Here is a 60,588-nt window from a genome sequence, read left to right on the forward strand (position 1 = left end):
GATATAATAGTGAGCAAAGTTAAAGAGGAATGCCAGACTTTGCTTCCATATACAATGTATAACAATTCTATAGTTTCAATTTTTCTTTTGAATTGCCAGTTGCTACATTACTGTAAATAAATGACTTTTGCACATAAAATAGTGACAGAAACTTAAAGTGTACATGCAAAATCTAGTTGGGAACACCGCTTGATAGTCATTCACCACATAGTAATGCAAGCCGTATGTGAGAGGAACAAAAGCGCGAGAAACGCTTTGATTGTACCGCGGGATACGCGATTTATCGATCGGTTTTGGCGGCTTTGTTTGTTGAGCAGAATATGCGAAGTTGGCATGCCGTCGACTGAGTTGGATGTGCGAACGTGGCACATAAAGAGTTAAAGGGATGGTATAGTCTTGGTAGAGATGAAGCTTCAGGTTGTAATCTTTTGCGACATGATTAGAAATCACTTATGAAATATTAAAGAACAAAATTCTACGAAGAATTCAAGTTTACATTATGAAAATTGGTTTTGAAGTGGCTGAGATATCCAAAAAACAGAGGTTCTATTAAACAAAAGTGGGACCCACTTTTTGATAGGACCACTTTGTTTTACTTTATTGGTGAATATCTCAACCATTTTAACACTTTCATCAAGTAAAGTTTGGATTCCTCATAGAGTTATAAGCTCTTCACATTTCAAAAGTGGTTTTTAATAATCTCATAAATAGTTAAAACCCGAGGCCCCATCTCAACCAAAACTATACCATCCCTTTCAGAGAATGGCTCTTTGTGCTGTACTGTCTCTACTTTGAAATCTACTTTAAACATTTGCGATAATTGTTTGTGCTAATTGTAAAATTCCAAAATCAGACACTTTAGAGGTGACTTGGATTTACAGGTTTGCTTCTCTGTTCTGTTCAAATACAAATACTAATCAAAACGTAAACATGGTCACAGTATAGAGCTTGTTTTATACTCCATCCATTCCAGTTCCATCATTCAAATCTCTGGAAGATGAGTTCATTTACAAATACGATGTTCCATTGACATGATTTTTCAGTAACACACATAATATAGGCTTATCATAGAGAGTTTCAAAGCTCATATTGATAATCCAACACCACTACAAATAATCAATAAAATTCCATAATATTCCATTACATATACATAACCTGAAAATGCTTACTAATGGTATTCTTGTTGTAATGCAGCTTTTCTTTCAATCACACACAATTCATAATCATGTCTCAAACGACATAATTATCAGCATCAAGACTGCATACGTACTGTATACTTCTACAAGTTTGCACTCTGCAGTTATCTTCCAAGCAATGAGATCAAATCCGCAATGCAAAAACCAAATTCCTGTCATCATACAGCTAAATCTTCACAAGCGCTGCAATACAATGTCATGTTATCATATGATATCATATGTTCTATAGTATAAATGCCAACACATACATTCCCCCTTTTGCATGGAACATAAAACAACCAGCATCATCTACATGTATACTATAGAAGAAAAAAAAAACTTCTTCTCTTAAACTAAACCTTTCCAAGAGCAACCTATCCTGCACCAGAAGACAAGATGGTAAGAAAAGACCGAAGGCACATTATTACAGATATGAACCATACACTGTAACTAAGAGAAGATATGCTACTTACAAATTTAAAAACTTAATATTTACAAGTTGCATAGAGATGTAGTCAGTGAGTTAATACTTGAGTATATTTCGCCTTTTCACCTTTAGATAGTACATTGTCACTTCTGAGATTTGCACACCGTGCTACTTTGCAAACTATTATTGCACACAACAGACAAACAATACCCCCTCAACCAGCACTTACCAAAACCAGCAAACCAGAATCTATATATTTCACTGAATATTGTTAATCTATGTAGTGCATTGCATTCTTTTTTACTGGAATATAACTGCCAATGGCCACTCTGCAACAAAGTAATGAAAGCACTACAGAAGGGTCTGACAGCATTAATAAACACACATTTTAGTTATTGATTTACTATGATATCAAGTTTGGAAATAGCCCACTTAGTAGTATGCTCGCACCATAAGAAGCTAAAAACAAATTGATTTTCTTAAACTCTAACAAAACACACACACACACACACACACACACACACACAATAAAATGTTCAAAAACTTTAAGAGTGGTTTGTGACTAAAAAATGAGACTCACTATTTAAACTATTTATTTCTTTTTGTTCACCTTTCATCTGTTAAAATAATGCTGGTAATTGCAAGAAACTATATCTGTGATTTTTTGTTAGCATGATGCCAACTAAAGACAAAATGTCAGAAAGACACGCTCTGATTTGTGAAGTGATCCATGTGAGTAAACAACTACATTGTACACAGAAGGCCTGCGCCATTAATCATTGGTATTCAATCAGTCCCATGCAGTCCAACAGCAGTCACAATGACTCACTTGGACTCATTGGGATTGATTTATGAGCTCTTGTTCTTGTTGACTAACATGATAACAAAATATCAAGTATTTCCCACAAACTGTTGAATTAAAAGTGAAACATACACCATCAAACATAATGTGAGGAGTCTTTAGCAAAACCTGTCAGTAATGTCATTGGAACATGACTATCATGGAAAGATGATTTTAGATGATCAAAAGATACTGTGTTGGATTACCAAACATCCAAATACTTGGACTGCTTTTATAAAAATCAAATGAAATATCACATAAAAATTGCTTTTATCTCATTTGATTTTGTTTAACAACTTTCAATAAAACGAAATCTACAGGAAAGTCCTGTGTTAAAATACTCACATTGCTATTAATAACAGGGGAAAAGAAAAAACCCGACATATACAATGTACATCTTTGCATTATACTAGATCCAGTACAATATTATTTCACTCCAAGTTGAGACTGTGATTGTGACATTGGGGATACATACACCTATTTAATGACTAGCATACCATCAAATCTTTTACTCCCTTGCATGCAATAACAAACAAACAAACACACAAACAAAACAAAACAAATGAAGAGATGTTGGTCTTTTGAGTACTGTCCCGACGCCTTTTACAGTCTCATGCCTTCAGCTTGCCGTATGTCAAGACTGTCCTATGGAGTGAAGAAGTAGGCCTGCTCGAATGGTGTGGAACTGATGCGGTTCAGATTCACTGCCTTGTAGTTATAAATCAGAGCTCCCGTCTCAGCTTTTGCGGAGCTGAACCTGTGGTCACTCTTGCGTGCTACAAGTAAAAAGTTTGAATAAGAAATTAGCACACAATTCATTTCATTTTGTTCTTTTAATTTCTGACAAAAAAGTTATCATAGTAAAACATTTGAATACACATACTGACTTAAAATCAGCATTACCATGTGATCAAGGAAAATACTGTGAACCAAAATACAATACAGATGTAAGTATTGTAACTTTTACAAAACAAATATTGATAAGTGAAACAACAAAACAACAAATTACTCATTTATAGTGATACCAATTAACTGGTCCCATAAGTCATAAAAATACCAGCCCGAGGTTAATGTGGCTGAAAACACTAATTGCTAATGTCAAATCTAAATTTCACCAGTTTGATCATGAGGGAAAATCATTAAAAAAAACAAATGGTGGCGAATGATTTCTGGTAATATCAAAACTACTGGTCATAAAACAAAAAAGAGAGCAAACATTTATTTTATAAATTTTCACCAAAATCTTGTGTAACCTGCAAACAAAAACAGTTGGCCTATGCATGCTACAAAAGATCTATTTATTGAACTAAGATATATGCTACAAATCATATCTGCCTTACTTTCAGAATAGCTGCCACCAAACTCTATCACAAACAGCAGAGTTGCTATTAAGCAGCATAAATATGAGTCATGGTAGTGAGTGCATTCAGGGCCATATAATGCAAGATAAACAAAAGAACAGTCACTGGATATGCTACATAGAGGTCCGCATGACTAAGCATGGCTTAACCAGGTGGCAAGTCAATCACAGAGTGCATTATGTCTATGAATGCTAAGCATAATGTGCCTGGTTTGTGTCAACAGACAAGTCCCCCTCCTGTTGAACTGTCCCTTCATAAACCAAAACAGTCTAACATCACACAGTACAGAGCGGCAGAACAGCTCAGCCCATTCATTACCACTGATGTTACTGACATCATTGTACATTGCAAGTGCAGGTACAGTGCATTTGGTACATTACATTTTCTGCACTCCAATGTAAATGGATGCTATAAAGTGAAATCCACTGAATGTCATGGCTCGATCAGAACCACTCAGGTTACAGAACATTTCTGGGAATTACATAATAGCAGTGATGGAATAAACTGAGATCAATTGGTTGATTCTACTCAATAGCCTGAGTTATGAAATTTCAAACCAATTTCATTTCTTAAGTCTTTATCCAATGGGGAGTTGCAAAAAAAAAATTGAGTTGCAATCGATTGCAAGACTTGTGATTGATTTGGGGGATTTGCAATTGATTGCAACTTTCTTGCAATGCCTCAAAGACAATCATACATGTACATGCACAAGTAATGCCAGCATTGCACTGAATTCCCAAGATTGGGTTTACATAATCAGGTTTGGCAACTATTGCCAGGAGTTTTTTTGTACACATGTATTACGCTCATCCCAAACTTTTCATTTTTTCTGTGATATCAAAAAGATGCAACATACACAATGTACAGTATACATTGTATACCACACTCATTTTTGTGCTTTAAATCAGAAAAAAATTATAGATGCAATATCCAAGTGTTTAGGGAGAAACAAAGTAAAACTTTTATGATTGTTTCCATGTACATCCTTCCTACAACTTGTACATTCAGTTTGATCTGAAATATGATCTCTAAATTGTATCTACAATGTGCTATCTCAATCATGTGTACAATGCAAAATACTGAACATACTCTGCACAAAAGCAAGACAAGTCTACATCAGCAACCAGTATACTGTATCATGATATCAACAGTCCTGCAATGCACAAATAAAATTGTAAAGGAAAATTTCAGGGAGCTTGCAAGATAAGGAACTCCCTTCAACATTGAAAAAAAAATTTCTTTTTCCTTATGCTGACTGGTCATGAGATTTTTCCATGCGTAATATTCTCAATTTTTCAGTAATAACTCATGTTCATGCTTCTCTTGCCCCATCTTCACGATGTGTATCTCATTTCAGGAGATGGCACATAATAATAGAAAAAAAAAACTTTTAAAAATGCAAATTTGAGTGGATTTTTAGCATGCTTTGTGCAGCAATGCACAAGTTTCAACGTTTGTGATAATGAACTTGATCATTGACCAATGACCAACAAGACTCCCCACCCTAATAGTCCTAGTTTTCTTTGCCTGGTCTAAGTAGTCAAATATTTGCTTCCTATCAAGTGAGATAGAGATATGTATGCCAACAGATATATAGATAACAACATATAAAGCTGAAGAAAATGGAGCTGATCAAGTAAGCAGGTATAGTCTGATATCATCAAATGACTATAGTATACAGGCTAACAGGCATTCGGCAAAACCTGTAAAGCCAGAGTCAATATCTTTTTTTTAATGAAAACAAGAAAGATACTCCAAACCACATGCAAACACACACACACACACACACACACACACACACACACACACACACACACACACACACACTCATATAGCTCTAAAGTGTGGCTACTTGTATGGAAGCTTGTTGGAATTAAGCTGAACATCATCAACAGGATCATTTTGACTCACTTGTAAATATTTTAGGACTGCTAATAGCTACTACAGTCATGAACCTGTGGAATTAAAATCAAACAATGCACCACCAAATGCAAAGTTTATGTATGACATTGAGCTGAGCAGTGCAGTTATCATCAATGTAAAATACCCTCATACACATGCACTACACTACCCCTAATAAATGAACCTGTTGGAGACTAGTCCCGAGTCTACTCAGGCAGGTGTCCATGGGAAATGCATGTTGTAGTAAATCAGCTTGTCCTCAACAGGTTAATGGCAATGCATGATTTGTATAACTTAACAGTATACATTCTACTCACTCTCTTCCACAAAGAAGTTGGCCATATACTGCAGCAGCCTGACGCAGCCAATCGTGTGACAGGCATTGACCTTGAACTCAAAGGAATTCTTCTCGGGGTGCCACTGGGAGCCGTAGAATGGGAAGTTGTAAGCTGATTGGAAGAGAGAATGAACGTACAGGTATAGAAGCTGACACAACCAAGGGCTTTGCGCAACCCTCAATAGTGTTGCTCATGAAATGCAACTATAATGTGAGTTTATCACTTTAAAAATGATATTAGGTTTTTATACATTTTTATACACAAACACCCAGAGCAGTCCAGGTGACTGGGGATCGATACCTCCACCTTCTATTGTTTCAGGTACGTTGTATGATCCTACAGGTAAATCTAATTGAAGTTCACTGATGTTGACCTTTGACCTTTGCATTATCAAGGCTACTAGCAGTCACCGATCAAAATCAGATTCCAGGGAGCAACAAGGAAGATGCATGTGCAATAAATGCATCTCAACGGGTAAAATTACAACTTTCCAAATCATTTCAAAAGCCGTGTTAGAATCACAGAAAATTTGGAACCAGTAATATTTGATATTTTGTAACTGTCAGTAACTTCATTGGAGTCAAAAGGGACCCGAGCTTTTGATCCATGCAGAATCTTTGTCAGATGTTAGCCTGCTGAAGACGAATCCCGAGTGTACTCGGCCAAGTGTCCATGAGAAATGTGTGTTGTAGCAAAATCAGCCCATCCTCAATGGGTTAAATGATAAGCAGGGAAAGCAATCACTGATTAAACACAACAAGCATAGTCTGTGGAGGGCTAGGGAAACAGAACAATGAAAACAAAAGGGGTGGGTTAGAAGTCAAAGGCAAGGAGCCAAAAAGGTCAGGGAGGGGGATTAGTGAAGCAAGGAGGTTAGTGAAGCAAGGAGGCTAAGGTGGCCAGTGATAATCCAAAGGATCATAAGAAGCAACTTGTGAGGAATTACTTATACTTGTTTAGTTGACATGTAGCTTTTGCAAGACAGGAATTCATACGCATAATCGATAACTGTGTTTCAGGAAATTAAGAATAGCCTATAACCCCATACTACAAATATAGACATGATAACAGCTTTTCTACCTTTCCATCTTCCACTGCAGTTGAAGAAATAAAACAGGTGTTCATCTGTATACTAAAGCCATGTGGTTCTTAGTCAACCTTTTTGTTGTTGTTGTTGTTGTTGTTGTTGTTGTTGTTGTTGTTGTTGTTGTTGTTGTTGTTGTTGTTGTTGTTGTTGTTGTTGTTTTTTTTTTTTTTTTTATAGATTAAATACCTGTCCTGTTTTGTATGCAGCAATGCATCAAAGTTAAGTTGCAGAATTACCACAAACATGGTTCTGTAGTTCTTGTTTTATCAACTTTTCCTCTTTTTTTTTTTCTTCTCACCTTCAACCATAGAGACAAACTCTACTCCATTGAGATCCGTGTTGGTTGACAGCACTTGGTAGAAGGATGGAAGGATTGCCGATTTGGTGAAATTCTGCAAATACGTAATGAGAAACGGTAACCCATACTGAAACTGCACATATAGCTGAAACAGACATACATGCCTTGGCCTCTTTTCAGCAGGGATAACATTAAACCTTGAACCCCCTCCCCCCTCCAACACATGCATACACTACTCTACAAAATGTGCCACAGCCCTTGTCTATGAATTTCAAATGTACGCCTTATGGCTCATTGAAGGCTTGAAAAACAAACTCTATTATGCTCTTCTTCCATTATCGGTTGTTTTGATTTCCCTTCAAAATATAGGTTATCAAAATACCATCCAATCTACTTCAAGCTGAACACCTCCTAGAAAAGTATCCCAAAACAACGCACCACAGAGTTTTCAGACCAATCTCAATCCCTCCATGCACTCTTAACAATATCATTCAACAATTCAACAAAATGGGAAGAATACGATTGTAGAAATGGACATGCCAAGTACTCATAGTGATGGTATACTCATACACATATTACAATGCAGAAAACCATTGATTCTTAACTACTGCTGGCTTTACATCAAAGTGAATCTGGACGGGTCTTCCAGCAGAACTTTACAAATATTGCAGCTCTATGCACAGTAAGGAAAAAAAAAACCCACACCCTCTATATACTGGTTTCTCTTTATACATTTTTTTTCTTTGTTTTTCTTTTTTCTTTTTTGTTGCTATCCTCCTCCCACCTGCTTACAGTCATGCATGCAACACAGTTTGCAATGAATTTCTGCACTAGTGCCTCTCTACACAAATGCAAAAATGGCTGTTTGCATAAAGCGAATTATTTCAGGTCAGTTTGCACTTTCATCACAGAGACCCACAGTTGATTCAAACCTTGGCATTTCACCTCACTATAAAATGTTTGTGCCAACTTCCCTAATCTAATGTTCTGTGCATGAGTGCCTAATTTTAGAATTTCTTCCTCATTCAACATTTGTTTTGATGCCAGTTGAAGTAAGCTGAATACATTTCTGTGCACTGGATGATAGGAATCCATTGTAAACTGCATGCCACTCTTCTTTCTCACTGGACCCCATTAAACTCGACAGGACTTGCTTAGAATGGTGGTGATTTACAGTCATCTTACCACACTCACGACCCACTAATGTTTACCATACATAATGCAGTTACGAAGGGGCACAATGCACCAGAGCAAGACTTTGTGTTGGGTGAAAGATGAGATTTTGATGCTTTGTTGCAACATGGCTTCCATGCTGTACATGTAGACTTGTATGTCTCAACTCTCACACAATACCAAAATCTTGTTTCATTGCACCACAAATGAACATTCACTTTTTGTTTTATACAGTGCACTCCCATTAAAATGAACACTGTTATACTGAAATTCTTGTTACAACAAAGCAAAAATTCAGGTCCCAAAATTATCATCTACATTGTATACATCTTTATGTATACTGTTCAGTTATAACAAAATTTCAATATGGCATATCATAATTTTTAGGCAATCTTAAATTGAGTTCTACTTCGCGAAACACCCCCGTCTGCATTTCAGTTAATGATAGGCCTATGCAATGGATGATTTTTTCCATTGTAAAGTCACAACAACAGTAACTTACTGTGGTGGTAAGGGCATATTTATGACTGTTGTAAGTTGAGTTCTGTGTCGTCAGCGTGTCTATGATATCAGCTGGTGTGTTTTCTGTGGAAAGGATCCGACTGGTGCCGTAATCTGCAGAATCATTGAAAGAAGGAAATGGGAGAGAACAAAAACAAAATCAGAGTGTTTATTTGATGCATTACATGTTAGTATCACCAAACAGAACTGACACAGAACTTAATCTGCTTGATTAATAGATGAGTCATATAGCTCTACAGGTGTCAACACTTCTTACAATGCTAAACCTTTTTTCAGCTATAACCTGCTTGAAATAGCCTACAAAACTTTTTATCATCACCCCAAAATCACAATACCCCAAAACTCAGAAATGCCATGTTTAACCCCCTTCTACTTTCTGATTTTAAAAGGGGCAAAGGGATTATTTGTCCTCATTTATTTGGTTGCATCACATCTGCATCGTAAACCCCTTCACTGCTTCTGTGATGGAGTTCTGTTGATGTTGTCATAATTTGAAGTTGCCGTTCCACTTTTCATTAGACCCACGGTATATTTGCTGGAGGCAGGGGGCAGGAATTGGTGTATATGTGTGTATGTGATATGTGAGGTCTGATCACGTCATAAAACACTTTTTCTCTTCTTTTTGTCTGCATTGGCTACATATTGATTGCAAATGCACTAAATGAATAAAATAGGTCAATACACACAGTTGTACTGGTTTACAATAATACTTCAAGCACATTTCTGTAGTGGTCACATTGTATTCTATTTCACTTTATATAAACACTTTTCCTGGAGAAGTGGCTTTGACCAGCATGGCTTTTCCATGGTCAAACCATCATGATTTATAGACAATATTGCAATGTGTATTTCTCCTACAGTTTGTGGTGGTGGGGGTTTGCTGGCTCATGGAAAACTAGACTTGTATTATCCAGAGTTTGAAAAAGGAAATAAAAGTATTGTTTGTTTGTTGTTTGTTGTTGTTGTTGTTGTTGTTGTTGTTGTTGTTGTTGTTGTTGTTGTTGTTGTTGTTGTTGTTGTTGTTGTTGTTGTTGTTGTTGTGTTTGCTGCTGCTGCTGTTGTTGTTGTTTTGTTTTTTTTTTTGTTTAGTATGTTTGTTTCTTTTTAAATGCTGCACTTTATGCTGCACTGGCATCTTGTCACGTTTCACTGTCAGTTGATGTGTAACAGATTGTCTGAAACTAAATTGGACAGGAAAATGTCTTCCATCCATTAACCCTCTCAATGTGCCTAGACCTTTGACATTGCTGTGAGATTGATAGGCTTTAGAAACTATTTGAAGAGTTATCAAGACGAGGGCATTTCAGTAATAATTCCATCAAAAGCAGGAAATTAAAAGGATAGATAACAGTTTCATTGTACTTTCATCACATGACATACAGCAGTAGATATTTCAGACTGACCATTGATAGGGCTGGCGCTATCATACAACCATGAACTATCAATGATAAAGACCAGATGAGCATACATCATACACAGGTCTGTATTATGGAAACACTGTACAATCAGCATGTTTGGAGTATTCTACTTTGTGATGTATTAAAGCACATAGAAATAAAATTACACGTATGATGAGTCTGTCTTAAAACAGAGCACATGTGTGTGTGAGTATGTGTGAGAAAGAGTGTGTACATAGTATGTGTGTTTGTGTCAATGTCCATGCATGTACTGTATGTGCACAATCTCATCAGCACTGTCCAGATATGCTATACATACTGTGCTATACATACTGTAGATCGATGATTGTTCCTTTAGGATGAATGTGTCTACAGTAGATTTCCGGGCGTGGTTTTGGTGTTTGCTTGGGGTGGGGGGAGGGGTTTCTTTATTTTTTTAATTTCTTTCAGGAATTGTTTCTTTTTCTTTTTCTTTGCCTTAACCCTTTAAAATCTGAAGAGTTCTAAAAATGGTCCACTGTATTACTCTTTGCCGAGTTGCTCTTGGCAGAATTCAAGAGAGTCTTATTCTGAACTACCATGAATGACTTGGCATAAATCATCACCTCTGGTTGTTTGCCAATGACAATGTGTGTCCTCCAGATCTCAAGAATGATAATATCAGGGTCTTCTCAAGCTGATTTGTGCACATTGTGCGTGTACAACTAAGTAACAAAGGGATGCTCTGTACTGCCCTTCCTCAAGGAAAGGATTTAGACTCTTTTGAGGGGTGAAAGTGTCTGACAAGCTTTTTCTCATGCCTAAAAAAAAAAAAAACAACAACAACAACAACAGCCCAAAACACATTCAAAGCATGACTTTCCAACCATGAAAAAGAGTCATATTTTGGGACAATCTTTTCTTACTAAAACAACTGGAAGCCAAAACATTACATTCAGTTATGTCCCAGATTGCACAACTTACAGCGTAAAAATGCAAAAGCTCCCTATAGGGCGCGGGGAGGAGAAACACCCCTACCACAAAAACCTCCTCCTGCTGGGACGTTTCATTCCCATAAGTGGTGCTGATGTACAGCAAAATCTCATGCCTTGCAGCTCTCTGAGCTTGGCTTCTCTAGTAAACAGATGTGGGCCAAAAATATTACAGTGTATTTCAGGCCATGTTGCCAGTAACTTGGCTGATATTGTGTCATGCACATAATTCATCAATATCTTATTCATTAGCAAACTTCAAGGGGGTATTCAACCAAATGGGAAAACCCAAATGAAAAAACATACAAGTGTATTTATCAAAAGACAAAAAATGAATACAAAGCTATAAAACAAATCTGCCTTTCAACAACAACAAAGAATAATGCTGTTAAAAGACACATAATCAGCTATAAAAATAATAATACATTCAAAATGAACAAATTAGCCCTAACAAAATACCGGTATACCAAGAAAAGGCTTCATTTTCCAAGTAGATCTAGTAATACAATTATATGATGAAAGCAAAGGCAACAAAATTAGACATCATTTCCATCTGTCACACGAACTAATCAAGTTCAATGAACTATCAAGCTTGAATACAATGTGAAAGTTTTTAACACTACCCTGACTCAAACCACCATAATGTTGTCCTTCAAAAACCCCAGGAAGCTGATACCTAAAATAAATATCCCATCTGGAATACTCTTAATTGATTGCCAACAAAACATCAATAAAACTGCCATAAGGCAGGAAGTCACAAGCAGAAGGCCCTTCAGTACTGACCCTCCCATCTCTTCTTCAATTTTGCAGTTGACCTGACAGACAAAAACACCAAATTCGTAAAGTGTCACATGGGGTTCCGTAATCACACGTGATAATTTCAATCAATAACACACTTCAGAGAGGGCGACTAACAATGGACCATCAGTGAGCTTCTTCTCAAATGGGATTTGAAATACATTGTACAAGGAAATTTTGCATATCTTCTAGGTATCAATCAATGTTTAATCCATTTCTCACAACACCCACTTGAAGTTGTCTTTTGGAGGCAACTCAAAATCATCAGTCCCATGATTGTAGGATACGTGTACCTAACCTACAGTATCTACACCCTTTCAATATGCTACTACTAGAACCCACTTCAATTCTCTTGCAAAAAGAACAGGGTAAAATCCTGGTGAAGTGGTCAAGACACACACACACACACACACACACACACACACACACACACACACACACACATACACAAACAAACGAACAAACACAAACAAATACGAACACACAAAAAGACTTGTATCTGCAGACCCTTCAATACTGAAGGAAGCAGATTAATTCTTAAGGAAGAACCATTAAGAAATAGATCAACAAAGTCATAAAACACACAAAATCAAGTTTTCCACTCCAATCTGATGCATGGGTAACCTTTCACACTAAAAAAAGCAAGGTTTAGTCTGTCATGCCAGAGATCACATGTATGAATTGTGTTGTACTCTGTGTGTAGTTTTTAACAACTTCTCTCCCATTCAAACAATCATATGACTGCTTTGCAAGTATTTGGGGCGAAGGGTATTAAAATTCACACTCACACCCTTAAAAAAGCTCACTTACCTGTATTCTCTGAAATGGTTACGATTACAGAGTGACAGAAAGTTTGTGTGACGTGTCCTTGCTACTGTATGAACATGTACAACATGTATGAGCATCAAAATCAGCACATGATTCCATGCATTGATCGGTGCACAGTAAATGAAATCAAAGATTTAAATGGTAATTCAAGTGTGAAAACAAAGAACTGCAAAATCACATGAGCACAGCAGAGAAAATGTTTGATAAATTGAGATCCTGACCACCTAGGGATGCTACCTGCCAAGTTTGACAAAAATCCATCATGAGGTTTTCAGGAAGAAGATGAAAATGTACAATTCAGGCCTCCATTTGGACCCTTCCAACCACCCCCCCCCCCCACCCCCAAGAGGGGCACCCCTGGATCTCCTATGAACAAACTTGAAACTACAGTCATTACTGTACTCACTCATAGTATTATCTCAGCTCTATAACTTCTGATTCTAGAGAAGATTTTTAAAGATTCCTTCATTTGGGGGGTTTGGGCCCCCTGGGGGCCCCCTGGGCGGGGCATGGTGCCCATTTTAACAAATTGAGATCCTAACCCCCTAGGGATGCTACCTGCCAAGTTTGGTGAAAATGGGTCATGGGGTTCTCAAGAAGAAGATAAAAATGTACAATTTAGGCCCCATTAGGACCCCTCCTCACCCCCCCCCCCCCCCCCCTGGGTCCAAAGGGGGGCACCCCTGATTCTGCCATGAACAAACTTGAAACTACAGTCATCAATGTGCTAACTCATAGTATTAACCTAGCTCTATCACTTCTGGTTCTAGAGAAGAAGATTTTTGCGGATTCCTTAATTTTGGGGGGGTTTGGGCCCCCTGGGGGCCCCCTGGGTGGGTCATGGTGCCCATTTTAACAAATGGAGTTCCTAACCCCCTAGGGATGCTACCTGCCAAGTTTGGTGAAAATGGGTCATGGAGTTCTCAAGAAGAAGATGAAAATGTACAATTTAGGCCCCATTAGAACCCTTCCCCACCCCCCTCCCCTGGGTCCCAAGGGGGGCACCCCTGATTCTGCCATGAACAAACTTGAAACTACAGTCATCAATGTACTAACTCATATTATTAACTTAGCTCTATCACTTCTGGTTCTAGAGAAGAAGATTTTTACAGATTCCTTAATTTTGGGGGGTTTGGGCCCCCCTGGGGGCCCCCTGGGTGGGGCATGGTGCCCATTTTAACAAATTGAGTTCCTAACCCGTGATAAAAATCAAATGACAATATTTTAGGGAAGTTATGAAATTGTGATGTTTTGCAAATTTCTGCCAAACAATTCCCTAACAGTTGATATGAATATGAACATGTGTGAGCTGATGATGTCAAGCGTCACTCCCTCAAAACTTTTTTATAATCATGTACAAAAAACTTCTTGCTATAAAAGTGTACAAAATACTACTGTATATATCTATGTAAGTTTTAAATTATGACCAGTGACATAGGCAAAATTTTCTTATGATCATGTACAAAAAACTTCCAATTATTTTGCTATAAAAGTGTAAAAAATACTACTGTATATATCTACGTAAGTTTGAAATTATGATCAGTCACATTGGACTATATTAGGATTTAAGACTTGCCAGAGCATAATTATATTTGAATCCCCCCCAAAAAAAAAAAAAAAAAATGGAAATTTCCAGATTTTATGAACAATTAACTACGTACATATATGTGTGTGGCAAGTTGTAAGGTGATGACATCATCAACTCACTCATTTGCATATTCATAGTTACTGAAAGTTTAAGAATTGTTTTTCTGAAAATTAGTGACTGCATCTTTTCATAACTTCCTTAAATTTTGTGATTTCTACAAATTTCAATCTCTCTTTAATCAGACTAAATTGCCTGGAATTATCCTTTTAAAGGCGTGACGTCAAAAGATACAGCTGTATTAACTGATGAAGATTATGGCACATGTTTGCATACACCCAATACATAAATGAAAGACAAATAATTGCACATTTTACATACAGTACATCATCACATTCCAAACTAAGAGAATCATTACATTTAACAATATTGTAAAAAAAATCATGTTTTTCTGTACAGAACGTAGACGTACAGCAAGTGACCATTATGCATCTATACTAGTGCACAGATTGAGATTTTTTTTTCTCTCTTCTTTCTTCCGCCCTCATGTCTCACTGTATGCTTCATATTCCCTACTCTCCATCAGTACTGTTTGCAACCGTCAGTGTTAATTGTCCATTTCACTCCATCTTTGATGCACTCTTTTGTTAGTTTTGCTTTCAAATGTGTTGCTTAGTCTTCATTTCAGACTTCCATATCCTGAATCGTGCTCAGTTGGGTGGTCGAGAATTTGATAAATATTTGATTCATTCAAATGCTTGTTCGTCTCTATCAGTGGCGCCACCACAAGGAAAATAACAAAGTAGATTAGGTAATAACAATCTACTCAGATGAAGAGAGATAAAGAAAGGGAAGAATGTTGCAAAGATACAACCCACTGTTTTAATTTTCAAATATCAGGAGTGTGACAAGTATTGCATGCTTCACATCAATGAATAAAGTTTTGTGCAAAATATGTGCATTACTGTGCGATGATCAAATCGAAATGGTCAAACTGTACCTGGACTGAGTTTGACTGGGAAGCTGATGTTGTGAGCAGCGATGTTGTACATCAGGATGTCCTCTTGGGCAGTGAGGATCATCAGGGCCTCGAAGCCAAGACAGGTGCCCCACAGTGGGAAGAAGTCCCCATTCTTGTTGGCCTAAGGGATAACCATGAGCCAAATGGTAGAGAGATCAGACAATACTCTTGTTTGTCCAACTTACAAATCAACCTGACAACAAGCAACAAGCAGCAGCAACAACAACAAGAATGCTTGTCCAGCTTAGGTCAAAGAGACCATTCAAATTGGTTCAGCAATGTATTCAAATTGGTTCAGCAATGTACGCAAATCACACCCTAAGAATTGAGTGCATGTCTGCATCCTAGTAAAATGTAGCTGCAATTTAATCTCTGACCCTTAAACATCTATATGACACTAAATAAAGTTCTCACCCATGGCTTATGCTGAAGAATCATATTGTGTTATGGTGTCCTTTTTTTTCTCTGTATCTCAAGTTCCAGCTTCCTTCCTTGCTTTCTTTGTTTCTTTCTGTTGACTTTTAGATGAATAGTTTGTCACTAAGGGATGAAAGTGGCTGATTTTATCAGCAAAACATCATCCAAACAGTCTAACATATAAATGTACCGCCCTGGTCCAAAGTAAGGGCTGGTGAAATTTAACAAATTCATATCCAGTTGCGGTCGAATTGAAAACATGTGGTGACGTCAAATACTACGAATTATTATCAGGGACTGTCTGATAATTGAATTCTCTATTTTTATATCTTTTTCCTTATCATAATGACTGTCCTATATGTAGCATTTTCTGACAAACACACACTCAAGACAAGAATTTCAAGAAACAGACGAAAATAAAGACAAAGAAACACTGATTGGAATGGCATTTGCAAATAAGCTAAAAAGTATACTTTCAAACATGATTCTACCCTGCAATTTTTATTCTAATCTTGTGGTGATGTGTTGACAAAAGCAGTCATCTTTCTCTGCTTCCATGGGTTGTTGTTTCTTTGAGACCTGAAGCTAGAAACCAAGTAATCTTTGTCAAGAAAGACAAGAGCTAACTCCTGTACCAAATACTTCATTTCATTCAGCAAACACACCCACAGGATTCACTGGCCTCAATTTGCACATTTAGTTTAGGGCTACCTGATGAAAGACAGAATCTAAAAAGAAAATGAAGTACTCATTTTTATCACTGACTTTTAATAGCCAAATTTTGCTAGTTTGTTGACCTAGGATTTTATGTACCCAGGTATCAGCGCCAAAAAAGTGCAGTGTGTTGTTCTGTTTTGTTTTTGTTTCTTTTTTTTTTCTAGAACACGTCAAATAACACATGGTGACTCCTTCCTGTCAGTTAACAATTAAAATCACATTTTCATCCGTTTTGCTTTCTATTTGCTCTGTTCTTCATTGTGAACTAGTACTGTAAATTTGTACACAAGAATCCCACTAAAACTAAACACATAACACCTACCACACAGCTGAACTACCGTACAGTTGTAAAACCAGAAATTTTCATGAAATCAGTACAAATTTTCCAGAGAGCCAAGATATATGCAAAAGTAAAATGGATACGAAAGTTTTGTCTACACAACGCATTGAATGCCAACCACCATTTCACGACAGTTTCATGCCACGAAAAGTGGTTGTGGTCAATTCACAAAACTTTCAGGCCACGAATGTTTCCGCTGATTTTACAAAAAGCATCAATAATGACTACGCCAGACCCCACACTTTCCTATCTTTTTTTTTCCACTTAGAGGACAAGGGCCCTGTTTAATGAAGAGTTAAAATTGATTATATAGTTGATATCAAATGTAAGTCTATGGCAGCCTGTGTGATAAGAAAAAAAAAAAGAAGTTGCACCGATATGCTACTGCAGTAATTCAATTCTAAAATTTATCCTGGACACAATTCTCTTTAATGATTCATAGGGGCCATTTAACGGTTGGTATAATACAGCATACTGCACCCTTTGGGCACTTTACAAGAGCTGTTGCTGTCATGTGACTAACTCTTGTATAGTCCTGTGGTATGTACACAGGATGACAGAAAAAGTTGTTTTCATTCCATGTAATTTTTTTTTTTATGTATTCATGGTCCATTGTGTACTGTCTAATATTCAGCCCTGGGCTGCAATGGATAATGCTCAATAAAATACATTTTCAATTCAATTCAGTTCCATTCAATTTAACATACACAAGATTGAACCCTACCCTCGGCCCAATAACTTCCCTAATCACATTCTAACTAATGTTCATGCTTGTCTCTATTTACCCACCAAAACACTAGTCCCAAGCATACTTTGGCAGATGTCTATAGATATATAGGAAAAGTGTGTTATAGCAAAATCAGCTCATCTTCAAGAGGTTAAGGTCAGTGTATGGAACATTTTAAATGTCCTTTCACAGCCATTTGTTACACACTTAATATTCCTCTGTCTTTACAACCAGCAGATGACTAGTTTTATTTAACCCGTTCTGTATGGGAACCATTCTGCATATCAAGTCTATGGGCACTTTAGAATTCAGTATGGAATATGTCACCAGGGGGGTGTTTCATAAAGCTATTCGTAAAGTTACGAACAGCTTCATGAAACACCCCCCAGATCATCATGAGGCAGCCATCCTGCATAATACTTCAGCAAACTGTACATGTAGTTCCTGCCTCCAAGTAGGCCTAATGCTCACATGAGGTGATCAGCTCTCTGATGCCCTACCCCTCCTCTCCCCCCCCCCCCCCCCCCCCATTTCTCTTCAATCCAACAAGCGACAGTAGTTACGTGAAAGGGTGGTGTGATCAGTGGGAACAAGGGGTCAGAAAATAGCTCCTCTCTATAGGCTTCCTTTAATAGAGACTTGGGAAAGAAGCATGATAATGCAATAAAAGTGTGAACACAATAAAACTTTAAAGGCATAGGGCCTGATTTACCATTTGCAGATGAAACAAAAACCCAGCATTATTGCTTTAAAATAGTTATAAAATGTGAGTTAGGGATAGAAATAACCACTGTAAAAAATTGAATCCACATAATCGATGTTCAGTATTGTTAAATACACAAAATGTGAGCAATAGTTATTTAAGAATGCTTCCACTGCAGACTAAACCGTCTACAGTTATGGTGTATTGAGAAAAATGTTGATATTTTGTATCTCCTTATCAGGCTTTATTGTGAAAATTTTAAATGGTAGGATGTTTTGTGATAAAACAGACCTACACATATGCATCAAATGTGATATCCTGAACATTTTTGAAATCACTGCTCCCAAAGGTAAACTGGACCTTTAACCATCCTTCTGATCTTAGGCTGGGAGACCCCACCCATTCTGTTGACACTAATGCTTATCTTGAAGAATGCAATTCTTTGTCAGTCCCTGCCTCTACCTGCCTTTAGCTAGTCTTGGCTCCAGGGCTAGACTGGCCTCCTCTACATCCTACAAAGAGGCTATGTTGTAGTTTCCAGGTTCTGCTGGCTATAAAAGTGGTACACATACTCCCTCAAAGAGCAATGCACACATCCTACATTCACACTTCTGTGATTTGCATGTATTGAGAACTACTTGGTCATGAAATCAGATAAATCTTTGCCAGAGATTTTGAGCTCACCTACTTGGGTTGTGTAAATTTCCCATGCAAATCTAATTTTCATCATGACCCTTGACCCATTAGTATGTTCCCAGTCAGTTAACTGATTGCCCTGCTACAGTAATTTCATGGTCTAGTGTACCACACTTTTCAAAAGCCTTGAAACTTGTTTGTGTTATTTTGTTAAATATTTCAAAACTACATACATCAATTGTACAGATAAAAATCTGGACATACAGACGATTGGAAAATCAGACGACTTCATCAATCAATGCTCAATACGGGTAGGAAAAAAAAAAGTGTAAACAAATGACTTGCAAAAAGCCACACATAATGCAATAACTGCTGCAAGCTAGTGTATTCTGGGGTATCCAGAGCTGGGGACAAGGTTTTTAACAGTAAATTATGTATCATACCGGTATACTGGTATTTAAAAGCACTTACTGATGACAGGCAAAGGGCTTTACAGAGCTAAACGTTAAAGAAACCCTCTCCACCATAAAGAACCTACCGCCACTGCCAAGTGATAGAGAAGTGATGCAGCCTTGGCGTAATCAGACGACAGACCTTGTATGGTTGCGCTTCCTCCTGGAAACAAAATGCTGGCCAAAAAAAAAAAAAAGATGAGCAGGTTCATCAGATAGTACATATCTTCATAAGGAAATCTTGAAAAAACAACAAAATTAACAATCAAAGTATGTGCATTATCTTTTTTCTTCTTTTTTTTTTTTTTGGTGAGATCTCCAAATGGTAAAGCAAGATTTTAGTGTTAGATTAAAACTTGTGAAATTTTGCATTTAACTGAATATATTACACAATGTAGAGCAGGGGCAGATCCAGGAATTCCGTAAAGGGGCGGCACCTTTACAAAATCAAAGGGGGGGGGGGGGGGCGCACACACCATATTTTTTTTTTCAATTTCTTTTGTTTTATCAAATACAAAGAGGAAACGCACACACGGTGCACCCCCCTCTGGATCTGCCACTGATGTAGAGCAGGGTGGTCCACGAGGGGTTTTAGCATGTCGCTGCAACATGCTAAAATTCTTGTGCAACATCCTAAAAAGCCAGCAACATGCTATGCAACATCCTCAAGAATTTGCAACAAGCTCAAAGTAAAAGTATTCAAAAATGTGCAAAACATGTGCATAACATAAGAAACATCAAACTACCAGGTACTTTAGATATTTGTGAGCAAAACATGAGAGAGAACATTGAATGTAAGCAGCACAAAGAGAGATAAGCAGCAAAATATTGCGTACTATGCACTCATCGTGTGCGCTCCGCGCATATTCAATTTCTGCAATATTCTCAGATTCTGAGCTTGCAACATGCTAAAATTTCAAGTTGTGGACCACCCTGTAGAGATTTAAAAAAAAAACACACACAAATCAATACAGTGCATCACCATACTACACATATGCAAAGATATGTGTACCTCAAGAATACTAGTAATTTTAGTTCAAAACAAATTGTTGCAACATACATTGTAACTGAGAAAACTTTCAAGTCAAACCATTTCATTCATCCTCCTTTTACTAAGTTCATATTTGTACACTCAAAAGTAACTTTTGAGGGTACAAATATGACATTATCCTTTGTCTTATTCTAAGGGGAGAACTTCTTGTAATTTCAATGCTGCTATCTTATCAGCAACCACACATAAAAACTGAAATAGCAGCCTTTTTGTACAGCCTCTAAATTTCCATTAAAGTCTGAATTATGATGGCCATATATCTTCTTCTCCTCCCCTTCCTCACCATCCTCCTAAGGTCCTTCTTCATCATGAAAATATCAGTCACATTACAACTGGTGAATTCCTCTGCTAATAATTTCAAGTTATCTGAAGTAAACAAAAAGAGTGCCGGTACACATCATCAGTTTCCTAGACTGCATGCAACAGAAAACAATTTTATGGGATTATTCAATTGATTTTACTCGTTGCAAAAGTGAACAGGGATCTGTTTTACATCCAAGGGTTGTGACTCTTCCCCACTTTAACTCTTTCTACAGAGCAATTCTGATCTAGAAGGGATGGTATGATGAAATAAGACGTTGGCCCAGTCGGTGTCCCATGGGGGGCTTGAATCCTTCCCCTCTCCCATACTATCAAAGTGGGACAGCTATTGCTTATTAGGAAACCAAAACCCAAAGAGTAATGTGGGATGAGTGAAAGCAGCACCATGAGTAGAACACATCAGTGAAAGTTTGAGGAAAATCGGGCAATCGATGAACAAGTTATGAATTTTTACAGTTTTGGTGTTGAAACAGCTAGATGAGGAGACTACTTGAGTTTATGACATCACGTGTGAACAACAATTACAAAGAAAACCTAAAGAAAATTCAACATGCTTTCACTTTTCTAGTGTAATCAAAGAGCATTTGAATAACTGCTTTCAGAAAGCAGGGGGAAAAATTACTACCCTTAACATATATATGTCAGTATCAAGCTGATGGAATGTGTATTTTTCATGAAAAATAATTTTTAGTGGAATTCTCTTTATTCTCTTAATATTGTTGTCCACACATGATGTCATGAACTCTAGTACTCTCCTTATCCAATGGTTACAATCACCAAAACTTTAAAAATTAGCAATTTTTACCAATTTTCTGATTTTCCAATTTTCCTTTCAGTGTTGCTTTCACTCAATCCACATTGCTCTTTGGGTTTTGGTTTCCTTTAAGCCAGATCAACACCCCATATGATGCCACTGTTTTGGGGATTACAACACACTCACCCATTGACAGATTTGAATATCTGAACGTAGTATTCTTCTGGCTGCCTTACAAGGATTGGAACTACTCTCCCACCAGCAGACTCGATGTACTTGACGTATGAGGCTGACAGGTAGGTGGGGCCGAACAGCGCCAGGACAGGCGTTGATTCTTGTGTCAGGATTCCTGCATAGTTATTCATAAATTGGTAATGTGAAATCTTATAAATATCATATATCTCATATATATCATATCATATCGAATGGGACGAGAAACTCAATCACGCATCATGAACGCATCCACTTCCTACACACTGTTATCTAATTCTGAGTAATTTCTTACTTATTATGAACCATTGAAACAAAATCAACAACATAGTGAGTTTGGCAAGGGCTGCCTTCAGTCCTAATATCTTCCTAATTAAATATCTTAATAGCAGTAAACCTTGCAGCCATTTTAACAAGATCTCTCATACCAGACAAATATCTGAAATCATGCTGGTACATTGTATCTCACAGGCACGCACTTGATGATGAATCAAATTGCTATGAAAAGAGTCGTGACAACTGCTAGATGAGGGTGTAGACAATAAATACCATGATATTCTGATGATCGTCTTAGTCTGTAGACTTCATGAGGTAATGTCGTAAAATATAAAATATGGCCACATAAAGTGCACATTGAAAGTACTGCCGTTTATATTCTGCTGGAGACTTGCATATTTTCATCCTAATTACATGTATGGGACTTTTCAAAATTTGTCATTAATCAACTATCACCATTGCACATTGGAATCTACAATGTCATAAGACTTTGTAGTTTTTAAAAATAAATTTTGGAATCGGATGAATCTATAATTTTAGTAACATACGAGAAAATATAAATACTGGAGTGCTAATTTACACTGTTACCAAAGATGAACATGAATATTTCATATTTTGTGGTTTCAAATTCAGAATTTCTTTGTTGCTGTTATTGTTGTCACAGAATTTCCAGTCTAATGATGTCTGCTGAGATGCAGAGTAAGAAAATATTCTATTTATCATCATACAACATTTATATATGAAAAGGACTCTCAAAACCAAATGCCTGAAAGAGAAGAGCTGCATATAACTTCAAATTTCTTCAGTCAAGTTGATATGCATTCGTCTATCGATTGAAAAATTCCAATCCTTGCCCATTCTTTTCAGTTGCTCTAATTAGTCTAAATTATTTGGTGCGCAGGCACAAATTCAAATGTTTAGAAATCACGGAGAAGACAAATCTAGATTGTGCTCTGAATGAACAGGCTCGGTCTTCAAAGTTGGGGAAACATAAACTACAACTATATTTTTGTTGAGCTCGTATTCACCTGTATTCATCTGTCTTGTTGGGCTGTTGTTGTTGTTGTTGTTGTTATCATTATTATTACTATTATTATTATTGGTGGTGGTGGTGGTCGTGATGGTGATTATATTGTTGATGTTGTTGTTGTTGTTTATTTAAGAGGCATGTCATTCATTAGCCCGACCAGACGCTGTGAGTACGCTGTGCAACGTACCTACGTACAGCGACTGGGCTGTGTATATTTAGTCATTCATATTTGAATTGTGTGCTTTGTACCCCTGGAAAGAGGGTATAGTCTTGTATCCAATGCCCTCCCACTTTCACTCAGTTAATTTCCACCCCGCTGTATATTTCATGTCAAACTTGAATGCCTTTTATTTTGACTTCAGCTACCGGTAACTGCAGTAGGTCCTACTGACTGCTGTATGTAGCACCGTTTTTCGGAAAGGAAAACTAATCTACAGAGTATGTAAATCTGTTGCACTTCTTTAACAGGAATGCACCAACATCTGACTTGAAATTGTGGATTATTGTGAGGTTGCTTCCAATGATGACTCCGGTACTGGAGTAACATATTCTACTAGTATGGTAGGTGCTCAACCCACGGACCGGGTCCATAACGACCGACCGCGCATTATAATGGCATTGCGCGTACAGAAAGAAAATGTACGCATGGGACTACGCGCAACGGTGTTCGATTCTTCACTGGGCTACGCTACCGAGTAAAATGTGGCGAAAACAACTAAGTATTCCCTCTAAATTACCGAAATTTAGCAAAATCGAATAAGGTTTATCGTGTAACTACATATACATGTATTATAACTAGGCCTATCTTTGCTGACTCGTTGTTAGATGTAGAGTATCCTTCCGTAATAAATTTGACGATTTTGACCGCAAAATTGTCACCGCCGCTTGTACGATCGTGCACACACATTACACATACACATGACATAAACATTTTGTCGCCCGCTACGACCGTACGAGTTGATGCAGAAACGAGAAATGAATGTGAAAAAACAAACCGACTCATCTAATTTATTTCAATTACGATGAAAAGTTTCCTAATGAAAATCAAGTCAAATTCATCAAACAGTCCTTCAAAAGTAATATCGAAGGATTCAAAATATATTCAAATATTATTGGGGGAAAAATGACGGCTAGAAAAAAACAGCGGCCTGTCGAAAAAACGCATTTAAGTGCCCTTTTTACGTATTGTCAGGGTGGTCGGTTGAAATGAGCAGGGCAACTGAGTGCGGAAAAAATGACACCCCACGCGTTCGAAGCCGCCATCTAAGAGCGCGTACCTCAGATCGCATTTTCAGTGCGCGCTTGTGAATCCGGAGTATTTTCTCCACACGTGAGTAAAATTTCAGGCAAATTGTGAGATTTTTCACGTTTCTATTGATAGAAAAACGTTAGGTGTCCGGTATTATGAACACCCAACCATACTACTTTCAGACAGTGAGATACTACAGTACAAATATTTAGGCCCAACTAGTTAGTACTGCTGGTACTACTACTACGCATACTAGTTACTAGTACTACCCAAGCACTAGCTAGGCATTGTAAGGTTCTTCTTGGTGAAATCAGTGGAAATGAAAATCTTTCCAAAAGTGTAGACTATGTGGTCAATGCAACAATGGTGGTAGTTACTGGTACGGTACTGTACTGTATTGTATGATTCATGACAGAAGAATGGACATCTAAATATTTTTTGTTGAGGCCCCAATACTGCTACGAACATGCAGATAAACAGTCGCCAACCTCTCAAAAAATTAAATGATATGAACCTACCAATGATGGGGTTTTCGGTCACAGGTTGAGCCTCAGTGTTGTACCGAGCTTTGTCGCTCATAACCATCGGACAGATAAACAACTGGATTACCAGCACGGCCAGCACGGCGAACGGAAGGCTGATGAATTCTGTCATTGTTTTCAATGGATGTTGGTCTTCCTAAAGATCAAGAAGAGAAAACAGCGAATGACCTTTCCGTTGACTAAAACTCCGCCGTGGATGTTGCCAAAACTTTTCGGCGCCGAATCAAAGCAATGGCAATGCACGGTGTGAAATGATAAAGAAGACACCCGAGACGGGTGACGGGGATCTCCCTTCCAGACGGTCGATACAAGCGGTGTTCAAGAAGATTTCTCGCTGTGATGTGTGAACTGATGAGCTGCGTATCGCGATTGGCACCGGCCGCGGCAGACGATGATGATTTCAATTTGTGACTAGACCTTATATAATCATCAGCTGTCGGTTGATTGGCATACACCAAGTGGGCCGTGAGTTCAGCCCGTGAGAGTTCAGCAACCAACAACAAGAAAGACCAATATGATATTTCCCGAATTTGATAACGTTCGGTAAATACTAGTGGTGAACATACCTACTTGTTATATGTGTACATAATACTATGACTCGTTCGCGCTATCGCAGCCGCCTGGCTAGTGCACAGCAAAGAGCTCTACTAGTTATCTGGCACCTGCGAGCGCTGGGGTGCGTGCACACATTCCTCCCCTGGGGAATGCCTCCGGGATGAGCTTTCTTGTTTGTTTACATTTTGGTGTGCATGTGATGACCTCCCTGGCTTGAGCTGGTTTAGGGTCAAAGAGATTTTCCCCAGTCACCCAGTGACTGATGGGGAGGAGAAAATCTCTTTAGATTCTCCTCCTCACCCCATCCCATGGTCATCTGATCCGCATTCTCGTTCCCGATTTTTCGGGGAAGGGTCAAAATACCTTGGAACAAACATAATTTTTTATACAATAGTTGACCACCTGAATGGGGGACAGTGGTTTTATTGATGGATGGATGGGCAATGGGGGGGGGGGGGGGTGTGGAGAAGTTGGTCTCAGACGAAGTCGAGGGCGGTGGAAATAAGCCCCCTCCCCATCGCCGCCTATGCATTCAAAATCATTGAAGAATGGTAGTCATATCTAAGAGATGGTATAGTTTTGGTTGAGATTCAGATTTAACCTTCCAATTACAAACCATTTATGAATTAAAGATCATTCTGAGAGAAATCGCAAGCTTATTAGGGTTGATGATAATCGGTTTTGAAATGGCTGAGGTAGGGCTTATCCAAAAACAATTAACAAGTACTACAAAGTGGTCTTAACAAAAGGTGGGTCACACCTTTTATGAATTTCTCATCACAACCCAAACTTATGCCATTCCTTGAAAGTAGTCATATCGATGTAACAATGGTAGAGATGCATCGAAATGTGTGCTTCAGGAGAGATTTTCAAAATATGAGATCCCAATTGTTTCTGTTTCCATTATTTAGTGTCAGGCTTGAAAGCTTTTGAAGTGTTTTGATACACAACTGTGATTTTTTATGTCTTTTTGACAGAGAAGAATAATGTTTTACTGAAAGTTATACTGCCCATGGTTCATGATTCCAAGTTCAGCCCTTCGCAGGCTCGTTAAAACTTTCTCTCTTTGATAAAACTCTCAACTGTGGCACTGAAAACCTCATGCATAATGATTCTCCACTGTCAACGTTTTTTTTTTCTTTGTTAATTTTTACTCCTTGTAATGATATGTTTGATTATCGGCCCTTTATTCATTCATTCGTTTATTTCTGATTCTATCTTCATTTTTTCTCATCTGCCAGAATTTTTTAGTTAAGCAAACTCTTCTGATCTTAGTTTAGTTTGATTGCCATATATCATCTTCCTATGATTCTTGTCATTGAAATATGACATTTTGCATTTTATGTATTTGATATATTTTAAACAATTTCATTGATATAAACCCAGCGTTTTGTGTAATGATGATATATTTCTGATGAATGTAGTATTGACTGTTGTTTTGTAATATTATATACTGGAGTATTGTAAATTGTAGTTTTATTGTTATGAATATATGTGATAGTACAGTCATGTAATGATAATTTGAATATTGTTGCAGGGAATAAGAGGAGATTTTATGGAGTTCCGTTAAACCTTGCCCCCCCCCCCCCGGTTTGGCAGCAGCAGCAAAAGAAAAGAAATGAAAAGAAAAAATGAGTTGCGGAAACCCCCCTCCGTTAGTCAGCAGCAAATAGAAAATAAAATGAATAAAAAAAAGAATGAATTATTATTTGTGAAGCGGGCGATTTTTTATTATTGGCACCAGAAAATTGGGCTGAAGCCTTTTTTGTTTTGTTTTGTTTTGTTTTTGCTTGTCAGGCGGTGAAACCCGGAAGTGTCATAAGAAAGGACAAAAGACAAAATTGCACAGGTTAGCCTTTTTTGTTTGTTTGTTTGTTTGTTTATTTATTTGTCAGCTGACTAAACCCGGAAGTGGCTTAAGTATTTTTTCGCCCTTAATGTGTAGAATAACGGAACTAAACAAAACAAAACGAAACAAAAACAAATCTTGAACTAAATAAAGGGTTCACTTTTCTAATTGAGAGGCAAAAAAAAAAAATTAATCAATTAATTGATTAACAGAAAATAATGGTCGGGGAAGCAAATGTCATTACACAGCTGAGCAAGTCACCGATCGGAGTTCGAGTATAGTGCACAGAACTCAATAGTGTCGCGGAAATTGGAACCAAAGTATTTTCGGGGACGACGGGAAAGGCACATCCGATCTAGCCGATCCCAAAACTGACAGGAGTAGGCCCTCTGAAAAAGTTTCTGGGGGGGGGGGGGGAAATGCCTTTAAAATCAGTGATAATAGTCCACGCGTGTACTTGTATTCACAGAAATAGATGATCAATAAAGTGCCTCGAAAACTTGAGCAATGGACATTGCATTCCTATTTCATCATTGTTGGAACAGGCTGCAGGAGAAATCTTATCGCCATCGGGTTTCACGACGGCTCCGTTTGGCGCCCTCTTCGGTTGATGATGCTAATTGTACCACAGAACACGATGGCAGGCGCTGCGGAGGCAGACGCCGTGGTCGAGGAAGTATGTATTTTCTTCAATTTCAGAGAATATTGGGTGATTGCGGTTGTGGTATTCAAAATAACTGTTCACTTCGAAGTATATTAAGCGTTTCACGCATTTTTATTTTTCAATTCACAATGAAATATAGCTGTCGAAAGCTGTGTTCTGCGTGAAACATGATGTGTTCTATCCAACCAACTTCAATTTTAATTGGTGGGACTGTATAATTGCCACGGCGTGCAGTCGATCGGGATGTGCTGTCTAGTATAAACCTACTCTTTTTCGTTAAGTTGCTTGATGGTGGACAGATCACCTCCCATTGAGTTGTACTCCCTCTAGATGTGACTGCCCCGTGACTGTGTATATGGATTATATCATTATGAAACTCATCAAAACTGGTTTGTTCCTGAAATGGCAGTCTTCGTGGTCTTGATGTCATTTAACATTATTTATAGGCCTATTCTCTAGGGCAGGGTAAGGGCACCAGCAGTATTCGGTCAGCTACCGGTATGGTAGCCCTACTACATATCGACCACCCTCTTTTAAACCGACCGCGTGTAATTCGCGCACTGAACACTTAGTATGCACTTCTCTGTGCGCAAAGCACATAAAAATGGATTGGCTTTGAATGTAGATGAGGATGGTGTGGGAAAATGCGATAATTCACTGTTCATTAATGGTTTTAATCGAAGACAAAATTTCGAATGAATATTTTCACCAAATGGTAATGACAGCACAATGTAATGTCTATGGAAGTTTCTAAAAGACTTCTGAAAAGCTTCGTACAACACGGTGTTCAATACAACTCGGTTTGCTTGCATTGTCAACGCAAAACCAACGGTCGATACTGATAACACGATTTACCGCGGGGAGCTGAAACGAGGCCACGCAAGTTCGTCTGCGATATTTTTGCACTGAAACTTCGAATCGAAAAGGGAACAATGGCATTTGATAGAGCTGGATTTTCTCAATCACGTAGGTCAAGTTTTTAACGTGAATTTCAGTGTTAAATATTCTTATCAAGCAAATAAACATTAGGCGGTCGATGAGTAGTAGGTCCAACCCTATATATTCGGTCACTTATCACTTGTCATCAGCCAGTATTAGTAAGTTCAACTGTCACAACAGCAACACACGCAAATCACGTCGAAAAAGTGCTAAAAATCAAGAAAGATGCTGTTCTCTCACTGGATTTTTTGCTTCTCGCAAGCTTGGAGTGTGATGGTATCCTCCAAAAAATGCAAAAGAAAAACAAAATTTCCGTACGTGCCGATACAGTGTCTTAATGTACAAAGTGTTGAATGCAAGTGCCGATTCCCCAGTATTCGGTCACCAACGGGCACCGCAACGTCGCCGATGCAATTTTGCGACAACAAGGTAGCATGCGGCGCATTTTTCAGCTGCCTCGAACACGCATTGACTTTGAACGCGCATATCGCGTGACCACATACTAGTCGCGGTGACCGTATTCTGGGGAATTTTCAACTTGTTATATTTTGGGATTTTGTGAAATTCTGTGTGATATTTAACAAACTGAAAATTGAGATTAAAGAAATTTGATATATTTCACATACATTGCTGTAGATATGATGTATGTAGGCCTATCTATATATGTATTATTTTATTTTGAAAGATATTGCAAAAAAGCTAAAGTGACCGGATACTGGGGGTGTTACCCTACTAAAAAAAAAACAATTTTCGGCCGGCGGCCTCCAAAAATTCTGCAAAATCCAAAGTTATCACAAGCCAGCAAATTCTGCTGTCACAACACATGCATATCATATCGTTTCACATACTGGCGCACTCGTTCACCACCAAAAAGTGCCTGAGTCGACTCCAAAAATCTATCTCAATAAAAATCTCAAATTTTGCCGTCAAAAAAGCAGAATCGCTGCACCTTTTCCAAAACGCGTTTGAATAAGGTCCCATGTAAAGAATCGGGGTTGCTGAAAAAGCACTAAAAATTGAAAAAATTACTATTCAAAAACAAAAGAAAAACAAAATTTCCGCACGTGCTGATGCAGTGAATAAATGCACAGCCTAACAGGGGCTGAATGCAAGTGCAGAGTCCCCAAAATTTGGACACGAATGGGCGCCACAACGTCCGCGATGCAACCTTGCGCCAACAAAGTACATGTATAGCACGCACTCATTTATCAGCGGCCTTGTATGCGTATTGACAATTGCGTGCATGTCCGAATTTTGGAGAGGCTGTCCGAATTTTGGGGAATTAACATGGTGATAATATTCGGGGATTCTGTGAAATTTTGTGACGTATTTAACAAAATCACTCTTGGGAAAAAGTAGGTTGATGTATTATAGATATGATTTTGTAGAGTATTATTTGTGTTGAACAAATATTGCAAAAAGGCTTAAGTGTCCGAAAATTGGGGGTTTTACTCTGGTTTATATTATGTCATGTATGACATAGATTCTAGTCATCATTTGGTCATTAGGGTGCTTTCGATTTGCAAGGCGGACACTTGAGATGACGCTTGGGCTGGACGTTCTCCTCCTCTCTGAGTTAAAGCAATATGAATACTAAGTATATGACTCATACCATCTTTTGAATAGAAGCCCTGCAGTTGACCTCATATTAATTTTTTGTTTGAATAGTTTAATTGCAAGTACAGTTGAACCTCTCTTATCCGGCCTCCCTTTATCCGGATCTCTCTATTATACGGACGCAATCTCGCAGTGATTTTTTTAAAATAATTACAGGAGGAAAGGGGGATTCCCAACTCCTTGAGAACTCCTACACAAACACACATGAATTACATATTACTTCCAACATGATTAACATACATTACATCAAATTTCCTTCCAAATTGCTTACCTTCAGACATTTTAACATCCCCAAACATCCCCATATGTAACAATGAAAAGGTTGCAGTATACACATTACTACATGTGGTACTACAATGGGCTACATCAGTACATGTGTATGTATATGTACATGTATAAAGCATTGAGTCTCCCGTATCCGGCCAAATCCCTTATCCGGATGAGCCCCGGTCCCGACTTGTCCGGATACGAGAGGTTCAACTGTATGTAGCTAGAGTGGGAATAGATGTATACACTATTACAGTGTGGCAATTATCAAACCAGTGAATGCAGTAACTGTTATTTGTTTTCTTTTTTACTTTTTGTTTGTTTTGCAGGTTGATGTGTATCTCTCCAAGGAGTTGGCTGATAATCTGTATGTCTTTCAGGTAAGTTGTGCGCCTATACAGTGGTCTCCCGCTGTAATGAAGTCCTCGGGATAGGTAGTTTTTATGCCTCCGCCACGAAGTGGTGCCAGAGGCATGTTTTCGGGTTGTCCGTCCGTCCGTCCGTAATGAATTTTGTGGACGGCGTAACTTAAAAACCTTTTGAGGTATCCTAATGAAACTTGGCATGTATGTGTATTAGGGGGTGAAGTTGTGCCTATCAACTTTTGGGTGCACATGCTCAAGGTCAAAGGTCAAGGTCAAATATGTAAAATTTCACTATTTCCACCATATCTATGCAATGCCTGAAGATATTTTCTTGAAACTTAGTGTATATACATGTATTACCCAATTTAGATTCTCTGGTGAAAGTTTGGGGTCATGAGGTCAAAAGGTCAAAAGGTCAAGTAAAAATATTAAAACTTCACTTTTTTCTGCGTACCTTGGAAATTGTTCAAGGTATCTTCATAGAACATAGTATACTGTAAAACGAGGAATTTTCGCGTGCACTTTAATTTCGCAAATTTCGCGAGCGCCAAAATTTGCGAAATTAAAATGCACGCGAAAGCTTTTGTCTACACTACATGCATCAAATGCCAGTAGCAATTCACGAAAATTTCATGCCACGAAAAAGGCTGTCGGCTCCAATTCGCGAAAATTTCATGCCGCGAATATATCATGTTTTACAGTATATACATGTACTGACTGGCAGTGATTATCTAGAGAATGTAGGGTTTATGGGGTCAAAGGTCAAAGGCAACACTTCAAAATTTTACTATTTCCCTCATATTTATGCAATGCCAGCAGGATTATTTTTTTTTTACACTGGGTGTATGCATGTATAACCTAATAGAGATTCTCTGGAAAGTTCTTTTTTTTTTCTTTTCTTTTTTTGCCACAAAGGTCAAAAGGTCATAGATCAAGTGAAAGTGCTGAACTAGCTTTTTCCTCCATATCTTTGAAGTGGTTCAAGTTATCTTTAAACTTACTACATATTTATGCATGTTCTGCCTGACAATGATTATTGTATGAATCGTAGGGTCAAAGGCCAGATGAAAATGGTAACAATCTACTATTCAATACAGAAATTGCACTTTTTCTCCCTACCTTGAAAATTACTTAATGCATAAACTTATGAATGGGTCAAAGTCAAGTTAAAGTCCTTAAATCCACAAATACATGCTCTCCTATTCATCCAATTAAACCTAGGTCAAGGAAGGTGAACATTCAACACATTTGTGACAAACTTGTCATTTTAATATTTTGCCAATTTTGTGAAAATGTAATCACACATTGTCCACATGTACTATAGACCTATTATTAGGAGAATCATGCATTATGGCGGAGGCATACCAGTCGCCATAGTGACATTTCTAGTCTTTCTTTACATCAAAATTTTGTTACAACTGAAAAAATTAACAATAAAAATACATAGGATAATATTGCAGCCTGAATTTTTTTACTTCGTTATAACTGGAATTTCGTTATAACTGTGTTCGTTATAACTGGAGTGCACTGTACTCTCTTCTAGGACCACTTATGCCTCCACCATGAAGTGGTGCCGGAGGCATATGTTTTCGGTTTGTCCGTCCGTCAGTATGTCCGTCCGCGATAACTTGAGTAATATTGGCTGGAATTTTACCAAACTTGGTCCAAGTATAAAATGAGGCAATTACTTGATTAGATTTTGGGTGAAATCGGCTAAAGACCAAAGGTCAAAGGTCAAGGTCAAATCATGAAATTGTATCTGTTTATGCGATAACTCAAGACTGGATCAAGCAAATTTCACCAAACTTTGTCCAAGGATGATGTATGGTGGGACAATTGCTTGATTAATTTTGGAGTGAAATCGGACAGAGGTCAAAGGTCAAAGATCAAGGTCAAATCCTAAAATTTATCTGTTTACGTGATAACTCAAAACTGGATGAAGCAGCTTTCACCAAACTTGGTCCAAGGATGGTGTATGATGGGACAATTAGTTGAGTAGATTTTAGTGACATTGGCAAGAGGTCAAAGGGTCAAAAGGTCATGGTCAAATGCTAAAAATGTTGCTATTTCCCCCATATCTAAGCAATACCCGAAGGTATTTTCTTGAAACTTAGTGTAGACATGTACTACTGCATACAGATTCTCCAGAGAGAGCTTCATGTCAGAAGGTCAAAGGTCGAAAGGTCAAAGATTAGGTGAAAATGTTACAATTTCACTTTTCTCACAAATGGTTCATGTATCTTCATGGAACATGGTACATACGCATATATACTGACTGGTAGGGATTATCTAGGGAATTTAGGGGTCATGGGTCAATAGTCAGTGGTCAAAGGTCAAGGTCAACTCGTCAAATTTTACTATTTCCCTCATGCAATGCTTGCATTATTATTTTAAAAACTTAATATACATGTATTACCTAATGGAGATTCTCTTGGAAATTTCCTGCCAGAAGGTCAAAGGTCAAAGGTTAAGGGTCAAGGCCTGGTTTAAATGCAAAAAAAAAAAACCAAAACAAAGACTATTTTATACATAACTGTAATTACACTCTTTTGAAGATATTCAAGATATTTCTGACGAACCTGTCATTTTGATTTTGCCAGTTATGTGAAACTGTCATCACACATTGTGAAGACATTGTACTATACATCTATTGGGAGAATCATGCATTATCGCGGAGGCATCAGTCGCCATAGCGACATTTCTAGTTTAGTTTTGTGCTGCTTAAATGATGAGGCAAAGACACATGGACAGGAGTCTACAATTAATGGTTGTATTGGTATGCAGTCAGGGCTCCACAGTAACTTTTATTTTTGGTGGCCCAAAGGCAAACATCCGACCTCTTTTGGTGGCCCGATCAGGCTACCAAATGCTTCATTTCTGAAATTTTGGTGGCCCGACGTGCGTTTTTGGTGGCCCCGGGCCAGCGGGCCACCGTCAGTGTCGAGCCCTGGTAGTTCTATCATTGACCAAGTACAGGAGTGCATTATAAAGCATCAGAAACATCATTATGCAGAACATAGAAAGAAAACCAAAGATCTTTTTGTTGTCTTTCACAAATCCATTCATTTATCAAATATCAAAACTAGTTTAATGATGTCTATATAGAAGGGTTAAACTGAGTAATATGTGTGAGATAAAACCTTTAACCCTATAAAGCCCAAGGGGGGGCACATTGTGCCCCCCCTACCAGATTTTCGTTTGCCACTCCTTTGTCCTTAATCCGATTTCAACCAAATTTGGTGACTTTTCCTAAAATCTTATTGCGAACATTTTGATATATAATTTAGCTATATTTGATGTTGCTGGTTGCCATGGCAACCATAAACTTACAACCATGTCAGTCAGATTTTGCATATTTTTTCTGTTCCCATTTCATTTAACAGTATTACAGTGTATGAAATGGGTGTTTCTTGGCTGAAATTTGTTGAAGAAGCAAAATTTGAAGTAATCATGGTCCTGGAAAGTTTTTCTTATTATTTCCTTTGTTTTTATGTGAAAAAGGCATAAAACAATAGATATAATAGAGATAATCGAAAACAATAATATTTTCTACAGATTGCCCTTATATTTTGAGTTATTTTGATTCCTTCACCCAGGTTATGCCTCTAATATCATCAGTTTATCATATTTTCAATTTGCAATCTCAAAATTCCACTGCTATGCAAATATGAAATGTCATAACTATACATGTACCCATCCCAAACATTTCATCTCAGGTCTCATAATGTATCACTATGTTGATATCAATAGCGCCCCCGTGTGGTGACCTTGGGAAATTTCAAACATAACAAATAATAAAATTCCACTTGCTTATCGTTTGTGACAAATATGAAAATGATTGGTTTATGATAAGACATATATAATGGGGATAAAGAAATTATACCGAAAAATCATGTTTTTAGCATATTTCCTATGTATTTCTTTATATTTTTGTAAATAGCGCCCTCCATAGGTGACCTTGTGAAAATTCAAATGTACGGTCATGTAGAGTATAAGTTACTCTACCCACGTGCCAAATATGACAATGATACATCAAATAATAAAAAAGTTATATAGGGGGGGCACAATGTGCCCCCCCTTGGGCCTGCGAGGGGTCAAAATAGCTTGGGCTTAATAGGGTTAAGTGATCGAGAATGAAGACTTTAGATATATTTTCAGTTCTGCTTTGTTCATTTAACTCTAGATAAACCTGCAATATAAGCAATGAATTGCTGAAGCCCAGTTATACTGCATAGTATGTGGTGAATATTTGCTCTTATTTGTGCAGTACCCTGTCCGGCCTAGCCATATGCCCTATGATGACTTTGAGTATACATCAGTTCGCATCAAGCCCAAGCAGAAGAAGGTTAGTACATAAATATTGTAGTAATTGCTTGACAGCTCTCATTTGCTCTACTTTTACTCTTTTTTTCTTTACTGACTTATTACGTTTGTGATATATTTTCTCCATCTTTATCAGTGGCTTAATGATTATTCAATCACATTGTCTTTTGGACATGGAAGAAAGACTCAGTGCTAGGGTACAGCTTTAGAAAGCAGTGTACGAAGTTAAACTCTATAACACAGATTTTCTGCTTTCGTTAGAGAATCAGTCACTTTCTTACAGCTGATATGACATGAAGGGTTCAGATGATAGTGCTAGCATGCAAGCACAGACATAAACTAATGGGGCTGTTTTAACCATGCCTACAGAGTTTGACATTTACTCTCAATTTAGCGATGTACTTCTTCATTACCCTAAAATTTCAATGTTTATGCCTAAAATACATCAGAGAAAAGATTTGATCATGTTAACATTTTTGGTGTGTTGACAACAGTGATTGCACGATGTCCTTGCCACTTGGGTCAGTGAAGGGTACAGTGTACTTGATCATCAAGGATGATGGAATTCCCTTTCCATCCGAACTTGTCTGATTTTCATCCAGTGGACATTGTGACCTTCTCAATTTTTCTTCATTGATCTTTCCCATGAACTTGACTACTGCTTGAGATGGAGCAACATCTCGCATTCCACGCGGGTTACATTGAAACGTTTTCTTGATGCTCTGGTAATGATAGGAATCCATCCATCCTAATGATGAACTTCCATGCCTTGTCACTTTTCATAGTCTGTGCCCACTTTCTAGGAATTTATGGTCTTTGGTCTTTGACTCTGGAAAGGTTTGGATTGCATACAACAGAGTGGATGTAATTATGCTGTTACGATTCTGACCACCACAGCAGTCAGACTAAAGAACAACATGACTGACTGGATCCATGAGCGCAAACAACTGCAGAAGGCACAAACCAGTTTCTGATTGACCTCACTTGGCGACAGTTTCATTACCTCTGTTTTGTGGCCTCATTAAAAGCTGTTAGGGGCTATTTCACATTAAGTGTACACTTTTGTAAAAACTGATTTTTCCCTATTTTGGCCCATTTTTAGAATTTCCATTATTGTACTGGCGGTATTGTTTGATGGACCTTATCAACACCAACCTACTAGTTGCAATTTCAGGACAGTTCAAGTATTATTTCTCTTAAATTTTGGATTTTTTGTGTATTTTTAACGGAAAATGGATTCTCATTCGACATTTTTGATAAAGTTCATTGATATCTTAAATGAATTTAATGAAAGTTGTGCTGAATATTCCTCTTATTATATAAATACAACCATTATTCAGCATTTTGAAGCTTATTTGATGAAACTTGACCCATAAATGTGGAACTTATGAATGTTTTTGTAAAAGGTATATTTTCCGTTAAACAAAAAAATTGTGTCCTCTCCAGAACATACAAGTCACTAGCAGTGAATGAAAGCGATAAAGATGTGCCAAAATGCTGCTGATTTAATCTTCAGAATGTTTGTAAGTGAAAACATGTGACACATCAATGAACATAATGTGTTGGATTTATTTTACTGCTTGGTTATTTTGATATATAAATTTTCCGTTAAAAGTGTGTCCTCTCCAGAACAGGTACATTTTTCATTTTTTGAAGCACTAAGGATTTTGATATCTATTACTGTGGTATAGAAATAATTGTGTACTTCAATTCAACATAATGACATATGATTTTCTTTCTAAATTCTTATAGATGGTCAGTATCTTACATTAATGCAGCGTTAAACAGCATGTCCTCTCCAGAACAAAGGTAGTTCATCTTTTAACAATGTACAGAAACAAAAATTTTAACAGTAAAACTCCTTCTTTTATGTAAGAAAATAATGGTCTGTTGTTGCATACTGTAACAGAAATCATAAACTAACATTTCAACTGCTAGAATTTTATTCTAGAATTGATTTTCATTGGTTCATCTATGTAATTGAGCAATATCGGAAGTCAGCGGCGGCAATACTCTCACACCATATTTTGATAGTCAAGAAAAATTAATGTGATACTGTTTGTAACTGTGTAACTGACAAAATCTACTGATCATGGCAATTATTTACTAGCCTGGAAAACAATATACTGCATGCCTTCATGTTGTTCTGGAGAGGACACATATTTTAACACATGATTGCATTCACAATTTGGTCACTTTAATCAAGAGATAAATGATTTTTGTGCAGGTAATTGAATCCGGAACACTATACATCACTGTTTCACTCCCCATTTTCATGTTGTGTACAAAATAAGTTGGCCTATTCATTTTTTTTTTAATATGCTGTACTCCACTTAGAAGTATGCTCCCTTAAGAGAGTTTTGCAACAAATTGATGGGGTATTCATCATTTAAAGACCATTTTCTGCCAGTGTTATTGTAGGATGAGACAGTATGTATTTCCTTGATGGCTCTCCTCCATGCTACCCTGCTACCCTGATACCCATGCTACCCCTGCTACCCATGCTTTCCTGATTTGCACCTTCGGTTTGATTTCCTTTCCTTTCTCTTAAAGGCCTTTATGTGCAGGAATTATGCAAGTACATGGTGATTCCCCGTGGCATGAATTTCTTGGTCCATCAATTGCACGCCATGTGTGTCATTCAAAATTTGTTGTTTAAAGTGTCATATCACTTGAAACATTCTAATTCACAATATCATGTACATAATGGTTTAAAGCATTCTGTTACATTTGTGAAATTTGAAAATCTCAGCTTCGAATTTGTCTTTTTCATTTGTGATTTGACAGAGAACTCTAATCAGTATAACCTCTTATTACAGGCTACCCAGTCTACTGTTTCATGTTTGTTTTCAATGGGTTAATATTCTTGGATGCTAACTATGCTACCAGCATTAGTTCTGAAATGTATTGACTGAGTTTTAAACAACAGCAGAAAAAGCAAAGCCAGATTTGTCTTGCCTAATAATAACTTTACATGAAAATCGAAAGTCAAGACTGCCATTAGCCCCTGTTCCACAGAATGGAAACCATTGAAAGACCACTGAAAGTCTGAAAATTGCCAAGCTGTTTCAGTAATGCTTCAGGATCAGTGAAATTTGCTGTCTCTTTGGAGTGGTTCCTGAAACCCCTGCAAGACCATCAAAAGACCAAAAACAACTTTTCCAGCAAGATCCCTGCTCCGATCTTGCAGACAGCTAAAAGTTTATCAAGACCAATAAGACTATTGAGAGATCTCTTACAGTGCCAGAGATCTTTGAAAGATCAATCAAGATATCTAAAGCACTGCCACAGACCACGGAGAGAATTCTAATAGAAAGACTGAGACTACTGCAAGAATTGTGAAAGAACAAGATAACAAATCCCTGTAATATGAATCAGAATATTGCAGTGCAGTTATGTTTATGATGATATTTGTTGTCTTGCGGAACTTACACTAGTCCTACAACAGTCTTTAAACAGTCTTTAAGGGATCTTGGATTCAAAAAAGATCTTTTCGCAATCTCCATGCATGTCTATCACTGGTTTCTATGGACTTTCACTGGTCTTCCAATGATTTCTCAATGATCTCTCAGCAGTCTTTCAATGATCTCAACAACAAAACAAAAAAAAAAGAAAAGAAAAGAGAGACTGTCACAAGATCATGGAGAGACAATAATAACACCTTTGCAATTTGATTGAGAGATCCCTGACAGATCACCAGCAAACCATTTTCGTGAATGACTACTAAAAGACTGCTTTGAACCATTTCAAGAAGTTTTGGAGACCACAAAGACCCCTGACAGATCAATCAGGAATTGTGAAAGACCTCAGAGAAGTGCACTGAAAGACCATAGAGCGATCAAACAAGTTTCATGGTCTTTCAGCAGTCTTGCTTCCAAATTTTAGTGTTAAACAAAATGTCCTCTCCAGAACTTATCAGTTATTCATTCTTTGAGAGTTCCCATTGGGTAGATAATAAGACCACAATATTAACAATGATGTATCAATGAACAACAACAGCATTCCTTTTATAGTAAAACATTGCTTAATAAACGTGTTATTGTGCGTTAACTTCAAAATTTTCAGGCAATATTTTCTTATAAGTAATTGGAGCTGTACTTGGGTGTCCACTCTGAAGTTTTTTACTGTTTAATGTGATTTGGCTCTTGAGCATTGCAATAACATCTGGAGTATTTATGCAGAAATGTTAAAACTGATTGATGCATCGTATAAATTCACATATTAGCTCATATAGTTGGTGTTCATAATTGTAGAGGTTGTTGTTAAATAATTGTCCTCTCCAACACCCCTGAATATACTAAGGTTTATAAGCTCACAACTGATTGGTTCTTGCAATTCTCGCTATCGCCAATGACGTAAAAAGTACCCGGATGTTGATTTAAGCGTCATTTACGGTGCATTATGGGATAGTCCGGTAGCAAAGTCACTTCCGTTCGTACGCGCGTGATACGTGACTAATGCTATTTACACACACAACCGACTGTATTCTACGTGTACTTCCGGTTTTCTCGACTTAAATTACAGCTTTAATATGATTTGAAATTTCTCCATTCTTAAGAAATTGCTGTTAATACGACTATTGGTTGTTGCTGCGAAGATGCTATGTGTTGTTCGCACGACAATAAATGAAAAAAATCAGCAGAAATAGGACCCTTACTGGCATGCGAGACGTGACGTGGCCGCGTGGGTGAAGTTTGCGGGTGACTCCACAGCGCAGTACGTGCACGCGCGACTTACTAGTGTGGTAGTATAGTAGCACTAGTATAGGTAGTAGGCCTAGACATGCCTACGTACATTGTACGTACTTACTTGGAAGAAGTTGCTTCGGAGACAGGATAAGTTCGAGATCACTGTTCGTTCCCGATTGTGTTCGCGACATTTCGACAGAGAACAAATAAAAAAAGATGGGCATTCCATGACGATATACTGTATATCCAGGTGGGTGAATATTTTCCAGCATATTTTCAGCGTATGCAGAGATGACTGATCTGTGATGTGCACATCGATCGCATGATCAAGCAGTACGCGCTGTACCGGTATGTGTTAGCTTATGCGCTGCGTGCAGTGGTGGATGCTAATGCAAGGCCGGCCGCCGGAGGGGACTACAGTGTACGAGTATGACAGGCCTGGCCACTCGCTGGCTCGGACGGTACAGGGGCTTACTGTACTAGTATCCGTGGTCGGCGCTGCGCTATAGGTAAGGTACACGTACGCGCACGCTAGCGTTGTGCAAATTATGCTCCGCGCCGGAAGTGCCCTTGCCACCAAGTGCACTACATCTTGACGAAAAAGCCACATCCGGGTACTTTTTACGTCATTGGCGATAGCGAGAATTACTTAATCATTATACACAACAACAAATAATTTAGACTTAAATAAAACACTGTGCATCAAATTTGAAGTTATATACGAAGAAAAATTATAATTTTTTTATGTCACTAAATACAATTTACCCCTCCATATCTCAGTTTGCCACATGATACATCAGTTTTGTGGCAAAATATGGCTAGACTGAAGTTTAAATGAGTACATTGACATTGGATCAGTAATACAGATACATATAGATACACAGAGAACCATTTTTGTAGCAGTTACAGGCTTGATAAAGCTGATGTGTTTCTTGTTAAACAAAATGTCCTCTCCAGATGCCTGTTTTTGTGACTATATTTTAGGAAACTATTTAAAGATGTAAACATGGACTTGACGCTCTTTAATTTTAGATATAGATGGAATATACCCATAGGTTTTAGAATCTGTATGTTTTTTCCCCGAACAACAACTTTCATTTTTGACCCCCCGTGAGAAATAAAGTGTACACTTAACGTGAAATGACCCTTAGGTTATTAACCCTAACTTACCTGGGCTATTTAGCAAGCTTGAATTCCTGGGGGGGGGGGGCATTATGGGCCCCCTTCAGATCTCGGCCGTTGATCGCGCGATCGCCGCAAAATTTTGCATGAACATAAAGCCGGATGTAATCTACAAGACTGCTAAGTTAAATTTTCAAAAAATTTGCATTTTCTATTTTAAATCCATTAATTATGCAAATATATGCAAAAAACCTCATTTTTGTCTGTAATTGGCTTATAAAAGCTTATGGAATGCTGATTTTTGGTGTAAATATTCCTAGTGACATTCCAAACATTTCTGTGTAAAAAAAAATTCAGTATCAAAATTGATTTCTTATGTTTTTTATTGTTTTATCAATTTTTTATGTATTTCTTTGTTTTTTCGAACTTTTGTTTTTGTTGTTTTTTTCAACAGAATTTGTCATACACATTTTTTGAAGCATAGTTATACTAAAATAAATTGATTTCAGCCATTAAAATTAAAAATATGAATTTTTATATGAATTAATTGAAAAAACACAATTTGTATTGACTTTGTACACAAAATCACGTTTTTGAGCAATTTTGGGGTTGACGAAAATTTTTTGAAGGGGCGTGGCTTCGGAACGGTATGCCCGGGCGCGACAAATTTGGTCTCAAAAGTTGCGCGAGACTTGAAAGTAAAAAGTCAGCGAGCGGCGCAGTCAAAAAAATTTGCGCGCCGGAATGGTCGCGGAATTTGTCGAGGGGGGGGCCATTATGGCCCCCCCCCCCCCCCCCCCCCAGGTAAGTTAGGGTTAATGCTGAGCTTTCTCTTATAATAGAGTGTACTAACATTTTTGATTGTTAGAGTATTAAGTTGTCAGAACTTCTTGAAGGTCGAACAAAAATGCGCGACTGGATCTATTATCGATCATTTCTCATCTCATCTCGGCACGTTCCTTCCACGTAGTGTGTTGCTCATATTCTTGTTTTTTTTCTGTTGCAGTGGAGGTAAATTTTGAGCTCTTATAGGCTTCACATGTGTGACATTGCAGTGGAGGTAAATTTTTAGTTCTTATAGGCTTCACATGTGTGACAGGTAACCTTTTTTAGGTTTCTTAATCCCAGCTTGAATTCATTGTTGAAGATATGACTGTAGGTCCTTTTGCTGAGAGAATTGGATGCGATTGTCGTGTACCCTGAATGGAGACAGATACTGTATAAGCTGTTATTTTTGCGTACAGATATTTTCGCGAATTAGAAGGTGACAAACATTTGAATTGACACCAACGCTATCTTGCATGTATTGTTACTCTAGTGTATGGCAACATTTTCGCGTGTTGTTAAATTCGTGATCCAACTTTGATTCGTGAAATTTGCGAAAATTAAACCCTCACGAAAATAACCACTTATACAGTAGTCCAGCTGCCAAGTACCTTCTCTTAGTGGTGCTCCTTCAGTAGTGAGATCCGACTGTCGTGAATGACCTTATATGGACCCTTACAAGAGATAAGAGCTCTTTCTTATTACATTAATTTCTGGTGTCAGAGCAACCTCTGGCATGGCCTGATATACCAACTGCACTAGCTTACGCTGTCTCACACTGCACTTTACCATTCACAGGTTGAGGTGGAGTTAGCCGTAGACACCAAATCCACTCACTATGCCAAAGGAAAGGGAGAACAGATCGCCCTGAACGTTGATGGTCACTGCACAGAAAACCGGACATTCATGAGGTGAAGATATGAATTTGTTATCCTAAACAAGAAGTTTAACTCTAAAAAGAAAAAAATTTTATTGCTTCTAACTAACAATTTGCCCTTCATCGACATAAATGATGTATGCATAAACATAAACATAAAAGTATGTATGCCCATGATTTTTATCATGGCTGTTACTCTAAAAAACTTAACTAGTGGAGTTCATTTATGTTAATGAAGGGCAACTTGTCAATTGATTGCAATTAAAACAACTTAATGCAAGAATCATTTATTGAAAAGAAAACATCTCTTCCTCTGACAACATATGTAGAGCGATCTTGAAAAAAAAATTGTTTGATTAAAATTTGTGATATATGCTAACATATGTATCTTGTGAAGAAATGTTGAATTTGTGTTAATTTTATATTAGCTTGAACTTGTTAATAAAGATAGTATTTGATAGTCAATGCAAGAATGGAGGGGGATGTGATTTAAATAATGATGTGATGATGTCTTTTGTCAACAACCCTGATGGAAAATGGTTTAGAATGTGTAGATATTCTCTTGCCTGGCATTCACATCTTGCAGTGATGTCATGGATCGTCAGATGCTGTCTTCAATGACTACCGTGGAGTCCATGGCTCAGTATGCAGTGGGCATCTTAAAAGGAGGTGAGCTAAGAAACAAATTGAAGCTTCCGCCTTTTTTACCCACTTGCAGAATTGTCCTACCATGTCACTAAATTTAATGACATAAATGGTATCCCAGGGTACCAAATAGAAATTAGCCATTTTGTTGGATTATTTATTTATTTTTTTTAAAGGTTGTACCCTGGGTGCCAAAAAGTGGGAAATTATTTTGGTGCTGGAGCTAGCGCGCACTAGCCACTGCACTACACTGCACTGAAGCACACGCTACATTGCTAGCACAGTACTTAGTATACCATGAATGCATAGTGTCGCATGCAGTGGCATGGGAATGACTGTACACACACACACACAATGCATGCATTTCTCCGCGGCTGTCCTCGAGTGGACGTGAGGTGGCGCTTCACAACGTGGTACCCCAGGGTATTACGGTACCACGGGGTAACACGTGATGCATCTAATGTCTGCTGTGCATTTCTTGTCCAGATCTTTTCCTTTTTGAGTTTCCTGACATAAGGGAAGCGGCCATTGCCGGAAGAATGGTCCATGTTGCTTACATCACAGAATAGCAGCAAACTTTACCCTGCCATTATGCATCCCAAGAAAAGGTTTGCCGCATATGTATAACCATTATAGTTGTCCCATAAACTTTCCCTTATCAAATGCGTGCAATGATAGATGACCTTTTGGTCTTTGGCATAGACAAAGAAATTCATTTAAGCAGACCTGAACAACATTGAGAATAGACGTAAATAACCAAATTTCGTTTACCATGTGTTTTGCTTCAGGAGAACTACACCTCACTCCACTCCACAGTATCATCCAGCTGAGACCAAGTTTTGGTTACCTAGATAAGGCTGACAGTAGAGGAAAGCAAGACAAGATGGAAGTTGATGGTAAGTTTTGCTTTGAAAATGATGATCATCATCATCACCAACATCATCACTGTTGTTCTATTAACCTGTTGAGGACGAGTCCCAAGTATACTCGGGCAAGCGTCCATGGGAAATGGGCATTGCAGCAAAATCCAAACAGTCCTCAATGGGTTGATAAATCAATTAAATTGTTCTCGCTACTATTTCTTCTGCTTTTGCATACTCATACTTACTACTTTTATTACCATCACTGTCATCAAAACCAGGTCATTACAGTAGTAGATTTAATAGTATTTTCATTCTTTGATGCAGTATCACATCTACTCGTAAAATCAAGAACTTGCTATGCACCAGAACTGCTTTTCTGAGTATATCGTAGATCGCTGTCATCCATAGTAAGATTCCTGTCATATAACATTCTTTTCTAATAGTTCTTCTTTGTTACACATTCATGTATTTAAGTATGGTTAGATCATTGCTGTACACCAAGTATACAAGCATTTTTGTATTTTACAAATATGTCAATTCAAGAGTCTTCAGATGATGAAACTCAGAGAAAAGATGACATGATTTAAATTCTAAATTAATGTCCCGCCCTTTTTGTTTTCTTCTCACAACCCAGGGACTGACTCCCAGGACGAGGAAGATGCCAAGCCGGTCACAGTCAAAATGGTCCGACCCGAGACAGACCAGGCTCGGGCCAGACGCCTGGCATCGTATGAGTACCATGAGCAGAAGATGGCAGAGGAGCAGTGGATTCATGTCCACCACAGACCTATTGATGTGAGTTGACAGTCGACTCTTAGGGCTGTTATTGATTGTGGATTTTTACATGACAGAGACTAGTTTTCCTTATCGACTTGAGCCATTCTCTATTGGAACACAACATATGTTACAAGTGAAAGGCTAAATGAGTTAGTATTCAACCCATATCCACCTGATGCATTGTCGCCTGCATGAATACAGTACTGACCCTCTCCTTGATAAATTATCAAGTTCGCTGTGATGATATTACTTTATACTTACGTGCACATGTGTCCAGCTGATGTTATTAGTCTAACATAAGTATGAATGTTCATGGAATCAAACTTGCCTTGATGTATGAAGAGCTATTTTGGAAATAATCGAACACTTTAATATCTTGGTTCCAGACCTGGAACAAATCATATGTTAGAACTCAATCTTCAGTGATTAAATGGTAGTTCATGGACTAAGATGGCATATATTTACAACATTTTTCCCCTTTCTTCAAAACTGAAAGAGCAGGCATTGATTTGAACCTTGTTTTTCCAGTTTCTTTCACCTTCCTGAATTTTAATCATGAGAGTATATCCAGATGATACATGAACTTTATATGTTTTGTATATTCGTGTCATTTATTCAGTTACTTTCATTGTTCTGTCATTTATTCATTCATTGGTTCATTGATTTTGTCTCCTGCATACTTTCTGTAAAAGTGACAATTTTCTCAAGAATTTTGTTGAGTTTTTTGCACTCAGTCAAGTAAAATGAATTTTTTTGTGTTTTAATTCGGCAGAATCAAAATATATTAGTACTCCATACAACATGCAAACAATTTTCGACCATTATTTTTGGCTGGTTTCATGTCGTGCCAAATTTCTACACCACGAAAATTAGAGTACTAAATTATCAATCTGTCTTGGCTACTCTTTTACCCATTCATTCATCTACCTATCTTTGTACTCACCTGCTGTATCTATTTGTCTGTCCGTCTGTCTGTCTGTCTACAGGATGTTCTCAGTGAGAGAGAAAGAGAGCAGCTGTACTGCCAGTCTGTTGATAATGAAATCAACCAACTAGTTCTACCTCCAAAGTGAGTGTAGGAGATAATGTAGAAAAATTCCACAGAGTCTCATTTGGGAGCTTTGCATAAAGAATTACGTTGTTCCAGAAGAGTGACAGTGAAATGCTCAAGATATGTGCTTATTGTGTGGTTTTATATCATTGATAAATTATTTCTGAATCAAATGTGGTAACAAAACTGTCTCATTGTTTGTTTAAATGTCATAACTCATTAAATTCCTTATTCTGAGGGTGTCTATAAGAGAGAAGAAAGCTATTCAAAATGCATGTACATTTATTACATTTTATAGATCTATTCTTTTCTGGCCAAAGACAGAATCAGGAGCATCTACACTGTATTCTGAAATCTGATGACCTAGTCTGTACAAACCTTAAAAAAGAATTGGTGACCACAACATAAGGCATTTTTTCCCCCAATATTTTTATTGCAAGATTCACTTGTTTCAGGAACCACTTATTTCTGCAGATGTTCATAATGTATTATGCTCCTACTGTTGAATAGTGAATCTCTTCATATGCAAAGATGTTAGCAAAGAGTGGCTTGACTTGTCAGGCCTTGATTGCTAACCTGACTCTTATGCCATAAGTATTTTTACCACATCCTCCCCCCCCCCCCCCCCCCAGTCAAGTTACTGTAAAACATGATATATTCGCGGCATAAAATTTTCGCGAAGTGCCACTGGCGTTCAATGCATATAGTGTAAACAAGAACTTTCGCGTGCATTTTAATTTCGCGAATCTTGGCGCTCGCGAAATTCGCGAAATTAAAGTGCACGCGAAAATTCCTTGTTTTACAGTATACAGAAAGTGTTGTAACTGACATGGTGACTTGACATTTGCTCCTGTGACAATTGCTCCAGTCTTATTTTCTTCAAGGACTTAAGGTTGAGGTTAGGGTTGTGATAGGGTTTTAGGTTTAGTTTGATGTGATGATTCATTATGCAGATATTTCATGGGACCAATTGTCACAGGAGCAAATGGAACCAAATGACTCAAGACTAGAAAGTAGCAGATATGAATCTCATTGCATGAAGTTTATGTTGTTGCTACATTAATATCCCTTTTCTTGCCAGAGAATATCTGTCATCGCTTATTCCTGAACCAGAAGAGGACAAGCTGGCAAAGCCCAAGATGCCGGTCAACATTCTCTCCATGTCACAACTCAAGACCATGACGCTGCCAGACCAAGTCAGAGCGCTGCTCATCAATGGTGAGTCTTCTTCTACCAACGTCTTTCATCCCAGTCTTCATCTTCTGTATGTGTCATGGCAACCATTCCCATTATCATTCCTTTATAGTCTTACAACATCATCTTTCTCCTCCTTCTCATCCTCTTCTTTCTCCTCTCTTTGCTCCCCACTCTCCCCTTCCCTTCTCCTCCATGTTTCCCTAACTATCTATACCCCTCCTCCTCTCATTTTCTGTCATTCTTTCCTTCTCTTGCTCTTTCTCTTCCTCCTCTCCTCCTCCCTATTTTCTACCTCTTCCTCATCCTCCTCATCCTCTTTTCTCCATCCCTCCTCCTCCTCTTCTATCTCTCATTCTTCCCTCCTCCTTTCCTCTCTTGTGACCATTGCTTATCATTATCTCCACTTCGTTACATCACCATCTTCCTCCATTACCTGAGCATCAAAGTTCCAATTTAATATGTGACCCTGCATCACAAAACCAACGAAAAGTCGCCAGACATGGTTTTTTAGTTAAGGGCAGATTCTGAATGAACTGTCTCTAAGCTTTAAAATGATATATAACTCAATTCAAATGGACTCCCCTAACCTATCTAAATACTGCAAAGAAGGCACACACTCTGGAAAAGTGTGAACTGAGAAAAGAAGCTCTGAAGTACAGGGTCTATTCAAGCGTTTAATCTTTCACCAAGCTGCGCTAGCTGTGCGATGAAAGGGACAAAACACAGGATGTCAACCACAGGAGCAACAACAATGAAGAGATTATCAGATTAAGCTGAAATTGAGCATGTTCTATAACACATTCTGTTCATGATTGATGCCAAGTTACAAAGCAGTAGCATTATCCTTTCAAAAGTTATTAGGCTTGAAAGTGAAGAGTGTACCAAGGATTTCAAGAAATGAAAAGGGGCCTCTAATACATACCTGATCATTCTACTCTCCCCCAAAAAAGGGTTGTAGAAAAACTGCTGAAAACACACTTTCTCATTCATGTTATGATCCCAAACTAAAGAATAGTGTAGAAGAAAGATAACTCTTTTAGAAAATATGAAAATCTCAAGATTGTCTTAGGTGACCCATTTTACTTGTTTTGAGTCCTCACGTAAAATCAAGGGGTGCGACTTTTTGTTCATTTTGTGGTGCACGGTCACATATGATCATCAATATCAGATTTCTCTCTTTAAATGATTGTCCCGTGTGTTTTCCTTGACCACACACAGCCAAAGTGATCCGTTTCTCCCAGCTGATGGCCATCCTACCAGGGAGCTATGACCAGAGCTCCGTCCTCAAGGCTCTCCAGACTGTAGCCCTCCTGGTACAGGGCACCTGGGTGGTAAAGAGGTGAGGAACTTAATCCCAGGGATGTGAGAGTTCAGAGTTTAATCTGAGTTCAGATTTTTGTTTTTTTCACTCTATCCAAATCCCACTTTTTAGACATTTTTGTTGGCAGTTTGTATTATGCTTTGAAATATTTACAGTTTAATGGCATTTCAGACAGTTATTTCATAACTTTCAAATTTTTTTAGATTTTATCTGCCAGTATTCTCACACACCCATGTAATCCTTACTATAGTGGCAGTGTGTCTACTGGTCATAATCCCTGGAATGATTCTTAGACCAGAGATGAATGAGACTCCTTCAATCTGCATATCACTTGATATGTGACCGTGCATCACAAAAGGAACAAAAAGTCGCACACACTGATTTTGTGTGAGGACTGAATATAGGTGAAAAGGTTCAATCAAGTCAAGGTTGACTTTTCATTTTCTGAAAGAGCAAGTCTTCTTCTACATTATGCTAAAATTTGGGATCATAAAACGGGCAGGAAAGTGTGCTTTTTAGCCGTTTTTCTGGGACATTATTTGGCAGAATAGTGTGATTAAGTGTGTCTTTAGAGTCCCGTTTTCATTTCTTAAAAACCTTGTACACACTCTTCACTTTCAAGTCCTATAACTTTTGAAGGGATAACGCTACTGCTTTGAAAGTTGGCATTAATTAAGGACAGAATGTGTGAATAAGGCATGATCAATTTCAATTTAGTCTGATAATCTCTTCATTGTTGTTACTCCAGTGGTTTACATCCTGTTTTTTGTCCCATTCATTGCACAGCCAGCACGGCTTGGTAAAGATTAACCGCTTGAATAGACACTGCACTTCAGAGCCTCTTTTCTCAGTTCACACTTTCTTAAGTTTGTTTTTTCTTTCTAATATTTAGATAAGTTAGGAGAATCAATCTGGTTTGAGTTATACATCATTTTAAAGGGACTGTACAGTACTGGTTGAGGTAGGGATTCAGGTTTTGAACATTCCTAAGTGAGATAATGAAAAACCTCTTATGAAATATAAAAGAGCATGTAATTTTAAGAAGGATTCAACGTTTATTTGATGAAAATTGGTTTTCAAACGGCTGAGATATCCAAAAAAGTGCTAATAATAAAAGGCGACATTCCACAACTTTATTAGGATCTCTTTGTTTCACCTTGTTTGTGGATATCTCAGCCATTTCAAAACCGATTTTCATCGAATAAACTTTTGATACCCCTTAGAAATGCATGCTCTTTGACATCTCATAGAGTGGTTTCCGAATATCACGCAAAACGTTAAAAGCTAAATCTTCACCTCGACCAGAACTGTTTTAAAGCTAAAAGTCTGCTCTTTCAGAATATGCTCTTAATTAAGATTTCATGTTTGGCAACTTTTTGTTTGTTTTGTGGTGCAGGGTCACATATGCTGATGCACTGCATGCATATTTGTGGATCAGTTGAAGGTTCCTTCACGTGTTGATGTTTGTTATTTAAGAGCCAATATTATGGCTAAAATGAAATGATGCTGCAAGTAATGGAAACATAGTTTGTGATTGACATATCTCCCAGAAGTGAGGATCAGTACAATTTCAATCATTTGTGCCTTCCATGAAAGAAAAATTAATATTTTGGCTGGTAACATGTAAAGAGGGATTGCAGAACAGAATAAGATCATCAGATAGAGCAAAATGAAAGAGATGCCTCACCTGAAATATAAAAAGGAATATTCATGGTGTTGTGATTGATTATTGTGTATAATTTTCCTCATATTTTATTAGCTTTAATTGCAGAGGTCTCAAATGAGGAAGAATAGAGTTACCTCGTTTTACCATCGAACTGTTCATGTTCACTGTTCACTTTTTTCATGAATTTGAATAAAATGTTCATGTGTTTTGACTCTTTATGTAGACCTGCATCATGTGACGCATGACTACAATAAACTTGCATACAGAAAAGAAAATGATAATAATGAAGAGAAATTGACTTGGTCATCGTGAAAAACAGACTCACACTAGTTGTGCTATTAACACTGCTAAATGTGTTCTTAATTTGCTGCAGTGAAGTGCTGTATCCTAAGGATACCTCCAGCCCCATCAGTGGAGTGTCTTCAGAAATTCTCTGCCGTGGACGGGACTATGTTGTAAGTTCCCTGTTCTTCTTCATCACGTACACGTAGAGCTCTAAATGTAGTTTACAGAAAGAAGAGAAATTCCTTGTGAATTCAGCTGTATAGTACTTGAGCAATGATAGTAGAGAAGTAAAGAATTGAGCATGACGTTAACATCCATGATGACAGACTAGAAAAAAAAAGAGGTCTTGTTTTTAACAAAGTTACAATGTACATCAGTGTAATTGCAGTATCTGCAGTATATTTCGTAGTGTTTTCATTTTCATTAATTTCTTGTGTTGACTGATATTTTCCAAAATGAAAAACTCTCAAAGCAATGGCTCCCACAACACAAATGCACTGTTTATTGTCTCCGAAGGTGATATCTCACTAAATTTTCTCTTGAATAGGTTGTAATACCTATTTCTCATTCATCACTATGGTTCTCAATCGCAAATTCAACCACTTGCGAAATTGTCATACAAGTCCGATAACACTCTTTTGGTGTTATGTGTGATAAGTATCAAGCTCCATTTCACTTGGGGGTATCTTTCAAAGATATGAACACAGAACAGAAAATACAGAAGTGACACTAATTACAGAATGGTATGAGGAAGGGTTTCTTTTTGTGGGGGGGGGGGGAGGGGGGCTTCAGAAGAATTTAGAGCACTGCACATAAAAGGAGTGTATTTGAAAATAGATTATAGAATTTGATCACAACAATGCAGAAAACACTGAACTCATTGTGTTAAAAGATTTTTTTTTCAGTCTTCTAAAGTGCTTATTTTTTTAGCCCCCTTTGAGGGTTTATGCCAGTGCATTTCTTTACACCCGTAGAGATAGACTGTGCTTGCTTTTCATACATTTTACCACAGTACAAATAAAAAATCATTTAATTTAGCTGATTGTGCATGAAAGAAGCACATACGTGAATACAGCTGACATTGTTTGTCCCTTTCAGATGTGGAGGTTCACCCAAAGTCGGTGTGTGGTGAGAAAAGAAGTCGCTTCCGTCACAAAGGTAAGGGAATGATGTGTGGAAGACTGCTTTTCTGATTTGTTTGCCATAACTGTGTTAACTATCATTAGCCACGTACAGAGAATTACATTTTGTGTATTGTTTGTGTGATGAGGTGAAGCTCATTCCAGCCAAGGTGGTCGGTGGAGACATTTCTAGACCTGTGGTGTATCAAAGAGTTTAAATGACATGGATGTGTCAGTGTGGCACATTCATTACCACTAAGTGTTTCTATTCAAAGTTTCCATCACATGTGTGTCCTAAGCTTTTCTCAACCTGTGATCCTTCAAACACTCCGTAGGGCAGATATGTACCAAAAAATGGTCGAGATGCTCACATCCGGCGGAAAACGTGAAATTTTGCGAATAGGGGTATTTTGGGGCGCTGATTTCAAAAATTGCTGGATCCAAGAGATCTGACCACGGGGTCAGCCGCCATTTTGAATTTCAATATGGCTGCCATCACAAAACATATTTATAGATCCTTATCTTCAGTTCTAAATGACCTGTGGCACCAAAATTTATGACATGCTGAATTTGATGACAGATTAATTTGAAGTGCCTGACGAACATAGAATGGCCGCCATTTTAAATTCCAAGATGGCCGCCTCGACGAAAAGGTCAAAATCCCTTTCTCAAGTTCTACGTGATGAGTGACGCGGAAATTAGCTGCAAACAGGTATTTTTACATGCTGAGTAAAAAAATGGAATAATGTGATGTGTCTGACAAACGCAATGCCCGCTATTTTGAATTCCAATATAGCTGCCAAGACAAAAATCATGATTAAAATTCATGGGCATGTCAAAAAGTGCAGCAAAAATAAATCATAATGCACCTTTCACTGACGTCACAATGTAAATACAATAGCGCGCACTCAGTCAGTTACAAATGCGCGCTCAATCAGGTAGCCTAATTTGCAAACCCGAGATAGAAATTTTCCACACTCCAACATGGCAACTATGTAGGAAAATTCAAATTGGCTGCCGTGCAGCTAATCAGACATATCAAATAAGTCTGTTATTGAAGTGGTCACATCACTATGCTTTTATGTATCAAATTTTAATGGCCTATGTTATTCAGAACTAAAGATAGGGATCTTTGACAGCGGCCATATTGGAATTCAAAATGGCGGCCGACCCCGTGGTCAGACCTCTTGGATCCGGCAATTTTTGAAATCACTGTGTGCAAAATTTCATATTTTCCGCCGGATGTGAGCATCTTTTTCACATATCTGCCCCACTACAATGCATACACCTGAATGTGTGAAGAATGATGTTTGCATGTAATAGATAAGACAATTCTAATGTCTGTGATTAGACGTAACTCTTTGCTAGTCCAGTGAATTGACATTTGTGAGGAATTTATGATGCTCACAGCTGCAAGCAGAGGACACCAAAGAGATTCTTGAGCAGATGGCAAGGCCAAGGGTCAACCAGGGGTGGGAGTTCCTCCTCGAGCCGGACAAGGACTTCGTTGACCGCCACGCAGATGTTGCCCAGAGGCAGCACATGATCTGGCAAGCCAAGCTGCAGCAGTGAGTCCAAACAGTGATTCACTTTGATATTTTTGTCAGTCAAACTGTCTTAGTGGCCACCTGTCTTTAGCAGCCACCTGCCGCATACAGCCACTATGTATATTAAACTGAAGTTCCGCTGAGGGAAAAGCCATATTAAATACTGTTACTGTATGCAGCAGCCATCTGTCTATAACAGCCACTTTTTTGTCCCCCTTGGTGGCCACTACAGACAGGTTTGAGTTAATGCTGTGTCAGTTTACTATCATTTACATCTTTTTTCTGCTTCCATTTTTTTTCCTTCTGCTTAGAAAAATCTGTCTTTGGTGTCAGTGTCTTGTACTTAAGAACGCAGTTTTGAGCTCCTGGACTTAAAAAATAGACTTGTGAAGTTCTTCTTCGATCTGTGTTACAAAGATAATTTTATAATAATATGATGAGTTGATCCGAGTAAAAAGAGAGTGTGTGTTATGTTCTGTTCCCCAGATTTTCCAAGGTTCTGAAGATCCCCAAACATGAGACGGAAAAGAAGGGCAAAGGAAAAGATCCAGGTAGATATGACATGTTTTATATATTACCAATCACATGAAACAGGGTATCATTTATATTTTTTTAAACCAAAAGATGTTCCTCTTGTAACAGTTTGCATTGTCACGATTAGAAAACTCAAATAGAAGATATTAGCATGAGAGAGAGAGAGAGAAATGACAGAGATAGAAACTCAAAGACATACATTGTATAAGATAGCTGGGTGGAGAGATAGACAGATAGATAAGGGAAAGCAGGCTAATGTTTGAAAAAAAAAGGAGAGGCGGAAGAGATTTGTAGAGTCTCAAGTGATAGATGAAGGGGCATTGTATGAATTAAGAGATGCTACTTGTAATAATCTCCCAATTTGGAGACGTCTTGGCATAATTATGTAACTTCATACATACAGTATGTACGTAATTGTATCTGCAATAACATGTCTGCATGCCTTGCTCATATGACAGCATAAGAAGTATAGAATATTTTGAAGTATAATGACCTTGCATGGATCCTATCTTGCAGTTGACATGAGTACTGGACCTGAGCGAGTGAAGGGGTCAAGAAGTCGAACGAGAAGCAAGTCCTCCTCAATGTCCGACTCGAGTCCCACCAAGGCAACATCGATTTCGAATACTGACCACTCCAATCATGTCATCGATGTTGACAACTTCCGGCCATCGGAGCCCTCGCGCATCCCGACCATGTCCTCCCTGGATGCAGGGAACCATGCACTTACAAACTCTGTGGGCGAGGTGGGGCATGCGACTGGTAGGCGCCGATCCAGCTCTGCCAGTTATCCCAAGCTGGGCAGCCCCGCCCCTCAGGGCCAGGGCGACCTCAGGACTGAACTCATGTCATTTCTCAATGAGATCTTCAAGGAGCATGCCATCCTGAGCATCTCACAGATGAGGAAGCTTTTGATGGGGCGGCTAACGGAGAGTCCTCCGGGTCATGTGCTGGGGTCAGGAGTCACAGACAAACTGCTGGAAGAGAGTGCAGTGGATATAGGATGCACGCTCCTCCAAGTACCGGTGAGCCGTCAGTGTAGAGTTTGTTCATAGACTGTGTTTCTTTTTTTTCACCTCTGCCAAGGGAAGAGGCTATATTTTCTTCAGTGTTGCTTTGTTGGTTGGTTTGTTTGTCTGTGTGCAAAATAACTCCAACAGTTGTAAACAGATTTGAATGAAACTTACAGGAAAGGTTGAAAATGACACAAGGTACAGATGATTAAATTTTGGTAGTGATCCGGGAATTTTTATGGATTTTATGAAGGATTTTCGATATTTTGGCAGGTAGGGTGAATGAACTTGGGAGTTCAAGGTGCACGTATTTGAGGTTTTCATGTGCGCTTTAAAGTGTGTGCTCTAGTTTCTGCTCAGGCGAGGTGCAGCTGGAAGTTGATGAAGTTACAAAAGGCTTCATTGGGAAACCAAGCGACTTTCAGCACGCGTACATATGGGTGGAGATCACTGATCTCTATGGAAGAACAAGATCAGTGGTGGATATGAGCTGCTTGGCAGAGGTCTGTGCTTTCTTTTTCCTAGTAGGCATAGGTGATTTGAAAATCCATTGTCAGTGAGGAGAGATCACCTAATCCTTGGGTCCATCAGTGTCACCAAGGCTTTCATAATTGACTGTTAAATCATACCATAGTGGGTTGTCCAACAAAGATAAATATCTAGCAGTATGAATGGTTGAGCTTCAGATTAAAGTCTGTCCAGATGTCCAATGATGTACAGCAGCTGCATAAACAGTAGAGAGAGCTATACTGTAAAAGTGGATATTTTCGCGCGACTAATTTTTCGCGTTTGGCCTGATGAGAAGAGTTTCGCATGTTTTTAATTCCGCGGAATCAAGACAGTAAGTACAAGAACATATATGGCAAGCAAAAATATTCGCGTGCTTTTATTTTCGCGCTAGTTTCGGGTTGCGCGAAATGCGCGAAAATTTCCACTTTTACTGTACACTTTCTGGTCTCGGACCTAAAATCACATGCAAAAAAGCCTAACTCTACATTTTGTAGCCCTGTGTGCTAACTCTTCCTCTGCATGTAGATTGTGTAATTTGGGAGTTCCAATAGTATTGTATGAGACATTTCCTATGTATACAACAACAAGGTTCATTTTCTGTTGGATGCACTTTTTATATAAATGAGATGACAGATGTGGGCTTATCAACAAATTTTGCACGAATCAATTCTCTTTTAATTCTGATTGATAATCTTTCATGGGTAGAGTCAAATTCTTGTAAGCATGTATGTTTTGTGTCCTGTTATTCTCATTCATTTGGATGTGTATATAGTGTATAACTTGTACTCGAAAAATGTCGCAAAATGCCAAAGTTTCTCATCAGTGTTTCTTAGCCTTGTGCATTTACATGAACAGTGTCTGAGCTTTGTTATCTGTACAGTGTATGTATGTGCGTCCATACACATAGTATATTCATGTTAACCTGGTTATCATGACAAAGGTCTCTATTCTTAGTTTTCAATATTCTTTGATGGTGAAGACCTTTGGTGGCTTGTAGTTCTTTTGTGTGGTTCAAATGATCAGGGATAATTGTTCAAACAAATAAACTGTTCTGTGTATAGCTCTTGTCACTCACCCTCTTGTATTTCATGCATTAGTGGCCAGCCCAGTATAAAGAGGTGGCAGACAAGAGACTATTTTGCCGAACAGCCTTGGGTGACGCCCACGACAAAGTAAGTGGATACAGGGGCGTCTAAGTCATACTGTTATCCATTTTTAATCAATAGAATATAAAAAAAGAGGACAGGAAAAGACCTTCAACTTAAGCGATTATTTGACGTATGCGAAGTCGACTTAAGCAAGGTTGACTGTATATTGAACTGAATAACTGAATAGAGTTTAAATTGAATAGTGATATATCTGTGATATTTGGAGGCAAAATACCATAAATACCTAATAAACTTTGGTTTCGATTAAATCCTGCTTTTCAGATGTTGTACTTACCAAGAGGATCATTCAGGTTAGAATGATATACATGTACCATTGGATGTGAAGATGGCAAGACATTATTCATTTCACAAGCATGACTGGAAGAGTTACTCACTAAATTTATGAATATCTCATTTAGAATTTTCAGTAAATCCCAATTGGTTGTGTGGGATACGTGTGTTAGTGTGGTGGTGTATAGTGATAGTACTTCTGTCTTGTCAATATTCTCTCTGTGGGCCAGTGTCTGTATGGCACACATGGCCTTCCATACTCTCAAAGGCACATGTTAAACATCTCAAACATGTGTCGCTGTATATACAACTGTACTTGAACGCTTTGCTACACGGCTCTGTGCATAATGAATGTGTGCCCTGTTTGTGCATTAAGCATTTTCTTAACGTGATTTGATATTGTAGTTTTCAATGTTTCCCTTGTTGTCTTCCCCCCTGTAGTTTCGAGGAGTCATACTTGATCTGTTCAGAGAGAACTTCAAGCTGAAAAAGACCCTCATTTTAGAACAATGCAAAGAACTTCTAGGAGTGGACCTATCCAGCAAGGCGGAATTTGATAGGATACTCAAGGTGAGAGAAAAATAAGGCATATTTTGCAAAATATAAAATGTTGCACAGTGTGGACACTTCCATGAAGTCACATTGTTATTGAAATCTATTAAAAAAAAAAAATGATTATGGGGCTGGTTAAAAGAATCCAGAAAGTCAAGGATAATCATTAATTTGGTATTATACAATAAATAGATGTGGGTATCAAACAAATTGTCGTTAAAATGATTTTTTATTATGCTGTTATACCATTACTGACTGACCCATTGGGAATGCGTGATCAGCAGCAATGCACAACTCAACTGTTGTTTAAGGTACATAATTGAGTGTTATCTCAAATTTACGAAATTTGTTCCACATCTTGTGTTTTTTACCGAACAAGTAATGAAGAGTTACACTGCATGTCCATATCAGGGATGCCAAGTTCAAAACAAATTTATGAGTGAGATTTTCATGACTCGACATCTCGGCATGCGATGTGCCCGCGAGGGAGGGTGTGGGAGGCGTTTTTCCCCCTGTGGCCCGAGTCCCACGGTAAGGAGCTTTTTATGCCTCCGCCACGAAGTGGTGCCGGAGGCATTATGTTTTCGGGTTGTCCGTCCGTCCGTACGTGCGTCCGTACGTACGTCCGTCCGCTTTCGTTTACGCGATAACTTGAGTAATATTTACTGCAATTTTATCAAACTTGGTCCAAGTATGAAGTATGATAGGGCAATGATTTCATTAGATTTTGGGTGAAATCTGCTAAAGGTCAAAGGTCAAGGTCAAATCATGAAATTGCATCCGTTTACGCGATAACTCAAGACTGGATGGAGCAAATTTCACCAAACTTTGTTGGAGGATGATGTATGATGGGACAATTACTTGATGAGTTTTTCAGTGAAATCGGACAAAGGTCAAAGATCAAGGTCAAATCCTAAAATTTATCTGTTTACGTGATAACTCAAAACTGGATGAAGCAGCTTTCACCATATTTGGTCCAAGGATGATGTATGATGGGACAATTAGTTGAGTAGATTTTAGTGACATTGGCAAGAGGTCAAAGGTCAAAAGGTCAAGGTCAAATGCTAAAAATGTTGCTATTTCCCCCATATCTATGCAATGCCCGCAGTTATTTTCTTGAAACTTTGTATAGACATGTACTACTGCGTAAAGACTCTCCAGAGAGAGTTTCATGTCATAAGGTCAAAGGTCAAAAGGTCAAAGGTTAGGTGAAAATGTTGCAATATCACTTTTCTCGCAAATGGTTCAATGTATCTTCATGGAATTTGGTACATATGCATCTACTGACTGGCAGGGATTATCTAGGGAATTTAGGGGTAAGGGTCAATAGTCAGGGGTTCAAAGGTCAAGGTCAACTCCTCAAAATGTTACTATTTTCCTCATATACTAGTTTATGCAATGATTGCATTATTAGTTTTAAAATTCAATATATGTACATGTATTACGTAATGGAGATTCTCTTGGAAATTTCCGGCCAGAAGGTCAAAGGTTAAGGGTCAAAGGTCAGGTTTAAATGAAAAAAAAAGATATATTTTGTACTGTAATTACACTCTTTCTTCTTACCTTGAAAATTATACTCAATGCATAAACTTATAATAAGGTCGGTCAGAAGTCCAGTAAAAATTTTCAGTTCCCCCAATATGTGTACCTGCACTCTTTAATAGACAATTATAGCAAACTCAGATCATGGAAAGTGAACATTCAAGATATTTCTGACAAACCTGTCATTTCGATATTTTGCCAGTTATGTGAAACTGTCATCACACATTGTAAAGACATTGTACTATACACCTATTGGGAGAATCATGCATTATGGCGGAGGCATCAGTCGCCATAGCGACATTTCTAGTTCAATTTTTAGCTCTTAATGGTGCGATCAGGTGCATACTTAAGTGATGATAAGACAAAAGGGAAATATACCTTCATTTTGCAATTATCACTTTAATCTTTTGAGCTATGCTCATTATTATAGGCCCAAGTTGCAAACTTTGCTTGATGGGTGAGAAAAATGGGTGCCATGCGTGAGATCGTGAGATGGCCCCTAAATGCTTGAGTCTCACGCAGAATGCGTGAGACTTGGTAGCTCTGCCATATGCCCCTCAACCAATTACACCGACTATCCAGTTTTGGTCCGTCAGTGTCATAAATATTTCATAAATATGTGTAATTACGCATTTCTAATACACACATTTTTTTTTTAGACAATACTCAATAGGAGAAAGTGAAACGTATTATGTAACACTTTCCATTTTGTTTTGCTGTTTTCTCTCTCTCCAACAGAGTGTGTGTGTCTTCAAGTCGCCATACTGGTATCTAAAAGGGACCATCCCTACAACGTGACCCAGGCCATCTTCTAGGAGCTCCTGTTTTTATTGCAATCTACCAAGAAAATTTTAGTCCTTATTCTCTTTTTGCTGGTATGTTTTGTACTGCAGCTGTTCAGTTCCATGTTCCTAATTCTCAGAAGTCATTTTGTGCAGTGGACCATCAGTAATTCTGTCTGAAATCTCATATTAGGAAAGCAATGTGGCATTATGTTTTTAGGTTGATTTTTGTCTACAAGATTAATCTTTTTAGTCGCTGTTCTGTGGGTTTATGATTGCCATCGTCAGCCTCATGGTCACTTTCATGACATTCTCGTACCAAGGAATTTGATACCAACCCTACATTTCTGCATGTGAATGTAATTTCATTTATATCATACTAAGACTGCCCTGCGAGAAAACTGATAGTATGATCAGTTAAGTGCGCGGCATGATGATAAAAAGTATGTACAGATAATGTGCTGTCATTCTTGCATGCAGTTTTATGGCTGGATAATGCTGCA

At 38.1% G+C, this 60,588-nt stretch overlaps 2 protein-coding genes across 2 annotated transcripts; one reads left to right on the top strand and one right to left on the bottom strand.

The window, feature by feature from the left end:
* Window positions 1–6,917: 6,917 nt before the first annotated feature.
* On the bottom strand, window positions 6,918–25,417 carry LOC139711058 (gamma-glutamyl hydrolase B-like). The gene is made up of 7 exons (XM_071622979.1): window positions 25,126–25,417; window positions 22,029–22,191; window positions 19,803–19,893; window positions 15,704–15,845; window positions 9,105–9,217; window positions 7,430–7,523; window positions 6,918–6,934 (listed from the first exon to the last, which is right to left on the bottom strand). Exons 1-7 carry the CDS (start codon window positions 25,259–25,261, stop codon window positions 6,918–6,920), a joined length of 756 nt encoding a protein of 251 aa, XP_071479080.1. The 5' UTR covers window positions 25,262–25,417.
* A 2,773-nt stretch (window positions 25,418–28,190) lies between these two features.
* LOC139711060 (DNA-directed RNA polymerase III subunit RPC5-like) lies at window positions 28,191–60,101 on the top strand. The gene is made up of 18 exons (XM_071622980.1): window positions 28,191–28,229; window positions 31,370–31,420; window positions 35,673–35,750; window positions 43,162–43,274; window positions 43,827–43,909; window positions 44,674–44,781; window positions 45,383–45,543; window positions 46,512–46,594; window positions 47,658–47,794; window positions 48,992–49,112; window positions 51,134–51,215; window positions 52,144–52,203; window positions 53,577–53,734; window positions 54,200–54,264; window positions 54,764–55,272; window positions 56,868–56,942; window positions 57,651–57,779; window positions 60,042–60,101. The coding sequence occupies exons 1-18, from the start codon at window positions 28,191–28,193 to the stop codon at window positions 60,099–60,101; spliced, it is 2,112 nt and encodes a 703-aa protein (XP_071479081.1).
* Window positions 60,102–60,588: the final 487 nt, after the last annotated feature.

This window comes from Diadema antillarum, unplaced genomic scaffold, assembly GCF_040938485.1.
Source record: "Diadema antillarum isolate AM-2024a unplaced genomic scaffold, OU_Dant_1.0 seq00001606_RagTag, whole genome shotgun sequence".
Taxonomy (NCBI): domain Eukaryota; kingdom Metazoa; phylum Echinodermata; class Echinoidea; order Diadematoida; family Diadematidae; genus Diadema; species Diadema antillarum.

Coding starts and splice junctions, on each gene's coding strand:
- LOC139711060 (XM_071622980.1), top strand. CDS start 28,191: ATGGCAGGCGCTGCGGAGGCAGACGCCGTGGTCGAGGAA. Junction 54,265..54,763: donor GGGCAAAGGAAAAGATCCAG/GTAGATATGACA, acceptor CCTATCTTGCAG/TTGACATGAGTACTGGACCT. Junction 57,780..60,041: donor AATTTGATAGGATACTCAAG/GTGAGAGAAAAA, acceptor TCTCTCCAACAG/AGTGTGTGTGTCTTCAAGTC.
- LOC139711058 (XM_071622979.1), bottom strand. CDS start 25,261: ATGACAGAATTCATCAGCCTTCCGTTCGCCGTGCTGGCCGTGCTGGTA. Junction 15,846..19,802: donor TCTATCACTTGGCAGTGGCG/GTAGGTTCTTTA, acceptor GTTATCCCTTAG/GCCAACAAGAATGGGGACTT. Junction 7,524..9,104: donor AATATGCCCTTACCACCACA/GTAAGTTACTGT, acceptor ACGTATTTGCAG/AATTTCACCAAATCGGCAAT.